This window comes from Hyaena hyaena, unplaced genomic scaffold, assembly GCF_003009895.1.
Source record: "Hyaena hyaena isolate Hyena2069 unplaced genomic scaffold, ASM300989v1 scaffold_151, whole genome shotgun sequence".
Taxonomy (NCBI): Eukaryota; Metazoa; Chordata; class Mammalia; order Carnivora; family Hyaenidae; genus Hyaena; species Hyaena hyaena.
In genome coordinates, this window is record NW_024080783.1 from 722,465 (window position 1) to 783,412 (window position 60,948).

The 60,948-nt window shown below is 50.3% G+C and overlaps 1 protein-coding gene, 1 long non-coding RNA gene and 1 other non-coding gene across 9 annotated transcripts in view; 1 reads left to right on the plus strand and 2 right to left on the minus strand.

Annotated features, from left to right (window-relative positions):
* Nucleotides 1-25,753, plus strand: part of MAPKAP1 (MAPK associated protein 1) — a 239,596-nt gene extending 213,843 nt beyond the window's left edge. For all 7 annotated transcript variants that reach the window (XM_039239021.1, XM_039239019.1, XM_039239023.1 and 4 more), the window contains 2 exons: nucleotides 20,117-20,214; nucleotides 25,226-25,753. In XM_039239021.1, coding sequence (XP_039094952.1) covers nucleotides 20,117-20,214; nucleotides 25,226-25,351 — 224 coding nt within the window. In that variant the 3' untranslated portion in view covers nucleotides 25,352-25,753. The remainder of the gene's footprint in view (nucleotides 1-20,116; nucleotides 20,215-25,225) is intronic.
* A 10,903-nt stretch (nucleotides 25,754-36,656) lies between these two features.
* Nucleotides 36,657-36,769, minus strand: LOC120236325. The gene has a single exon (XR_005529634.1). It is a non-coding gene; the product is annotated as a U5 spliceosomal RNA (small nuclear RNA).
* Nucleotides 36,770-48,105: 11,336 nt separating this feature from the next.
* On the minus strand, nucleotides 48,106-50,534 carry LOC120236318. Its single transcript, XR_005529629.1, has 3 exons — nucleotides 50,448-50,534; nucleotides 49,015-49,096; nucleotides 48,106-48,388 (listed from the first exon to the last, which is right to left on the minus strand). It is a non-coding gene; the product is annotated as an uncharacterized LOC120236318 (long non-coding RNA).
* Between the last annotated feature and the right edge of the window lie 10,414 nt (nucleotides 50,535-60,948).

The window sequence follows — 60,948 nt, forward strand, 5'->3', positions numbered from 1 at the left end:
ATTCTCCGTGTCTCTGAAAAATGAAAGGCAATCACGTGTTGCATAGAGGGGTAAGCTGGAGTAGAAGGGTTAGGGAAAGAACTAGAAACAGGATTCAGATTCTCCTTACACTCATACTAAGACATTCCCTTGCTGAGGAGTGTGCTTCGGGCACTGAAAGGTGAAGGGTGTAGCACAGCCAGTGTGAGAGGGAAGAAGAAAGGATGTATAGCCAACACCTCCCAGATGCCTCTTGCCATCAGTCAGTCAGGAAGGGATTAGCACACATCTCTGAGAAGGGACCACAAGTTCCAAGCCTAAGAAATGGCGAGCAGACGTGGGGCCCACTGTTTCAGTATTGACAACCCAGCAAGAGAGTCTTTTGTCTTACTTACAGACCTACTATGTGATTCTCTGTAAAAACCGCACATGTGGGTCATAAAGAGGTTTTCCTTCTCTCTCAGTCTGGCTCCAGAGGTCTAGAAATTGTGACACTTTCCTGAACAAAGGAAAGTATTGCCCCAGTCAAACACTTCCTATGTCCCTGTGCCCTGTCACAGTGCTTTCCAGACCATGTTCCTCGGGGGTCTGGGGGCAGGGCAAAGGGCAGGCTTGGGCATAAGGACTCCCCTTCAACCAGTAGAGCTCAACTATTTTCTCTTTGGGGATTTTGCATTTAACAAGTCAGCCGGGGATACCTGGGTGTCTCAGTCAGTTAAGCCTCTGACTCTGGATCTCAGCTCAGGTCTTGATCTCAGGGTTGTGAGTTCAAGCTCCACGTTAGGCTCTGTGCTAGGCATGAAGTCTACTTAAAAAAAATAAATCAAGTTAACCAATAAAAACGATTTTGCTGCTTAAAAAAAAAAAAAAAAAAGATTTGAAAGTTACATGCTCACAGAATAAAATCCAGATTCCTCAGCCTAACCCTTACAAGGCTCTTCGCTTCAGGTTCGTAGCCCATAATTTCCCAGCCTGAACTTGAGCTGCAGTCAAGTGTGAACTGCTTGCACACAAACACACCTCAAACTCTGTGCTTCTGCTGTTCCCATTGCCCGGAGTGCACCTCCACCCTGCCCCTCCGTCTGACTGACAGGCACGTCTGCTTCCTCAGGCTTGGCTCACTCATCTTCCAAACCCAGGAAGTGGTTTCTGTGTCCTCTGCACAGTGCCTGCAGAGTGGTCCTCAAGGAATGTTTGCTGTCTTCAGATTGAACCTAATGTGAACAGAATTTAGAAACCAAAAGTTACTCAGCATAATTCATGTTGTAAAGTGCCCAAACAAAGACATATTAACTGAATCGGCTTGATGCTGTTATTTTTTTTCTATGATTTCCAGTATCTTCATCAAATTAATTCAGTGACTTAATCTAAAAAGTTCATCTTCAAGACCATCATCAGACCACAGAATTAATCTATGGGGCTGTTTCTTCTTTTTTTTTTTTTTTTAAAGGATTAATGGTAACCCTTTTTATCTTTTGTGTCTGCTGAACCTTAGAAAAAAAGTTATTTTAACAGCACTCAAGAAATGAAAGTCACTATATTTCCTAAGTTTAGCCAGTGATTTTTATCAGCATAGTGATGTATGTTTGTAGCCGAGTTTACATCAAAAATTATTCTGGGGGCCTTCTTGAATGAATTATGGCAAAGAGGGAGAGTCTAGAAGTAGATAAGGTTTTTGATTTCTGCAATATATTTCCTTTTTCATGTTTTTATCTCTCGTAACACAAGTGTCTTGCTGAAGACTGGAAAGTGTGACCGACTGGAATAATGTAGTTGTGAAAACAGTGGACGTGTTATTAAACAGCCTTCTTTACAAAAAAGGCAGTCAGTGTTGGGAGGGTAATGAAGTTGTCCCAGTCCGCCTTGAGACATGTTTGTCAGAATTTTGAGCAGAAAAGAAATGGTTTTTAAAACCTTCGAATACGGCCAGTTTGCCGTGTTTATTGAGAAAGCCTCTGTCAGACCATTAATTTGGTCGTCATAAGGAACACAGCTCAAGTTTAACTGACGCCATATCCAAAAAGTATGTGAATAGAGGACTTGGCAAAGGGACTGAGCAATAGAGCGCCCGCAGTGAGACACGTAATTACACATACCGCGGGTCAGAAAGACCCAGACTCTGCAGCCCTGCTCCATAAATAGCAGTTCTGTGGCTCTCTTTCCTTCCCCTAACTTCTCCCTCTTAGGCTGCGTTCTCAGAGGGAAGATTTATTGCTCTGTCCCTGTGAGTGTTTAAGGATCTGGAACTTAATGACTAAATAGATACATGCCTTAGAAGAAATTTGTACATATAAATATGGACTCTCACCAGTTAGTTGAGAAAATCTGTGTATCCAGAGCCCAGAGAAATTAAGAATCAATTCTGCCTTTCCATATTGGGGGATGGGGTGGGTGGGGGGAGGCTACGTGCTGCCATTATTATTGAAATCAGTGACTTCTTAGTCTGGTTTTGCCACTCCTTAGGCTATATCTATTGCTGTTTTGAAGGATGTCACAAATCTCTAAAAGATGAATTAATTGTAATTCATTGTAACTGAACAGATACGTGAATGGCACATGGGGAGGGGAGAATGTCTCCGAATCAGAAACTACCATGGCTAAATTATCTCAGAGAAATACTTCTCCGTCCTTATACAGGGCTCAACCTAGACTTTAGATGCGGTGGGCTCTCTTTTTAAGTGCCAGCCTCAAATTCCAACACTGAAACAAAAGCAAGGCACTTTTTTTTTTTTTTTTTTTAAACTAGCGCCCTTCAGAGACTCTCAGGCTGGACTTAAATAAAGTACCAGACTCAACCATGCCAGATCTGCGTTCATCATAAGAAGGCTATACAGGTTTCCAGTCTTTAAAGGAAGCAGCCTATCATTAAGAAATCAGATTTAAGCCTTAATAAAGTAGCTGTCGTCTTTATAGCTGAAAAGAGCTCTGTATCTCAATTAAGTATAGATAATAGAAAATCTTAAGGAAGCAACATAATAGAGGTAACCTGATTACGTTCTCTTGCAATAGTATAATTTAAAGGAAATCTGATTCTGTTGGTGCTGGCAGGGGGATTGCTTGTTTGGGTTTTATTGCTTGCTGTTGTTTTTTGTTTCTGTTTTGTTTTGTTTGCACAAAACAGTGTTTGGATACAGGATAAGATCTCTTTGGGATTAGGAGTTAGCCACAACTGCAAGAGACTGTCAAGCCGTGGTGAATAGAACCTGCTGGATGTTCGAGATGAGATTCAGTTAAGGTTATGAGTTAAATTAGCTGGGCTTATTGGTGACCTCCCGCTTAAATGAATCTTTCTTTTCATAGGTACTTGACAAGATCTGTAAAATAGTGTATTTAATTTACTAATTAAATTAAAGCTACTGAATAATGATTTGTCCACATTGATTTAGCTTAAATAGAAAAGATCAGCATTGTTGTGATCTTCAGCAACCTTAATGGCCAAGCCAGTTAGACACAAAGGCCTCTTGTGTTTTATAGGTCAGAAGTACATAGGTAAGCCCAGGCTGTAATTGAATTGCCTCCACTGCACCCTGCAGTTACAGATTCCCTTTGCCTTCTCGTTCCATTGTTACACTGGGGCTTAAGAGAATGTTAACGCGGTAATAGGCACAGGGCCTTCCCCATTATACGTCTTGCTATCGAGCGGTTCTGCATGACTAGTTAAAGAAGATGGCAAGAAGATTAATGAAAGCAAGGCTAATACAGAAGGGGGTACTTTTGCAAGACTTCTACCGAGGAGATATTAGAGCTGAACCAGAGCTTGGCTTTTTTCTTTATCCCGTGACCTTTGAACCTGCCTTACTGTTGAGAGCTGCCAGGGAAGTCGACATTTTGATTGATGTTGGTACACGAGTCAGTCTTTCCCATTGAATTCCACATCTGCACGAAAATAGCTTTTCCAGCAGAATTCATACTGGCCAGAAGTGGTAGCCAAATTGATGGCTGAAATGCTTTTATGTAGTTTTCATTTAAACCTAAAGGTAGTTGATGGTTTAATTCAGTATCCAGTTTTCATAGATTATAAGCGTTCACTTACATGTCCTTAATGGGTTCATCAACTCATGGTGAAAGACCAGTATTAAGAGTGTTCAGAGGTTTGCAAACAGAGCTCCAATCAGTCTTTATGGAGGAGTAAAAGCAGTCATCAGACAAACCTACACCATCCTTAAAAAAGAAAAATCAGTCTGAGGGCCCAGGGTTTTGTACATAAAGCAAAGCGTCTCACTGTTTCTGGAAAGCTACACATGGGGACTGTCTGAAACCTCTCGATACCCCACCTCAGCCCCGGCTCAGAGGCTCTCCTGATCCACCTAGATGCTGAGTTCCCTGACCTTGCCCTTCGGACGCTAGCATTCCATCGGAAAGGTCTTGTTCTGGTCTGCTTGTAAGACAGCCCCACACAGGAGCCTCTTCATGCCTTCATGTGTCCCCACTAATTCTGTGACCTTGCTTGTGGAGCTGCAGGCCTTTAAAGTGTGTGTGTGTGTGTGTGTGTGTGTGTGTGTGTGTGTGTATCTTTGAATGTGTTTGTGTGTGCGTCCCCCACCCCCTTTCCCAACAAATGAGAGAGAACAGGGAGAGTGACAAGGGGATTTGGGTTTTGTTACTAAAATCCACTTGGGTACACCCCAGTCTGTATGTTGAATCCTCTGATCCACTGATTTCTTCCTATTTGACAGGGAACAAGCATGCAAGTGCACACGCATACACACACACACACACACACACACACACACACACACTGATGTGACACGCATTCCGGTTCCTAAAGCAGGAAATACCCAAGAATTTTGTCATTCTTTAGTTGAGCATGAAAGAGAAGTGAGGAGGATGATAGCCACCCCTGGATGAAAGAGCTGCAGCCCCTGGGTGAGTGGGTGAATGGCCGTGACCGCACCTCATGCTGTGGGCCCCAGTAAGTAAGGCACTGGCCTTTATACTCACATGGACCTGTAGCCCAGGAAGCCCACAGCCTGTCCTGAGGCTCTGTTGATTCCTAGGAGGTCGGGGTACTCCAAACATCAGGTGGATAGGCCATGTGTTTTTACTCTCTTGACGAGGACTTATTTCATAAGTTCCAGATCAAATACGGTAAGTACTGCTAGATTACAGAACACAGTGGACTCTAACATATTAAATGCCCCAGTTATTGAATTGCCTTTTCATAAGAGTACTCTGGAGCACAATCAGGAGCAGGCAGTGCCTCATCCTTTTAACAGATATGTTTCCTAGCCCTATTAAAAGGGGTCTTCATCTATCCTGTCAAAGGGAGTCTGCTGGGGTTTTTTAGTTTAATTACACTATCCAATTAAAACTCCTTGCTGCATTTGGATGCGCCTCTCCTTGGGCCTGAGTGGATATGACATTTACAAGGCTCGCCTTTCAAGCAGACAATAGTGTGATTGATGAGGTGCACGTTCAGTGGAGGAGGCGAGTGCCTGTGGAAGTGCTGCTTAGTGCATTTTGATTTATTTATCATCTCCTTCCAAAACAAGGAAGCTGCTCAGGAGATGGGTTTAGGCAACCAGGGGGACCACCTCCATTTTTCCAGTTGTGTGGGAGGAAAGGATCCAAAGCAGGCCACTGAATAAAAGTGGGGAGATACTCTTAAGTGTGGGGCCAGCGTGCATCATCTACTGCCAGGCTGTATTCGTAGGTTCTCTGACCCAGTTTGGTTTCCTGTAACCTCAAGCTGTGATCTGCTGTTAACTAGGCCATCACTGTATTTCAGGGAACGGTTCTCTGGGGCTGGATAACATTGGCCAGGCCCCTGGGAACTCAGCCCCTGGGAAGCAACCCAGCATGTGTGCCATTGACCTGGTCATTATTAACTGACACCTGATGTTTGCACTAGGCATGCCTATTCATTCTCCCAGCTGCATCTTTTAGAAATCCAGCAGCTGCTGTCCAGGGGCTAAAGTCAGTGCTCAATGACTCTCTAACTCCATCTGGCACCTTAAGCATTTAAAAGTTGCTTCTAGAATTTGGAATCAGCTAAGAGCAAGTGTGGCTGTTCAACAAAGAGATATGGAGGGATAATGGAGAACTTCTCAAGGTTGTAGTGAAAAGGCAAACCCAACATCTTGTTCTTAACCTACTACAGCAGTTTGCCCTCAGCATATGATAGATGGGACCAGTGTGCTTGTCTCTGTAGTTCCTGGGCAAGAGGTGCTTTGGTTCGGTCTATGGTCTCTGGAAGATCAACACCCTATGAATTTAGGAGGCAGGAGATTCTGCTCTGAGCCCCAGACAGGTGATAAGAACAGCACATCTCCCATATTCACGATCACGTAGTACCAGTTGCTCATAGGAGCTGTTGGGGGCATGTTTGCTAACTACATAACATGTAAGATTGTCTGTGTTTCTGAGGAACATTGGCTGGTGCTGAGCTACCCAGTGGGTTTTCATTATCTTTCCTGTAAACTCTCTTCACTTTTGCCCTAGGGCTTATTGATGAACAAAGAATAGTTTGTGTCCACTGGAATATTGATATCTGTTAGGGTAGAAAATATTTTGAGGTATCAACTTTTTTCCCTCCTGGGAAAAGCCACCTTTTTGCTATTAAGTTTTTGCTTAATTGTTGACTTGGGTGTTATGGACCCATAAGAACAAAACAGGTATAACGGGAAATTTGCATACATTTACATTTTCCACTTTCCTATATTTTGATTACCACTTCTTCAGATTTTTTTCTTTCTTGATTTTAACATCAGGAGAGTTCCTAACTGAGAAGAGGGTAAGGGTAGAGACTGTTCCCTACTGGAAAACTATGTGAAAGATTTCTCAGCTGGATAAATGATTGGAAAAATCTGTTTCCCTTGTCTCCTGCCAAGTTCCAAATTGTGTTTCATAATAAATAAATGGGGTGCTTAGATTTTTAAGTTATTCTCACAGACATGAAAAAAGGAAGCCATTGTTTCATTAAAATCAAAGTGTGTATTGCTTACGAGATTCCCATAGGCAACTTCCAGGACAGGGTGACTGCTACCGGATTAGCCCTTCCATCATAAATGACTGGAAAACTGTACAAAACATAAGAAACTATTTTCAGACACTGGGAAACAGGCGGTACAGGACTACGAGCTCGGGGAGAAGGGAAGCAAGTGAGGTGAGACTTACTATCCCTTGGGCTTTCTTCAGGGTTTCCCAAGGAGAGTAGAGCAGACTTACCAAGCTTGGAGACAGAAACTGGAGTTGGAGGAGGCTGAAATTTACAATAAATTAAATGTGGAGAGGAGGGAGCCACACTAAGAAAAAGCTCCAGAAGACACCCTTGAATCTTTTGTTGTACACTAAGCTGTGCATGCCTGCGGTGGGGCCTCACACACCTGGTCAAGCACAACTACTGGGCGCTATAATCTGGAGTCCTGGCCAAGGAGAGGGGAGCTCCCAGGGCATGAAGCGGTGACTCCAGAAAGACCGTATCCTAGAAGTAAGGCTAAACCAGCCCTAGATTAAAGATTGCTCTAATCCTTGCCTAATAACCCTTTTTTTTTTTTTTTAGTTTTCTTTTTCTTTTAGTAAGTTAACAGTGTTATATTAGTTTCAAGTGTGCAGTATAGTGATTGCCCAGTAAAGCTTCAAAAGGAGTCCTAAAAAGAATCAAAAGGATCCACAAGTCAGTTAACTAGCTGCTAGAATAAAGTCCAGTATTCTCTAAAGGATGATGACAGAAGGCAAAAAAAAACAAAAAAAACCCACAATGTATTGTTTATAGTGTCCAGCATTCAATGAAAAATTACGAGATTTGCAAAGGAACAGGAAGGTGTGTCCTTATAACCAGCAGGAAGATCAATCAATGGAAACAGCGGGAAGTGGCAGGGATCACAGAATTAGCAGATGAGTACTTTAAAATAGCTCTTAGAAACACATTTAAAGATTTAAAGGAAAACAAGAACTCAAAAAGAAAAGAAACGCAAACTACTTAAACAGAACCAAATGAAAATTCTAGAGCTGAGAAATCCAATACCTGAATCAGCACTCATGCGACCAGATTAGGAAATTTGCTTAAGAGGGCCGTGTCCGTGTGCTTGTTGTCTATTGCCATATAACAAATTGCCCCAAAACTTGGTGGATTAAAACAACAATAACATGTATTACCTCATAGTGTCGTGGTCAGGAATCTGGCACAGCTTAGCTGGATCCTTTTGCTGAGGGTTTCTCACAAGGTTGGAGTCAAGGTGTCAGCCAGGGCCGCAGTCCTCTCAAGATTCGGTTGGGGCAGGGTCTGCTTCCAAGATCACCGAGTGGTTGCTGGCAGAGTTCATTTCTTTGTGAACACCTTCAGTTCCTTGCCACACAGTCCTCTCCATAGGTGAGCTCACAAGATGGCAGCTGGCTTCATCAAATTAACCAAGGACATGAGAGTACTAGCAAGGAAGAAGTCACAATCATTTATAACCTAATCTTAGAAGTGGCTTAGAAATACACTTTTGCTCTGTCTTACTTATCAGAAGTAAGTCACTTGGTCTAGCCCACACATAAGACAAGGAGATGACATAATACAAAAAGCAGGAGACAGGATCATTGGGGGCCATTTCAGAATCTGCCTACCACAATCAGTAAACGTTAATAAGACTGGACAAAAAACTAGTCAGGCTGAAACACAGAGACAAAAAATTGATGAGAAGAACAAACTATGGAATAATATCAAGTGTTCTAACATACAGGTAATTGAAGTCTCAGGGATAGAAGAGAAAACTATTCCAGCTTTGATTTAAAATACCAATCCACCAATCTTGGAAGACCAGTGAAGCCCACACAGGATAAATACAGAGAAAAAACACATCAAGGCACATCATAATCCAATTGCTGAAAACCAATGAGAAAGAGAAAAATTTTAAGAGCAGCCAAAGAAACCAAGAATGATTGCTGACTCCTCATCAGAAATAATGCAATCCAGAAGACAATGGAGTGACATCTTTTAAAGTACTAAAAGAAAATCTGTCAGTCTAGAATTCTATCTATATTCAGTGAAAAGATCCTTCAGAAATAAAGGTGAAATAAAGACATTTTCAGAAACTCAAAAGAAGGAGTGTGTTGCCGTTAAGCCTTACTACAAGAAAAGTTAAAGGCTGAGTGGGGGAAAATGCCAGATAGAAACTCAGATCTACGCAAGTTGCCCTCAAACTGTCATTATTAGCAACTGCGTGGAATGAACCAAGAAAAAAGGAAATAAGCAAGAGAGAGGGGCACCTGGGTGGCTCGGTCGGTTAACTGTCGCACTTCAGCTCAAATCATGATCTCACGGTTCGTGGGTTCGAGCTCCGCATCGGGCTCTGTGCTGACAGCTAGCTCAGAGCCTGGAGCCTGTTTCAGATTCTGTGTCTCCCTCTCCCTCTGACCCTCCCCTCCTCACGCTGCCCCTCTCTCTCAGAAATAAATAAAAAACATTAAAAAAAATTTTTTTGAGGAAATAAGCAAGAGAGACCTGTTTGAGCAGGGATTGGCAAACTGTGGCCCCAAAGGTAAGTCCAGCCTACCATCTGTGAGCTAAGAATGGTTTTTACAGGTGAACATTTGCAATTGATTTGATGATAGGGAATACTAACTTTAAATTTCCATTGAAGCAAAGTAATTCACCACCCTCAAAAAAATTCTATCCTTCTCTTTGGTAGAGCTGTATTATATCCCCCCAAAATGCATCTGATTATTATATTTCACATTTTGGCAATAAAAAATGTAGAAAATTTTTTCCTCTCATTAAGTATCTACAGAATATCCTTAATTTTGCCTCTTGGCCTGCAAAACTTAAAATATTTACTATTTCCTTTTCAGGAAAAGTTTGCTGATCTTAGAGAGTGGAAGTATAAAAAGACAGAGGGAACCTACCATGTACTAGGCAGTGTCCCCATGTACTTTATATGCACTGTTTAATTTTTATAACAGCTATGAGGTTTTACATACATTTATTATAGAATTCTAGATTGGTTAACTTTATCCTAGCAACAACACTGTGAGGCTGATATTATTCCCATTTTATAATACTGAGGAAACTAGGGCTCAAAAAAGTTATTTAACTTGTCCAAAGTTATATATATACAGTTGACCCTTGAACAACCTGGGACATTAGGGGCACTGACTATGTATACCTTTTGACTCCCCCAAAACTTAGCTACTAATAGCCTACAGTTGACTGGAAGCCTTATGATAACAAACAGTCCATCAACACATTTTCTATTTTGTGTGTATTATATACTGTATTCTCACAATAAAGTAAGCTAGAGAAACAAAAATGTTAAAATCATAAGGATTGCTTGTGAAAATAACATTTATAATACTTTACTGTCTTTGTTGGTACCATAAGTGTATAGACTCGTTGAAAAAAACTCTAGCCACAGTGAACCCACACAGTTCAAACCCATGCTGTTCAACGGCCAACTGTAGAAACGGTAACAGAGGTTTCTATTCTTCCCTCTGCCACTGACACGAAGCCAAGGGACCTAAACTTCTGTGCTGCTTTCATGGAAGGGTGTCCGTAGCCCCAAGTCAGACTCCGTAAAGTCTTATCTTTTAATACATTTCGACCATGCTTGATTATCTGGGTTTTATTCCTAAAGAATACTAAATGCAGAAAATTGGAAGAAGGGGAGAAAGAATGACAACTTAATAAAGACGGTGAGAAGTGAAAACTTAGAAGAGTTGACTAAAAACAAAACAAAAGAAAAACTGTTAAGAAGCAATCCCAGAACTCAGTAAGCAGAGTAGTATGGCAGCACGGAACTGTTTTGTGGCAAGACTTAGAGCCTTTTGAACCCTGCTGAAGAAATCATTATATTCCATACCTAAAGATGAACATAACACAGGAATTTATTTTCCCTATACTCTGATACAGGAGGAAATTTTGTAATGTGGAATTTTAATGCTTAAAATTGGAAAAGGTTTCTTTGCACCCTAGCTGTCTGCTTTAAGGATCCTTGGATAGAGGGGATTTCGTGTGTTGTGATTTAGCCTCCCAAGAATACTTGGAAACTCAGACTTGTCACAAACTGAGGAAGAGTGTCTAGATACAAAACTTGTTTCTTTCCTATCTACCTCTCTGAAAGCTAAAGGGTAAAACTCAGCCAGTACTGGATTACTGAAATTGTCGTATATTATTTTGTTAGAACAACTTGCACATGAAGGATCAAAAGACTCCATAAACCATTGTTCTTAATTCATTTCCTAAAGTACATGTAAGCATTTCTGCTGCGTGTGGGAGTAGAAGACTTGTCTCAAGGAAAAGCACTTATCGGTTGTGTGAGTTGCAAGTTGACCTAGCCGCTGATCTCATGGACACCACCTGTCGTTGAAAGAAAGACTAACAAACCATGGTTATTCAAATGTGAGTATTTGGCAGACATTTTCCTGAAAATGAAGGAAGGAGGCCTTTCACCTGAAGGAAAACAAGTGATAATATTTGGTTGCGATGATGAAATTCAAGATTTCATCAGGTAACAGTTAGAATTTTGGAAAACTTGTATCTATCGCTGGGCTTTGTTTCTCATAGCTTAAAGACTTTTCTGATGGGATCAGTGGTGAATGTGAAAGAATGGGATTTTCTTGTGATCCTTTTTGTATAATGAAACGTGTCAGCATTTGAAAGACCTGCATAACTCCATGACCCAGTATTTTCCAGACTACTACATGATGTTACAAAATCATTCAAGAGTAAAAGGGTCATTTAAAGTGCCGGACCAAAAAACAAAACATAAAGTGTCAGACCAGTGGATTTTAATGTAATAGAATACAGGCTTATTAATGTGGTTTTAGATTCCACAATGCAGCCACTCTAAGAAACTACCATTTATCAAGTTTGGTATAGTATCAAAGAAGAATATTTGCAAAGAAGAATATTAAAATATCCTTCCCTTTTCCAAAAACATATCTGTGTGAGGCTGGCTTTTTTTCATATGCTTCAGCCAAAACAATATATCACAGCAGACAAAATGCAGGAGCAGATAGCATAATCCAGCTGTTTTCTGTTAATATTAAAGAGATTTCAAAAATATAAACTAATGCCACTCATTAGAATGTTTTTTGGGGAAACACCAGGGTTTTTGCATTTAAAACATACATTGTTTATATTCATGTAATGGGATTATTGTTATGTTCAATGAACTAATAGTTTTTAAATTTCTCAGTTTGAATTTCAAATGCAATAAATATTGATGTAATTCACACATAGAAAAAGCTTTTTGGGCTCTTCAATAATGTTTATGATGTAAAAGGATTCTGAGACCAAAGTTTGAGCACTGCCAATCTAGGGTCTTGAAAATCATCTTTCTTTAAAATTTTTAATGTTTTATTTATTTTTGAGAGAGAGATAGAGACAGCATGAGCAAGGGAGGGCCAGAGAGAGGGAGACACAGAATCCGAGGACAGGCTCCAGGCTCTGAGCTAGCTGTCATCACAGAGCCCAACGCAGGGCTCAAACCCACAAACCGTGAGATCATGACCTGAGCTGAAGTCAGAGGCTTAACTGACTGAGCCACCCAGGAGCCCCAGGTCTTGAAAATCATCTTAAGAAGTTTGTTTTTCACTGTGAGAACAACAGGAAATGGAGCCGGGCAGCATTTTAGGGGAGCGACGTGGCCAGGAGTGTATAAAAAAAGGACTCCTGTGGCTGATGTTTGGATCTGAAGAAGACATGGTCAAAAGTATGAAAACCAGAGAGGAGGCAACTGATGGTAGGACCTGGGTGAGGGCTAATGGCCACAGGATGGAAGGGGGTCAGAGGTGACTGTGTGAGAACTATTTAGGAGACCGGATGCTTGGAGCAGTTTTGGGTTTTAAAGGAAATGTTGACCGAATCAGGACATGCACTGTCGGCCATGGGAAGATGACAGCTCTCCTCATTGACTGGCTCTGAAACTCTGGAGAAAAGTCTAGGCCATATTTCTGCTTCAAAATCAACATGAGTAGTAATTAAAACCTAAGGAGCAAACCTGAAAGAGGAAAAATGCAGAGGTAGAAAGAACAAGGATCGAGCATAGGACTGGGAAGACTACCATTTGAAGGACAGATGAGAGACAAAATCACAAAAGAAAAACGAAGCAGGTTGGCTGGAGAAGTCTATGGAACAATCTGGTGACCGTGGTTCCATGGAAGCCCAGAGAAGAGAGGAGTTCAGGGAGAAGTATCAAATACAGCTGTGAGGCCAAGCAAACTAAAAGCTGAGAAGTATCTACTGGACCTCTCAATATACAGGTCACAGTGACCTTAGCAAGAGTGTTTTCAATAAATTAGAGGAAGGAGGGGAATCACATTGCCATGGGAGTTTTTATAATTAGAGAGCTTTAATTATGGTTATACAGGAAGGAGCCAAAGAGTGAGAGAGAGAAGGTTTGAAAGATGCAGGCAGAAGTGTAAGTAGGTCAGACAAAGCCCCTGCTCTAAAGGTCAAAGAGGTCATTACAGTCCCCAGTCCTCTGCCACTGTAAGAGCCCTGGGGGACAGGCACCAGCCTTTGCCAGTTGAATTACATTGACCTGAAGCTGCCACAGGCAGCTTGGGACTGCTGCTTATGGTGAAGACTGGATCCAGAGGGGGTTTGCAGCCCAGAAACCAAAGAATCCCAGCCCATCCGTTTCCCCAGGACCTATAGAAAGGCACAGGCTTACCTAAAAGAAATGTGTTTTCCCATTTGTTTCCCCCAAGAAATCCAGTAAGAGCTTTCTACTTCCTTACATGCCAGATGAACCAGAAAAGATCAGACCTTGGAAACACTGTTTTAAAAAGTATCCATGCTGCACAGCTGCTATAATTTATAAATATTTGTTTTCCCTCCTTGAGTCCACGGTGGCAAGGAGAGTGAGTTTTGGCTAGGATGCACAGATTTGCAAGGAGGCCTTTTAGAATTATAAAGACAACAAGGGGTTGGGAGCCCACCCGTAGAGTTTTGAATACTATTTCTGCCACTTCCATATTGGATAATCTTGGGCAATACAAATTACAAATGCCTTAAAACTCAGTTTCCTCAAAAACAACCCAATTCAAAAGTGAGCTAAGAGCTCGAATAGACATTTCTACAAAGAAGATATACAAATGACCAATAAGCACATGAAAAGATGTTCAACATCATTAGTCACTACCCATTGGGATGGCTATTATTAAAGAAAAAAAGGAAACGAATTTTAGAATGTGGAGAATTTAGAACCTTTGTGCAGTCCTGGTGGGAATGTAAAATGGTGCAGCCAGTGCACAAAAGTTTGGCTCAGAAAGTTGAACACAGGGTTACCAAATGATCCACCACTCCCTCTTCTACGTATATAGACTCAGAAGAATTGAAAGCAGAGGCTCAAATAGATACACATCAGTGTTCACAGTAGCCAAAAGGTAGAAACAACGCAACTGTCCATCTCCAGGTGAATGGATAAAAATGTGGTGTGTACATAAGCAGGAACATTACTCAGCCTTGAAAAGAATAAAATTCTGATACGTGGTACACCACATGGGTGAACCTTGAAAACTATGTTAAATAAGCCAAACCAAAAGGACAAATACTGTATGATCTGCCTGCTGTGTGTCACCTAGAATAGGCAAGCTCACAGATGTGGAAAGTAGAAGAGAAAATAGAGGATAAGCAGCTGGGAGAAGGGAGAAAGGATGTTACTATTTAGTGAGTACAGTGTGTCTGTTGGGGATGATGAAAAACTTCTGGAAATGGATAGTGGTGGTGGTTGCAGAACATTGTAAATGTACATAACACATCTTCATTTTGCACCTAAAAGTGGTTGAATGGTAAAATTTACCACAAGTTAAAAGAGAAACTGTGTCCTCAGTAAAATTAGAATTATCCTCTTAAAAAAAAAAAGCATCATGCCTGATGTAAAGAAATGGAGAAAGAATCCAGATCTTCAAAGTTTTGTTTAGAATACTGGCAATTTTATAAGTATCTTAAACGCCCATTTAAGAGAGAGCGCATGAACCCTGATACGTATCTGCCTGTTGCAATAAAAGGCAGCTCTTGAAACACATAGTTTGTAGAGACTGTGTAGCAGAAGGGAAGGGACTATGGTAAAATGTTAACAGGAAAAAAAGGGTCCCAAATTTTGGGATCCTATCCGATCCCAAAACTCAGACATGTGGGAATGATGATAAAAGAGACCATGGAAATCATTACGCTGGGTATTTGTGTTTTGGGGGCAGAGTGTGGAGGTTTTTCCTCTCCTAAATTTTTAGTAATTTTTAAATATATTTTATATGTTTTTAGTTGAAAACGAGAAGAAGGAATGTTTGTTTTTGGCTTTACTGGCTACTGGTGACACCTGGGGTGTTTTAACACAAAGGGGGGTGCAGGCTCTGTTTGAAAAGGCAGCTCTGCCCGGTCATTGCCAACCACGGCCCCTGCTGGCACGTTGTGTTGGAAGGGGGCTCCTTTCAAACGGTAATCTCCATCCCATTTGCAGAGCAAATCTGGGAGCGCCTCTAGCAGACTATAGAAGCTCCTGTACCTCTGTGTTTATGCTGGCCCTTGGTGTGACATCAGCTTTTTGGGACTGATTTCTGGTCATTTCTCCCCCCCCCCCCCCCCCCGAACAACCAGAGGAACCTGTTTTTCTGGCACAGGCTCTTGTTTAAGTTAAAATTCATAACACAGAAGGGAAATCAGAGCACGAAACCTCCAGCGTCTCTACTTCTGACGTTTGTGCTGCTAATTAGTTTCTGTTCGGTGTTCCATTCCATCTTCTCTGTTTTACTTGGGAAAAAATGCATAATGTAAATACATTTTTACATACCCAGATTTCCCTCTCAGTGTTCAGAAGCAAATGTATAGCTTCAGTGTCTGCCCTGAGCATGTGACCAGAGCTTAGATGCCTATTTTATGCCACATTATATTGCATTTTCTTCCTACAACACTAAAAGCAAATCTCAGAGGCGGCCCAATTAAAAACACAGCCTTCAAAATAAGGAGGATTTCCTCTTCAGATATCAGCTCCATCACATTTGTAAGAACAATCTCCACCGCCCACTGAGCCCCACTATATCCGGGCTACGTGAGATGCCTCGGGGCAGACCTGGGCACCTGGTGGGACGGTACCTTGCCCAGGTCCTGCCTCGGGAGCAGGTCAGAGCTGGAGCTTTGTCCTTAGTCTGAATCCAGAGCTCACACTTTTCCCCTCTGCGTCCCAGGCTTTTATCATGCCTTAGTTTCCAAACAGAATTTAACAATCCAAGCAAAATAATTCAGACTGATTGGAATACTAGATTTTGCATTTTCTTTTCAACCATGCTGATAGATCATTTTTTTCTCAGCTGACATTTTTACAAAAACAGTTTGCCCCTGTGGCTTACCCCCTCCCCATGAAAATAGACATTCTTTGAATTCTCAAGGATATAGATAATCTGCCCAGCTCAGATTCCCTCTCACATCCCGGGACAGATGCCCTGGTGGGCCGCAGCTCAGGAGGTCACCTTCCCCCTGCTTCTTCCCTTACCTAAGGTGAGCCTGGAGGCACCTAAGGTTGATAAAGTGTTTGATGACAGACTTTTCTTACTCTCTTTTTAACTGAACACCTATTCAGTCGGTGTTGAAATGCCAGTGATTCCTCCTTCCCTTCTTCTGCCTCTGGTGGAAATTTACCATGTAGCATGTATGACTCATGTTTATTAATCGATTTGTTTCCAGCAAGAGGTCAGCTAACTTGTTACACCTTAATATATAGGTTTTGGATTCCGTGAAATTACACACGTGTGAGTCCTGCTTATTAACTGTTATTCTGCCGCTGCTATCTTCTCTACAGTTCTCAAGTCAGTCCCTTTCTAAGCATCCTTTTTGCCCCCTGTGTAGCTCAAAACCACATACACTCCTACCTGGGTGACTGGCTGCTGATTTCCCTGCCTCCTGGCCCTGGGAACCGGGGTGAACACCCCAAAGCACAGTTTGACCATTTACTTCACTGCCCAGCTCTACGACCCACTAGGAGCTCCCTCAGCCGGCGAATCCGCATTTCCAGCACTTTGTGCCTGCCCCGTGTCATCTGCTGCCTGCCCGCTGCTTGTGACTCTGCTCAGGTCTGCCTCTTGCCCCCGTACCTTTGTCCTGACCCTGGTGCATCCTTCTCCATCCCTACCTTTACCCGGCTGAACCCCCCTTACTCCTTTAAGACTGCTCCAGTGTCACCTCCTCCAAGAAACTGTTTCTGATGACCGTTCCCTGCCCAGGCCACCCGCCTCCACCTGGGGCCTCCACAGCAGCAACCTGCACTCACCATCCCCTTGGCGCTCATTATTCTCGACTCTGTTCATTTCTCTGGCCCTTGCAGAAGTCTGTGCTGCTGGCAGGGCCTGAGCTGCGTAAATCTGGCCACCAAGCAAAACAGATCCCTGGAGTGAATGTAAAGTCCTCACAGCAAAAACTCTTAGACTGAGCCGACCCCATGTCCCATGGCTCCAGCATAGGTGAAACTTTGCCTGCTGGTTTTAACCTGAGCTTATATGCTAGAGCTGTCCCTCAAAATTTCTCCCACAGAGTAAGAAGGGGCTGTGTGCTGTCGCTGCCTCCCCACACCCCATCCCAGTTATTAACATCTCTGGCTCCATCATAATCACAAGAGGGCTGATTTGTTGAAATTCAAATACAGGTACTCTAGAAAGCATTCTCCGTGTTCTCTCTGTCATGCTTTCCCTGGAAAGGACAGATAAATCAGAAACTGCAGAGAGGCAGTGAGTGGCGAACTCTTCATCATTCCTGTCCACTTCACTTTTCCTTGGGGCTCTGAAAGGAGTCCCGGGGACAAGCAAGGAACACACGCCGCCTCCCCACACAGCAAGATACAGGTGCTGGTGTGCTTGCGTTCACCTGGCCGCAGTACACAGCCTTTCAGGAGACTTGGGGTGTTTTCTGTTTTCCATGTGACTGTTATGCAGATAAACTGCAGACCTCCCCTCTGTCAGCCCGTGGTCGATACGCTCCACAGGCAGTGCGATCCCAAGAAACAGTGTCTGGGGTCCAGAGGCTCCCTCAGGCCAGTGCAAACTGCATATCCCATCTGCCATGTACAGGTTTGGCTTTTCCTAAACAGTGCAGAAAAGGGTTTTATGGCGCTTCAGTTGTTTGGGCAAAACATGGTCTAGCATCTTGAGGGTTGGTTTTGTTTTGCCAGTGATGAGTGGGAGCAGGTGGTGTGGACCGTCCATGAGATCCCTTATCAAAGTGGTCAGTGAACCCTGAAGCTTCAGGTCTACAGGCCTCCCTAAGACCTTCTGGTCTTTTTTAGCCGCAGGCCCCGGTGTCTGTGTCTGTCATGGCCAGGTGTCAGTGGTAAGGCCTCCTGGAGGGCGTGACTCTGTTTGTCCTTCACAGCCCTGTGACCTTCATGGATGCCTCTGCTTGGTCACAGCCTGGCCAGCAGGGAACTGCATTGTTCTTCCACACAGTGATATCACCAACAAGACTACTCTTCCAGAATGGGTCCTGTAAAGAGAAAGGAACACACACCCGTACATACAGATATATCTTCACTATCTTCACGTGAGATTCACTTTCTTATCAGAAAAAAGTAATTTACATATTAACAGAATGATTAGCTTCTGCCTAAGAATTCTAACATTTCAGTACCACGATTTAGAATCAGGCTAAATTTGTCAAGTGACCAAACGTGAGGTTTTTCAGAAATTATTAGCTAATTTTTTCAATATAGAATTTATAGTCACAATTAGTATATCATAATGATGTTTCCAGGATAAAATACCAGCTGCTCAACTTTTCTGGCCACAAATGTACAACATCTATCAGTTTATTTTTGGAGATCTGAAGAATTAGCTACTGTAAATAAAGTCCCCAAGAAGATTTCTCCGGGAAAGAAATGAACTTACAGTAATATGGGTGATATATTATTAATTAATAACTATGACCAGTGCTGTTTCAATTAAAAGGAAAACGGATGAGAAGGCCTATTAGAAAGGATATACTTAATCTCCCCAGCACTGAGGTCTGCAGGGCAGAGCAGAGAAGGTGGTTTCTGAGGCTGCTGCAGGCGGAGGTCCCTGCAGCTCCTGAGTCTGGGAACTTTGCTGAGCGCTGACTACGTATCTCTCAGAAGCAGTGCTCATTTGGTTGCCAGTAATGGAGACCGACTTCAGAATACCTTAAGGAGCTAGAGGACTTTTCCAGAGCACTACAGGGTCTCCCACAGCGCATGGACAGCATGTGCTGATGGACGAGGGAGGGCTTCACTTGGGACTGAAACAGGCAGGCTTCTGTGTCTATCTAGAGGAGGGACTCTGGCATGTCTGGCGCAAAGGACAGGCACGTGGCACCTGTCTGCAGGTGTCACGATACATGCCACGTGTGTTACGGGAGGCCTCATGAGAAGGGTCCCTAGGAGCATAACTCTGAAGACTCCCCCCAGGAGGGAGCAGGTGAGCCGTGTGACCCAGGGTTGGCAGGTCTTTTCCGGACCGGTGGGTGAGAGACGCCACCCCAGGCCTCGGCTGGTGGGCGTGCGCAGTGCCATGGGGAGGGCAGCTTGAGGGGCGGCTGGGCAGGAAGCAGTCCCAGGAATGACAAGGTTATTCTGAAGGTGGTAGGAAAGGAGCATGCAGGAACTTGGTTCTGGGAGAGAGTTGTGTGTTCAGAGGGTCGGGCCCCCCGAGGTCGGACAGCTGTGTGAAGTGCCCTCCTTCTAGGGGAGAAATGACCAGAGGCCCAGCAGCAGCTTCCACTCAGGGTCACAAAGCCAGGACTCCCCTGCTGCAGCCAGAGCCACAGAGAAGCCTCGAGATGGCATTACCAGGAGCCTTTGTCCTTCCTGTTGCTCGTTTGGCTTTAAACACAGTTACTTTATTTTTAGGGTAATCATTTGGACTTAACTGGCCATCTGCCTTAAAATTGCCACCTGTTCATGTCGTTGGATAGAAGTAGTTCTGCAGAGCCTTGCTAATGCGGCATGCCCCGAACACACTCCAGAGTGGAAAGAGACCTAACTAGCCATTTGATTCCTTTTTCTTTCTTTGCTTTACTTTTTTTTTTTACTGTCCATTTTCTCCCCGGCCTGTGATGAGAGAAATGAACTGCTCCTGGGAGCATTCGACCTCACCGCGTCCACTTGCTCTTGCTTAAACTGGAATGACACAGGGAGAATATGTGGGGGCCTCCCCAAAAGGAAGTCACCAGAACCCCTTCAACCCTGCCTTCTCTCTCTCTCTCTCTCTCCAGGTCACGCAATATTTAAACTCACGTATCTAAGCAATCATGACTATAAACACCTCTACTTTGAATCTGACGCTGCTACTGTCAATGAAATTGTACTCAAGGTGAGTGTTTCTCCTTCGTCCCTGTGCAGGGCGGGCTTCTGCACGGCCAGTTCTCAGGCCGGAGCAGTCCCCTCCTCCCCGCACTGGGCCAGGCTCCCGAGCCCGGTTTGCAGAGGGGGACCTGCCTTCTGGTCACGCGGGTGGTGAGTGCCCACACCCAGGCCACACCGCTGGTCAGCGGCTCCACGCCCACTTCAGCCAAAGCAGGAGCCCCTCGGGCCCCTCCTGCAGTACTTCTGCTGCTGCATATCCTTTTTATGCACCACGGACCTCCTCCCATCCATCGTCAGGAGCTCCTTGAGGCTCCTGGAATGGACTCCAAGGAAATTGTTGTTATTGTGTGAAGACGTTTAATGTATCCGAGGTAATTTTAGCAACCTATTGTAAACATGTTCAACTAGATGCTACAAGTTCAACTTGATTGAGTCCTGCTTACGAGACCTCAGCCGTGCCCGCGGAGCACCTTCGGTGTGCCAGGCTAGCACTTGGGACACTGTGGTAACAGACCCAGGCCCTGCCCCCAGAAAGCTCTTCCTCTATAAGAGCAGACACACATTAAACGTTACAGGGCACAGATAGTTAACCAGTCACAAAGGTACTGCATGGATGTGGAAAAGGTAAACTGACAGGGGTAGAGGGGACGGGTGGAGAGCTGAACCCTGAAGGGTAGTTGAAAGGCACAGATTTTACCAGGGGAGAGAGAAAACGCATCTCAGGGAGCAGCCTGCGAAGGGCAGAGAAGTGGACTGAGCACGTGAGGCCGGGAGGTGGCCCCCAGGCCCGTGTGGCTGGAGCAGAGCGGGGCGGGAAGGCCAGGTCACACAGAACCTTGTACGGTGGGGACAGGCTGAGAAGAGCTCCCCTGGGGTCTTGGGAGGGCCGGGGAGGGCCCGAGACTGCATCTCTAAGAATTCCCCGGTGCTGCCCAGGTTCTTGGTCTGTGCACCACACTCTGAGCCGCCCTGGACTAGTGGTTTTCAGACACTTCGAAACCGAGAGTGCTGTCTCCAAGCCGGATCTTACGCAGACGGAACAGATAGCAACAGTGGAGCTGCTTAGTTTGGGCAGAGCAGGGCTCACAGCCAGAGGGTGACTCTGGTGACTCTGTATGACCCTGGCTAGTCACATCACCTCTCAGGGCCTCAGTTTCTCTGCCTGTAAAATGGACATCATGGTAGGTACCCTGCCCCACCCCAGCAAAGGGCTCCTGGAGGACCCAGCAAAGGGTCAAATGAGGTCGTGCAAACCTACCTAGATGAGTATTCATTCTCCTCTTGAGAGTGAAAGCCAGCGAGTAATAATAATGAAAGTAGCCAAGCTGTGCTTGACGGATTGCAGAATACAGGACCTGAGCTAAACTCTCTCACCCTCTTTCACGGAATCTTCATGGTTCTGCAAGACGGTACTGTAACAGTCTTTCCCATTCCATCCCATTTCCTAGATGAAAACTGAGGCACAGAAACAGATCTTAGCCAGGACCATGAATGGCAGAACCGGACCCGACCCCGGGTTTGGCAGCTTCCAGACCTTGTGTTCCTAACCCCCTGAATGCGTGGCGCCTTGAGGAGTTGAAGGACAGGTTTCCATAAATGGCCTTCTTTCACAGACATTTCGAGGGCTCATCCTCATGGCTGCAAAACATTTCCAAAAGTAGTAGATGGAAATGGAAGGCTAAAGCTGCTGGGGGGTCAGTCAGGACCAGAGCCCGCCTCGGACCAGGCGGCGGGAGCCCGGGGCATGCTGCAGTGCTCGAGACCAGCAGGCTAAGAGTTAACTTGCCAGCTTGTCACCAGACAGCACGGGGAACTTGTGCAGCATTCGGGGACCAGGTAAAGAAATATTCCATTACCCCATCAGGGGCTGGCCTTTTTTTATAGCCAGCATTAAAATATTCAAGACTCGAGAAGGATTCTAGTAAAATTATAATCCTGTGTTTGACATCAAAATAATTTTCACAACAGCAGATTGATGACAGAACCACAGGTTTATGACTTCAGTATGAGGCTCTGCACGAGCAAGTGCAGAGAAATCATGTTAGGGACCAAATGCTCCCTCGAAGCAGATGCTTTTCTGCAAAGTCCCTGAGGCCTATCGCCTCTCCTGAAATGTCTGTTTTCATATGAAAATGTTTGCAGAAATATTGCATCTTGCCCGAGACTCGTGGAGAGTCACAGCGAGCCCAGACCTGATTTACTTAGAGAGCTAATGGTCATGATCCTGATGGAAGATTAAATCTCACGTTTCCTGTCTCTGATTTTTACAGCAATTTAAATACTTAGCCTTCTCTGCCATCCCCACAGTGACTATGGGCTTTGCACCAATACCAAGTGACTGAGGCCCCGGCCCCGTGACCCAGAATTTGCCAGAAATGTTTCCATCAGAGGCTCTAACAGGAGTCAGGCTTCGTCTCAAGTACTGGTTCTAGAATTCAGAAGTTTTACATAAAATGAGAGCTTTAGATGGAAACTGAAGGGAGGAGATAAGGGCCAGAGACCAATGTCAAAGAAACTGTTGCGAGCAGGCCGTCTCCGTCAAGTGACTTTATCCCGTCATGTGTTCCCCTCGTGTAGAAACATCAATGTCTCCCATTTATTGAACACCAGCGGCACACAAGATGTTGTATGTGATTATTTAATCTTCACGATTGCCCTGCAGAGTGTAGACATTATTGGCCCCATTTTGTAGATGAGGAAATCGAGGCCCAAGGCCACAGAATGTGTTAAGGGTAGAGCTCTGCTTGAACCCCAGGCCGGAGGAGTCCCAGGCCTGGCCCTTCAGGCCCGAGATGTAACTGAGCTAAGCCATATGTGGTCTCTAATTCTGCAGGCTTTGAGATGAATCTCAGAGGAATCATTGGTCTCTTCAAATTGGGTTCTTGTGATCGAGTGATGGAGGCTGTGGCTTTATTGACCATGAAAACTCCCTATATTTTTATGCCGTAAGCTGTAAAATGCATTGAAAGTGAAACACTCTATAGTGCATAAAATTGTGCCAGTTTTAAGCCACAGCATATTAACCAACTAATGGCAGACCAAAGGGCGTTTTTATCTTTTGATTATTACATTAATCTTCCATTAAAATTATCTATGTGATTATAACAAAGCACTGAAGATAATAAATTTAGGAGATAGTTGGCTAGTTAAGGATCATTTTTAAATGCTTTTGTCAAGTTATATGTGCCAAAAATACGTTGAAAACACTAGGTTGGCTGAGTGTGCAAACAGTGTAATCCAAAGATTGCTCTTATTAAGAATGATAAAACCTCTTATTTCCATGCATTGTGGTGTCCCACGTCGTCAGCCCGGCCCCGCGGTCCTCATGATTTATTGCTCTCAGCTGGTAGCTCAGCGAGGCAGCGGGCCAAGCACGCCAGGCCTTCTGTACGCACACACCAGCCCTTAACGCCTGCTGCTGCGGGCGACTGTCAGAGCAGGAAGTTCGGAGGGGACACCGTGTACGTGAGGCATCCATCCCGCGTTGCCTCCCCGCGACACCCCCCTGCTCCCATCTCACGGTCAGGCCCCCTCAGGGCGTGGGACGCGGGCCCCTCAGAGGAGAATCAACAGAGGTGGTGGCTGGTTGCTGTAGTCAAAAGTATTTGGGTTTCCCATCATAACTTTCAGATACTTGAAAGTGAAGAGAAAAGGTGTTTGTTCAAGAAAAGCTCCAGCCAGAGGGCGGCAGGGGGCGGTGGGAGGAATGGTATCCAGGCGGGGAGGGGGTAGGCGCGCCTCTGTGGAGGCCAGGGGCCTGGGAAACTAGAAGCATATTAATCAAGGACGATCCCTGCACCGCGACTGCTTACTGTGGCCTTGAGTAAACACATCGCCATTCTGCGCCTTGATTTTCTCATCTGCACGATGGGATGATAATGGCGTTGACGTCGTAAGGCTGTCGTGAAGGTTCCATGAGTCGATCCTCGCAAAGCACTCCAGCAGCCCACCGCCATGCTGCCCAGCCAGGGGTTCATGGTCTACACCGCGGCACAGGCCTGATCCCGGCACCGCTGCCCTCCCTGGCTCCTCCCGGCCCACCCGGACTGGCCGCTAAGCTGTTCGGTTCCACAGACGCCTTACTGTCTTCCAGAGCTGCGCCATGATGTGTGCCGGTTCCCCCCACCCCTGCACACCCCAGACCCCTGTGTCTCTCTCAGAACCCAGCTCGCTCATTCCCTCTGCAAGACTTCCCTGGCCCACATCTCTCTGACCATGACCCCATTCTTACATGCTCCTTCTGTCTCTGGTGCCGCACTTGTGCCATTGGATACTCACCAGGCTGTGAGCGCCTCGGAGCAGGGACCATGTCTTACGTTTCCCTCGGTCCCCTGACCTGAGCATGGGGCCAGGCTCAGACGTGGAGGCGCCTAGTGCCAGAGGTGCTGCAGACAGTGACTGGGTGCCGCCGCCACCCAGGGGCATGCCGGCTCCTCTCCCAGCTTTGACCCTCACCTCTGGGTGATCCTGGCCAGCGAGGCACCCTTCCCTGAGCCTCACTCCCTTTTATCAAATGAGCCCTGGTGGGCAGTCGAGGAAATCCCATAATTAGAACCTGTGTACCTCTGGGGGTACGGGGTGGGGGGCTGCATTTAGAGCCTCGGTTCAGCCGGTTTCTCATCCCTGCAGCGTTCTTGTCTTTCATACAAGGAAAGCAGGGCTCAGGGAAGTCACGTGCAGGCCCAGGGCTGCACAGCGGGCGAGCAGAACCGGGCAGCCTGGTGCACAGCCTTCTGGAAGGCAGCATGTGCTGAGGAGGGAGCACAGGCTCTGGAATCAGGAAAGGTCCACCACTGGTGACTGAAAGGCCCGCAGTGGCCATTTATCGCCTCCAGGCCTCCGTTTTCCTGTCCTAACGCGGGCTCGGGCTTCGTCCCAGCCTGCCAGGTTGCTGTGGTGACAGCCCCAGGCACAAGCGAGCCCCTGGGCTCCCGGCCTGGCTCAGGGCCCTGCCCTTCTTTGCCCTGGGCGGCCAGAGAGGCTGCCGAGTGACTAGACTATGTCGTCTTGCTTTCTAGGTTAACTACATCCTGGAATCGCGAGCAAGCACTGCCCGGGCTGACTATTTTGCTCAAAAACAAAGAAAACTGAACAGACGTACAAGCTTCAGCTTCCAGAAGGAGAAGAAATCAGGGCAGCAATGACACCGGCCTCCAACCCCAATCTGTCGCCGTAGCTCAGAGCCTATCTGCCAGGGCCAAGTGGGCCTAAGGCCCGCCCCGTGTCCTGCAGTGCTCGGGAACAGGCCAGCCCCTGGCTTGCGGGCACAAGGCTGGGGGGCTCTTGGGGAGCAGAGCTGGGGACGTCTCCGCGGGACCGAAGCCTGATCAGCAGTGGCTTTGCTGAGCAGTGCCGGGGGCCAGAAGACACAGACGCCACGCCCAGCCACCCTCACTGCCCGACGGCCCTGCCGAGGATGCACATGGCCGTGGATGCACATGGCGGTGCCCAGACATTGCCCTGCAACTTGATCAAATGTCTTCAAACAAAGAACAAAAATGTACATTTCTTTTTTTTTTTTTCCTTTTAATAAACAGGTGTACTCTACCACGGTTGGTATGACGGGCCATTCTTTGGGGCAGAGGATTGATCATGTCATTCTCTTTAAAATCTGTTCCCATATCGAACAGGCAGATTGGAAAAACTATGGCTCGATTTCTCAGAAGAAATGTTTAGGGCTTAGTCAATAGTTCTAACTATGCCATTTGTTTAAATGAGTGCATTGCTTTGAGGATAGTAGCTTACTAAAGTTGGGGGGGTGGTGCCAGGGACATGTGCCCCAGGTTGTGCCCCTTCAGGAGCCACCTCTCGTCCTCTCCTCCCAGAACCTCTTGGCTTCGGAGATGCGGGACTGCGTGCGGGTGAAGACCCGGGGCGCCGAGAGAACGGGGTGACGGCCGGTCTTCAGGTCACGCTGAGCTCCCGGCACAAGTGGGCTTTTCCACTTCTTAAATAGCAAGTGTCCGTTTCGGCTCGCAGTTAGACCTGCGCATGGCTTCTCCCTGGAACTGGGAGAGTCTCTGCTCTGCTGCCTCGGAAGGGCCCCCCGCTCCCCTTCTTCCTCTCCGCAGTGTCCGCACGGTGCCTGCCTCCTTGTGTGAGCAGGCGCGGAGCTGCTGTGTCTCCCTCTGTCGGGGCGAACGGTGGGAGGAGACAGCGGGGCAGAGGGAAGCCGGCTGCCCACGGGCCGATGGTGACACCACACCTCTGGCCACACCAGATGCCTCTGCGGTCCTCACCAGCCTCTCCAGGGACCCTCCCAGGGTGACGTCCTTCGGCGCCGTCCCCGGCCAGGGTCGAGGACCAGATGTTTCACCGAGGACCCAACATTTCAAACAGTTTTTTTAAACTGTTGTACAGGAAGAGATGTGACGAAAACAGCATCTCAAAGTCAAGTGTGTTTCTCTGCACTGGGGGCATTTTAATGAATTCCTCTTTCATTCGGATCTTTGTTCAGCCAACAGAAGCATCCTTTTCTAACGTCTTCCATTCCTACCCACCCCAGAAACAAAAGAAATATTATTTGTAGCTTGCTATCTATCTGTATTTGAATTTTTAGCAATTTTATATTTAGATATCTTTGAAAAATGTAAATGACTAATTTGGTCATTAAATCTTGTGACATATTCAATATTAAAACGATATTAAAATAAAAGTCATATAAATACCATCTTTTGCATATTGCTTTGGCTTCTCGAAGTCTCGAGCACATTATCCTGACTTTCCAGGCAGCGGGTGTGGTACCGAAGGTCTCTGACAGGCACCGCAGGGCTCCTCGCGTACTGAGCGAGACAGGATGACCCTCTTCACTCGGGCGACACCGAGATCTTGACCTCCCTCCAGGACACGATCAACACCATTCTCACATCGGGAAGAATGGCACACGTGCAGCTTACGTAAGGCACATCTGTCTGGCTGATGGGACACTTGAAGGGGGAACACTGTAAAACCACCCAGGTCGACCAGATATCCAGACCACTTAAATTCAGTGTTTACTCGGCCCGTCTCCCCACCCCACGCCTGGATTTTAGGAGACAGCCAGGAAGGAGCTCCTCAGGGATAGACCTGACAAAGCAGGAGCTCAGCGGAGCCGAGGTCAACTGGTCCCTCGCGCTCTGCATCAGCACCTCCTGACTGGGCTCAGGGGCAGCCCCAGCCCCGCCCCGACACCACAGTGTGGCGGCCATCCCGGAGCCCTGGCCTCAGCCGGCCGCTGGGAACCCCCATGGCCTGGGGGCCTACATGCCAGGCGGGCTGCCTGCGGGCCCCTTACAAATACGCCTGGGCCTGTGTAGCTCCCACAGCCAACTGGTGGCAGGTCCTGGCATCACCTCCGATCCAGAAGTGAGGGCTTGGGCCTTGGAAGGGTCTCCCCTTTCATCGGGACACACCGTGACTCTGACACCCGCAGCCACGGCTGGCGGCTTTGTGGCCCTGAGGTGGGCACTGCCTCCTCGGGGCCTCAGTTTCCTTATCTGCAAATAAAGGTGCTGGAGTAAGTGACCTCTGCAGACCTTTCTAGAGAATGTCTTACATGTCTCACAATCATAGTGAGCCCAGCCTTCCTTCCAGCGGTTTCTGTTTGCCAAAGCTCACCTTTCTGCTTCTGAACAAGAATTCCAAGAAATGCTTGAGGCCATTTCGTCCATCCTCCTCTCTTGGCAAGGTCTTATCCCCCACCCACCGAGTCGGAGCCTCTGTTTGCACGCTTGCACCCCTCCGCCAGTGGGGCTCGCACCGCTGTTCCGTCAGTGCTTTTCCTTGCTGGCCCATTTGGTCGCCCTCGGCTGACCTTCACTAACAGCCTGCCAGTCCGCCTCAGCCTCTGCACGTGCGGTCCCTCTCTTCCACCCTCTACCAGGGCCCCAGGATCAGTGTCCACACTGACCCCCCTTTGAGGCTTCTCTTCGCGGGTAAAGAAGCTTATCCCCACCCCCACCGTGTCCCTGAATACCTGCCGGCTGCTCCCATTACCCAGGTCAGGTTGCCAAACATCGGGGGGGGGGGGGGGGGGGGGGAGAGCGGAGTCTGGCGTAGCGGTCAAGACGCTCATGGTCCGGTGAGGCCAGGAGACAAGTGATCGCCGGGCTGCACAGAGTGGCTGCCATGGAAACTCGGGGGCGGGGGGCTGGAGGCCTGAGGTGTGCGGTGCGGCGGCCAGGTGCAGGTGTCCCGGGTGACCTGGGGCTCCCCGAGGGGAAGGTACACAGTGTGCAGGAGTGAGTTGGGAAGCTGGAACCGTCCCTCACCAGCAGGGCCGGTAAGGACCCTGGGGTGACGGCCCCCCGGCCACCTAAGCCTCCTTCTACAGCTGCCGTAACAGGCAGAGAAGGGCCCCTCACCTGGGAGGTGTCGGGGTCGGCCCTCCCGCCTCCTGGCTGGCCTCCATCTTGGCCCCCGAAGGCCGATGAGGCCGAAACGCCCCACATCCTGCAGGTGCCACCAAGGCCCTACGGGGGGGGGGGGGGTGGTGGCGCTGTTCGCAGAGCAGCCCTGGAGGGGGAAAGAGTTAAGCCTGTCATGTTCTGTTCCCACCAAACACCTCTGCTTAAATGCAAAGTCCCAACAGGGTGGTGTTTGCTATAAAAGCCCTAAGAGTGATTTGTGAAGTCTCGAAGCCCTGTAATCTCGTCAGCGTAATGGGATTATATTTCAAATCACCACAGCCTGTTCATTACCCATTTAAACTCCTCTGACAGAGGAAAACTTACATGAAACGTGCACGGCAGCCCTTGCCGACTTGCCCACTCTCCTTCCTGATTAGACAAACAGATGCTGAGGTCTGGAATGAAAAAATAATGTGCCCATTTATTCATTTTTCTGACAAGTCACAATAGATTTTTAACTGCCAATGAGTGACCTCCCGGAGGTGCGGCGGCTGGGAGGCGCCCGCCAGGCAGCGAGTGGTCTTTTCCGCCCGTGCCGGGCCCCTGTCCTGGCTGGATTCCTCCTGGGACCAGAGCTGGCTGCCAGTCTGAGCCACTCTCCCCGCCCCGTCCTGGCCGACTGCAAGTGCCCTCAGCCAGGGTGGCGAGGGCCGTCTGCCGGGCCTTTCCGCCGTCCCCACCGCCAGGAGTCCAGGGACCCTCCTCCAGGGCACAGCCACGGCCTGAAGTCAAAGCCCCAGGTAGGAAGACCAGGCCTGCCCTTGTCCAGCCAGGTGATTGAGGAGCCTCAGTTTCCCCATCTATAAAATGGAGAAAGTAGAGCTCATCTCAGGGGTGCCTGGATGGCTCAAGTCAGATAAGTGTTTTTCTCTTGATTTTGGCTCAGGTCATGATCTCACGGTTCGGGAGATCGAGCCCCACGTCAGGGTGTATGCTGACAGCACAGAGCCTGCTTGGGATTCTCTCTCTCTCTCTCTCTCTCTCTCAAAATAAACTTTTAAAAATTTTTAAATAAAATAAACTGCTTAGAGAGAGAGAGAGAGCTCATCTCAGTGGTGAGGGGTCAGTGGCCCAGCTTGGGCTGGTATGCACTCAGCTCCCACTTTGGACTGCCTAGGACAACTGTCCCCAGGCTGTGACAAGGAGAGAATGGGCCACCAAGTGCTGGGCCCTCCCTTGACCATGACCTCTGGTGTACTAGGCCTTTGTGGACACTTGCTGGGTCACAGGGTCACCCTGGCTCTCTGCGCTCTGACCATACCTGGATCAAGGGTGGGCTGGGGGAGAGGCCCCTGTGTCAGGGATCCCAGCTGCGCCCATGCCTGGGGCTCCCCCCTCCTAATTCAGAAGCAGGACACTGCTCCTGAGCTGGGCCACCAGCTGGAGGGAGCCCTGTGGCAGTTGCATGAGGCATAAATAAGATAATGTCACAGGCCTGGTGCACAGTGGGGGATGGGTAGCCATGAGACAAGGGTCCCCAGTCTCATACTCGCTGGAACACCCTGGCCAAGGTCTTCCCTGCCAGCGGGACTTCAGGGCTCAGGGCGCGACCCCGCACCCCTAGGGAAGAGCTCTTCGGCCCCCCCACCCCTGCCATCACCCTCCCACCCCTACCTAACCCTCCACTTCCCACCTTCACCCCCAGCCTGCCTCTGCAGAGAAGCTCCAGACAGGGCTCCCGTCTGTGTGCATTCCCTCCATGAATACGTAAGAAATACTGTGAGGCTAATTCTTTTTAAAATGATAAAATTCGTCTGTATTATAGCATTCCAGCCCCCAGCTTCCTGAAAGCTAAAAATATTTTAATGTCATATTCCCATGCAAATTTTAGTTTAGAATTTAATACCCTTTTAACATACATTAAATTTTTAGCATTCTTCAAGCCCTTGACTCTTGTAAGGGTTTAGCTGATGTGCATTGGAGAAAAGGGACGGCAAAGGCTGTAAATTAGGAGAGAAAGTTCTAGAAGCAAGGTGGCCCCCCAAACCTCTTGTGCCCACCTCATCTTAGGAGCTACTCCTCTGGGCTAGGGAGCATCTGAGCCAAACCCTGGGATCCTGGGGAGGTATCAGAAGCCTCATTTCCTTACTAGAAAGTCACAGCTGCTTTTTGGCCATGGGGTGAATTCACTACAGCAGCCCAGGCCTGGGGAGCCAGCATGGCGTGGGGCCGAGGACCTGGACGCTGCCATCGGGATGGAGTCAAGCACTAGTTCTGCCACTTGCCAGCAGGTGACCGTGGTGTGCTTTCTGTGCCTGTTTCGTGGGCCCCCAACGGGGCCAAGGTCCGCTTGTGCACAGGTGATGTTTGAGCGAATACACATGAAAGGGGCGGTTATCGGCTCCACAGAGAAGGTGACCCCCAGGGTGAACTGGCTGGCCTTGCTGAGGGGTCCAGGATGATGACACGTGTGCAAACTCGAATAGATCGCTCTGGTTGATCTATACCCAGCTCCAGCCCCTTGAGTGAGTCCTCAGTCACCCAACGATGCAGGGTCCCCAAGTCCCTGCAAGTGTGAAGCCTCGTGACTGGCCCAGCGGCTGCAGCCTCATTGGACTCCTCCAGGGCAGGCCGTGAAGAGCCAGGGGAAGGCTCTGAAAAAGGGCTTCACAGTTGCCTATAGGGGAAAGTAGGGTGGGGCCTCATGTCCCCCAGGGCATCCAAGGTCAAGGTTTGGGGCCTGCATTACACTCTCCCCACAGCCTCGCACTCTTGGGTCTGGGGCTGCACTGACCGGGGCGCACACCTCCTGCGGGGAGTCACCATGCCAGGGTCTCAGAGTGCATCCTTCCGTCTGTCTGCAGGCCCCTCTGTGAGATGCGGACAGAAGTAATAAACCCTCCCTCGTGGGCTGCTGGGAGCATCCGCTGAGATCACGCCCAGGTATCAGGCGCAGTAGCAGCCGGCAGGAACGAGGCAATGTGTGGGGAAGGCCTGTGTCCAAGCAATCACTGACCAGAGTTACAAATGTGCAGTGTGGAGCCCTGAGCCCCGCTGAGATGGCAGCTCTGCTTTCTAACCACTTTCAGGGGGAGATAGAATGCCTTGATCGACAGAGACAAGCCACAGTTTAGGCTCCAACCAGTGTCTGCGACTAAAGCAGCTGCCTTGTTAACTTAGATTTACACAGAGTGTCTCCACCCTGCCAAGGGGAAGGCATGGGGAGAGGGAGCAGCTGCCCCTGTGGGAGGCTGGGGGTCCTGGGAGCCAGGCAGGGACCCTCGTCTAACCCACCCTGGAAGAAGCCCAAGGAATCCCTTCAGGGCAGCTACTATAAAGTGAGAGCAGTTTCCTGATGAGGAATGAGTTCCCCAACCCTGGAGGAATGTAAGCATTCGGCATTCATTCACCAAGAGTCCACCAATGCCTACCTTGGATTATGCCCGAACAGGCCCCACACGTGCAGAAATGGTCTCATGTAGAGCCTGTCCCTGGGAACTCCTGGTCCGTGAGGCCATGACCCAGTCTTTAATACTCAGGTGGCCCGATGTCTGTAACAGGAGCTGCTGGGCCTGGGAAGTAGAGGCAGACACAGCCTTCTTCCATTTGCAGCCCGGGGCTGAGAACACTCCTGGCAAAGGCTCCGGGCGGCTCAGAATGATCTCGTTGGAGAATGACAAGAGATGGATGGCTGGGGAGGGCGGATCCTGAGGCAGAGAACCACACAGGAGCTCTCCAAGCAGGAGACACGCGCGTGCCTTTCAAGTCCAGCCCGTCCGTCCGTCCGTGGGGAGAGGTGTGAGCCAGAGATGGCTCCTCGGCCTCCCTCTGAGCTCAGGCAGCCTCGCTGGGGGATCCATGGCCGCGGTGCCGCAGGGGCCTAGAGCCCAAAGATGGTTGTCTTCATCCTTAGCCAAGAAATCCTCCACTTCCTATGGGAAGAGGGCCTCCTGGCGGCTGCTCCCGGGTGGCTGGTGTGTCCCGTGTTGGAAAAAGAGACCTTTGGGTGCAGGGGAGGGATTTACCTCCCTGGGGAGCAGGGACCAGGTGTCCTTCCCAGGCTGCCACAGGGCCCCTCCCAGCTGACACGTACACTTCCCAACACAGGAGACCGACCTTTCGCTAATGTGTCACCAGGGCCCTGGGTCACCTTGATGACCCAGAGCTCTACTGTCCCATTTCTGGCCCTCATTTTCTCTTCCTGAGAAGGGCATCTTTGGGGCACCTGGCTGCCTCAGTTGGTGGAACATGCAACCCTTGATCTCAGGATTATGAGTTCAAGCCTCACTCTGGGTGTAGACATCGCTTAAATAAATGAATAAACAGAAGGAGGAGAAGAAGACGAAGAAGAAGAAGATGAAGAAGAAGAAGGAAGAGGGGGAGGGGGAGGAGGAGAAGGGCATCCTCCACGTGGCAAGAGTGACCTAGACAAGATGTCCAGGCCTCAGAAGGATCTCTCTCCCAAATGCCATATACACATCCCAGGCCAGGTCTCTGATGGGCCCCGTAGGGATCACATGTCCACCCCTGGGGCGGGGGGATGAGCTACTGGGATGGGCTGCAGGTCCATGACTTTGGGGCTCAGGGGAAGGGGCCCCATGTACCAGAGCAGGTAGGGGACAGGTAAAAACAGTGCACCTCTTCAGCAGTTATTATGTGCCAACCACTTGTGCTAAATACCTTCCTTTTTTTTTCCATTTTCTCAAATTCACCAAGAAGTGGGGGCCCATTGTGTCTTCCCGCAATAACAAGGCCTAAAGTGTGAAGGAGTTTGCCAAGCAAGGAAGGGGCGTTCATGGGGCCTGGACCTGCTTCTGACTCCGATCCCAAATGTCTTCACCGGTGGGGCTCCCTCCTCCATACGGACACAGTGGAGGTGGAGTCCTTGCTTCAGCCAGAGCGTCGCTGGGGAATAGTGGGGTGTGTGTGTGTGTGTGTGTGTGTGTGTGTGTGTGTGTGTACTCCACCAGCGGCCGCTAATCCTCCTTCCCCTCCCAGGCAGGGGCGCCCACCCTCACACACCTGTGCTCTGGGCACAGCCGAGGCTGACGGCCGTCTGCTCTCTGAGGAGGCCACACACGTCTCTAAGCAGCCCCTTCCCCACAGCCGAACAGCTGGCCACCATCTTGGCACACATTTCCCTGTCACATCTGATTTGCAAAGTCATGTCTGTAACAGACCCACAGGAGCGTCCAGTTGGGGCTTTTTCAGGTCAAGGAGTATTTTCCAGAGAGTGTCTAGTTCTTCAGAGGAGAAAAAGAATGTGAAGAAGAGAAGGAAAAGAATCCCGCCTCTGTTGCAGGGCCAACACTCCCACCTTGAGGCTCTGTCATTATCCCATTTGACAGATGAGGAAGTCGAGGCTCACAGGAGTCCTGTCATTTTGCCAAGGTCACACGGCTGCTGAGGGCAGAGCTGGGATTTGAACAGGGCCCTTCCAGCCGCGCAAGCCCTGGCGCGTCACCGTCATATCCACAGCCTTCCAGCAGATGCGCCACCTGGGCTGTCCTGCTGGCCTGACTCCAAGACCTCCTCCTCCTCCTCCTCCTCCAGGAAGCCTGCCCCAGCTGGCAAGGCCTGCCTCCGCTGCTCTGCCCTTACCGCTGCTGACTGGAGTTTCTGGTTTCCGGAGCATTCGGGGGGGCCCCGTGAGAGCTGGGTGGCTTCGAACCCCCCGAAGCCATCCTCTGAATCATCCACTTGACTGCAAGGAATGGAAGCCCGTGAGCGCGCAGGCCGCGGGAGGGAGTCTCGCAAAAACCCACAGCCCTCCGCACCGCCAGGCACTGTGCGAACCAAGCCGGGTCCCCGAGGACCAGGTCACACACCCCTTCTCCGGGGACTCGGGTGTGGGTCACCTGTCTCTTTCTCCGGCTCCTTTTGGGCATCCTGGTGGCGAAGAGACCCATGACCACGGGCCCCCCAGGCCACGTGCTCCCCATCTGCACAGCCACCACCCTGTCACTCCTTCACCTCTGAGCACCAGCTCCCAGGGGGACCAGCAGTGATGGCCCTGACTGGCCCAGGGAGGGGGTCATGCAGTCAGGTGTCTGGAAGTCAGGAGCGTGCAGGTGGGTGACAGTCTTCTACACCCTCCTCCTGCCCAGGTGCTCTGTCTTAGGGTGAAGCCTCAGGGAAGTGACTTACACTGACTGTCTGCAACCTGGGGGCAGGGACTATACCCTCCTTGCCCCGTCAGTGCCTGGCATGTGGCACCTGCCGAACAAATGCTTGTGAGTGAACGGGACGAAGCTGGAAGGTGTCCTGGCCCCGGAGAGGGCTCCGTGGACACAGATAGGAAACGTTGTGTTGTACCTGCTGGGCAGGCTCCTCTCCTGCAGGACCTCTCAGGGCCTTTAATTAACTACCGTTCACTGTGCTCTGGGAAGGGGCTGACATACGCAGCATTTCCCAAGCACCCTTTTGCCAAAGCATGTGTACACATTTCTAGAACGGGGGTGAATCGGAACTCAGGGTGGAAATGCTCTTTCAGGCAATTCCAGGGAAGCCGCGTCAGGGACCGGCTGAGAGCGTGGCCTCCAGAGTCAGGCAGACCAGCTCCGTTGCCTAGTAGCTGTGTGACCTTGGGCAAATCACTCTGCCTCTCTGAGCCTTGGTTACTCCATACGCTTCCATGAGGGTCATCAGGGTCACTCCGTCTTTGTCCAGACTGCCAACTTTACCATTCACACCGCAGTGGCCTCCTCCCTGGCTTTTGCCTCCCATCTGCTTCTCAGCAGATGAATGAATGAATGAATGAATGAATGAATGAATGAATGAATGAATGAATCGATGAATGATATTCCTATGTGAACACTCTTGAGTTTAGCTTGGGGCAGGCATGGCCACCCCCCTCTGATTCTCCTCCTACCCTTCTCTTGCACCTCAGTCTGGCTTGAACATAAAGGAAGTCCATGGCCCACTCAGCAAACATGTACTCAGTTGGAATAATTATCTCCTTTTGGGAGCTGGCTGACCAGAAAGATGCCTGGGAGAAATCCCACATACACGTATAAACAACGCCTCCACCTCTAGAGGGCAGTAGAGGCCCTAGGCCCGGGCTCGACACTCTGGGTGCATAAGCCTTTTGAGTTCACACCACACACCTGTGGCACAACTATAGCACTGTGCCCAGTAGACAGATGAAGAGAGTGAAGCTCAGAGTGCACAGTGACTCACCCAAGATCAATCACACAGCTCAGGGGAAGCAGGGCAGCGATTTTGACCCAGGTTTCATCTGACTCCAGACCAGTAGCCTTAACCCTCCATCATTCTTGACTGAAAGGCATGGACACAGGGAGGAACACAGTTCTAGAGTCTGCATTGGAATCTCACCTCTGCTTTATCCCTATTTAAGTGGCACTAAGCCAGTCATTCCACCTCTCGAAGCCTCAGTTTCCTTATCTGTAGACTAGGGCTAATAATCCTTCTTCTACAGGGTCATGAGGATTAACTGAGCTAGTAGATGGGAGAGAGATTTCTGAGGCCAATTTTGTGGCCAGAGGACAGAGAAAACTAGGAAATACCTGCCTCCCAAATGAAGCCCTCAGCTGAGCCCGAAGCAGCAGGGCCCACAGGGTGACTGGCATATAACAACTCTCAATAAACTTCCGCTGGTGCTGCAAATTGTCCCAGAACACAGAGACACAGAGGCCAAAGTTTGAACCGGGGTCCCCTGGGACAGACAATGGGAAAACGGAGGATGCAGTGGAGCAATGACTTTGAGGCCAGGCACAGCCTAGACCCATACTCCAGCTTCAGGAGCCTGAATGTGGTCCCCATGAGCCTTGGTATGTGTTGGCCAAGAGGACCACCACATAGGCCAAGGCACTGCCTCGTCAGGCAGAATAGCCACCATGTTGGTCAAGATGGCTGCCTCACAGCTGCCACACAGCCCCCAAAAAGCAGGGTTCACTGGGTTCTAAGAGCCCCACTGAGACTGGTCTCGAAACGGAGCACACTAATTGTTAAACTGTGACCAGACTCCAAATGGAGTGAGTCAAAACCCAGGGCAGCCTACACACTCCAAGAAATAAGAAGAAACCCATCAGCCCTTCCCTATGCCCCTGAGAATTCTGGGTAATTACTTTTTCCCCTTTGTCTTTCTGTTTTCTTTTAGCAGAACCACCACGAAGCGGCCGCAAAAATCAGTTAAAGCTTCCAAAGTGCTTCTTCCTCCAGAAATCTTTTATAAAAGGTGAAAGATTTACAAGACCCGAAGAGCAAACCAAGCAGGATAATTGTTTTTGGAATGACCCCAATATTTTCACCCCGGCGACCCCGGCTGGGCATCTTGCCCCATATTTATGATTCCTGGTCCTCTGCACGCTGCCAGGCGACCTTTCTGAGCCCCTCTGTGAGCCCCCAGTCCCTTATCGGGCCTGTAACTCACCCTGACGTTATCTCTCCGGAGGGTTTTATGCACTTTAATTTAACTCCCCCCATCATTATTTCCCGGACTTCAAGGTTTTCTCTTTCGAGCTGCCCTTCCCGGGACAAGCATAATCTGTTTGCCATCAAGCCCAATAAATATGTTTGTGCGGGAGACGGAACCATTTGGGGAGGGTGGCCCAGGCCTGGGAAGCAGCGTCCGGCTCTCACCCGGATCTGGGCAGCGGGGCTGCTCTGTGTGTCCTTGAGCCGACGTCCTGTTGGGTCTCAGGTCTCAGGCCGGTGGCCAGATCCAGATCGAGCAAACGAAAATGCAGGCCAGCCAGCTGCATTTGAATTTCAGATGAACGATGACTTCTTTTTACTTTCAGTATGTGTCCCACTCAATACGTGCAAGAAAAAAAAAAGTATTTGTTGTTTATCTGCGATTCCAGTTGAACTGAATATTTTGTGTTTTATCTGGTATCAGCTCCTGGGAGCTGCCCCCCCTCCCTCCCCTGAGTGTAGGTTAATACACTGGAGAGTGGATTCGTTTACAAGGGTTCCCATAACACTGTACCACAGGCTTAAACAAAAGAAATTTACTTTCTTGCAGGTTTTTTTTTAATGTTTATTTTTGAGAGACGGAGCATGAGCAGGGGAGAGGCGGAGAGAGGGAGACACAGAATCTGAAGCAGACTCCAGGCTCTGAGCTGTCAGCACCGAGCCCGACACCGGGCTCAAAGTCACAGACCATGAGATCATGACCTGAGCCCAAGTCGGACACTTAACTGCCTGAGCCCCCCAGGCGCCCTGCTTTCTTGCAGTTCTGGAAGCTGCAAGTGTAAAATCACGGCGTCGGCAGGGTTGGTTTCTCTGGAATTCTCTCTCTTTGGCCTGTAGATGGCCGGCTTCTCCCTGGATCCCTCTGCGTCCTAATTTCCTCTTCTCATAAGGACTCCAGTCATACTGGCTCAGAGCTCACCCTCATGACTTCAACTCCATTAATTCCCCAAAGACCCTGTCTCCAAATGCTGTTGCAGCCTGGGGTACAGGAGTTAGGGCTTCAACATACGAATGTGGGAGGGGACAGGTCGCAGCCCCCACAAGAGGTCCCGGAGAGAGAAGGGGGCAGGGCGGTTCTGTGCCGAATGAATGGTCCCGCCTGTGTCCTCCTGACCCACCCCAGCCTCGCTCTCAAAGTGGGGTCTTCCCTTCAGTAGCGTGAATACCATGCTGAGAACCTTCTGCTCTTGTGGCCTGAAGCGGGCCTCTCCCCCGAGGCTGCTGCCGGCGTGGGGGGTGGGGACGGCCCTCCTCGGGCACCTGGCTATCCCCGCAAGCCCTGGGGGTGCACGGAGCGGGTCCCCAGCAAGCTGGGCCTTTACGGCAGCACCATGATGGCCCGGCCCTGGCAGACACTCTCGGCCAGCTCCACGGCAGCCTAGCGGAGCTCTCGGCGGCAACCTCCAGAACTGCAAGGAAGCAGGGCGCCTGGGGGGCTCAGGCGGTTAAGCGTCCGACTTGGGCTCAGGTCATGATCTCATGGTCTGTGACTTTGAGCCCCGTGTCAGGCTCGGTGCTGACAGCTCAGAGCCTGGAGCCTGCTTCGCATTCTGTGTCTCCCTCTCTCCACCTCTCCCCTGCTCACGCTCTGTCTCTCAAAAATAAACATTAAAAAAAAAAAAAAACTGCAAGAAAGTAAATTTCTTTCGTTTAAGTAGGCATAGCCCTCGGGGTGTCTGGGGAAGTTGTCACACAGCATGGTGACCCCGTGGACGTCCCCACGGGAAACGCAGAAGGCCTCTTGCTCCTGGGCCCTGCCCCCGTAGTCCACGTTGTCCACATAGACTGATCTTCGGTCCTACTCCACCTTCTCCATGGGGGTCCCAGGGATGAGCCCTGGTCCTCATGCTCCCTGTGCCTCACTCCTCCTCCGCCTGGCCCTGCGCCCTGGGCGGCTCCGGCCCCTGAGCCCGCTGTATGGCCCACAGCTTCAGTTGGATGGCCTCCAGCTCCTGGTCAGGGACCGGGAAGCCGGCCAGGCCCTCCCCTTCCACGAGGTGCATCTAACCACCCCCCACGGCAAGTCACCCCTGCCGCCTGGTGAAGACAAGAACCCTGCGTGTCTGGCCACCACTGGCCCCGAGCGGGGCCGCGGGGAACGTGATCCGGGCCCTGGCAGACATCATGCACGCTATCACCTGACCTCACCATCGTGCGTGGAGATGCTGAGCGGCCCCCGAGGGCCCCGCGAGGCAGGTGCGATCGGTCAAGGCGTGCAGGAGTTCCTGGGCAGGAACAAGGCCCAGAGAGGCACAGGAGCAAATAAAGGCAATTTGCAACTATTCAACCTTATCCAGTCCTGAACACGCGCACCTGTGGCCCTGCCCGTTCATTTCCACACTAGAGGCTCTTCGGGCTCGGCCCAAAACACAGCCCATACACATTTGCGGAACGAACAGAATCAACACAGATTTCCCTAACCGTGGTTAATGCCAGCGATGAGAACCACACGCTAGCCCTGACAAAAGGTGTCCACGAGAACCTCCCAGAACCTTCCTTCATCCTCTAAAAGAACCAGGCTCTGGAGAGCTGTGCCTTGAAGTTCAAGAACAGGCAAGACTACTCCACGCCGCCAGTTCTCACAGTGGCCATCTGAAGCGCGGTCACATGTGTACACGCTTGTGCTCTGTGCACTGTGTGCTATGAAAGTTATACCTCAGTTCAAAAGTTAGGGGAAATAAAAATAGTGTTAAGTGCATCTGAGTCATACAAATTGCATGGAAACACAGAAACGAAATCATGTAAAATCTGGTGAAACTGGTGTTAGGCTGTGTTTTTTTTGTTTCTTAATAATCTTTTTTAATGTTTGTTTATTTTTGAGAGAGCACGAGAGCGCAGAGAGGGGGAGACACTGAATCCGAAGTGGGCTCTGCACTGAAAGCAGCGAGCCCGATGTGGGGCTCGAACTCACAAACTGTGAGATCATGATCTGAGCAGAATTTGGATGCTTAACTGACTGAGCCACCTGGGTGCCCCTAGGCTGTGTTTCCTTTGCATAACTGTACCAATGATTTTCTTGGTTTTGATATCATCTCACAGCTATGCAAGATATTACTTTCGTGGGGAGCTGGGGGGAAGGGTCTCCTGAACTCTCATTACTATTTTTGCAACTTTCGGTAAGTCTATATAATTAACTGTAATAGAAAAAGTTAAAAAAAATTTTAATGTTTATTTTTGAGAGAGAGAAAGAGACAGAGTGCGAGCGGGGGGTGGGGGGCAGAAAGAGGAGACACAAAATCTGAAGCAGCCTCCAGGCTCTGAGCTGTCAGCACAGACCCCAATGCGGGGCTCAAACCCACAGGCTATGAGATCATGACTTGAGCCGAAGTCGGATGCTTAACTGGCTAAGGCACCCAGGCACCCCTAAAAAGTTTTTTAGAAAATTTAAACACAGGGGCACCTGGGTGGCTCAGTTGGTTAAGTGTCCGACTTTGGCTCAAGTCATGATCTCACAGTTCATGGGTTCGAGCCCTGCGTGGGGCTCTGTGCTGACAGCCAGATCAGAGCCTGGAGCCTCTTTCAGATTCTGTATCTTCCTCCCTCTCTGACCCTCCCCCGCTCACGCTGTTTCTCTCTCTGTCTCAGAAATAAATAAAAACATTTTTTTAAAGAAAATTTAAATACAGGGGTGCCTGAATTGCTCAGTTGTTAAGCATCTGCAGGTCATGATCTCACAGTTCATGAGTTCAAGTCCCACATTGGGCAAACTCAAACCCCACTTTGGGTGAGCATGAGCCCTGCATCGGGTAAACACAAGCCCCACTTCATTTGAACCCTACTTCTCACTCTCTCTCTCTCTCTCTCTCTTTCTCCCTCTGTCTTCCCTTTCTCTCTGCCTCTCATGGGATTCTCTCTCTCTCTCTGCCCCTCACTCACTTGTGCCTTCTCTCTCAGGAAAAAAAAAAAAAGAAAAAATAGAAAATTTTAAAATGAGAAATGTGTTGAAATCAGAACCAAATTTTTATTTACATAACATTTATGAAGCCCTCAAGAGAATCAAAAACAGTCCAGTGAGCCCAGGTTGAGCAATGAAAGATATGATAGCTATGATTTCTAAGCACAAAGAACTTAGCCTGTGTGGGAAAGTTACTCATACAGAACAAAGCTTGGCTGATACTAGTGTAAAGAGGCATACTGAAAATAATAATAATAATAAATCATAAATTGGACGAGGTAGAACTCTAGTATCTTTTTTTTTTTTTTAAGTGTGGCAATAGGTAGAGCTGGTCTCCCAGTGTTCCTTTTTTTTCTTTTTTTAATGTTTTATTTATTTCTGAGAGAGAGAAAGAGAGACAGCATGAGCAGGGGAGGTCAGAGAGAGAGGGAGATACAGTATCTGAAACAGGCTCCAGGCTCTTAGCTGGGTGTCAGCACAGAGTCCGACACGGGACTCGAACCTACAAACCATGAGATCATGACCTAACCCAATTCAGATGCTTAACTGACTGAGCCACCCAGGCGCCCCAGAACTCTAGTATCTTAATGCTGCCTGATTTTCTCTCCTGACCCCAGGGTTATTGGATTTTTTGTGATCATTATCCAATCATGTGCCTCTTTGATGTGAAGATTTGCTTTTACTCATTTTTGGACGACTCTACCAACTCCTAATACTTCTAAATATTATTAATATCTTGGCTTCTGTACTTAATAGCCCATATGAAAAAACAAAGAGGAAAAAAGAATATGCCTGAGTCAGAGAAAATGGCACACGAGGAGGAAAGTGTAATCAGATAATACAGTAAAACAAAGGCTTTACTCCAGGAAAGGCCGTAACTACAGGAAACTGCCTCATCACCTCTTATTCCCGGAGTCTGGCACAGAGAAGGCACACAATAAATATTTGCTGAATCAGTGAGTGAGTGAGTGACGCCTCGGTCGGACTTTGCCCCCAGCCTCACTAGCCGATGAGCCTCCTTGGGTTGGGTTCCTGAGGCCTGGTACCCAGAACACAAAATGCTGCCATTTTGAGGCACTGAGGCCCGTAGAAGCCTGGGCCTGTGAACTGGAGCCAGAGGCGGCGCCCACCCATCCCTTCCCTGGGGCCCTGGGGCCCAAGAACCCCCACTTCAGGGCCCTTGGCACTGCCACGTGCAGCAAGGGGAAGACGCTCGGGAGATGGAGGGAAGCATGTGCTCCACTCGGGGGGCCTGGCCCGGCGGTCCGGGGAGGCTGCCGGTCTGCAGAGACATGGTGCTTCTGTGAGGGTCTCCTGATACAATAAAAGATTATCAGCTAAATAAAACAAGAAGTGACTGGGGCCACTATGCCCTGTTGGATTGAAATCGTGTGAGCAAAGTGGTTTTCTCGGAGAGATTTATTTCCTGTGCTGGCTTCAGGCAGCCAGCCCAGCCGGAAAGAACGGGGCTGGTCTCCCTCCATTTGGGGGGGGGGGGGGGGGGGGGCGCGGGTTTTTATTTAATCTTCCAATGAGCTGGAACAGTGAAGACGGCGCGAATGGACATTAATTCTGAAACAAATTATTAAAGCGCGATCTGGGATTCCGGGAAAGCCATCTACCCCCTGCCTGTCTGCCACTTCCCCTCACCAAGGCCATAAAATCCCTCCTCTTCACTCAAAACCCAACATCTCAACATCAAGCCAACTGGGTCTCCCATTCAGGCTGAGGAGAGAGGCCTGGAATTGACCTCAGCCTGGGGCCAATGGAGCAGCAGCACTATCCACGGCCCCAGACCCAGGCCATCTGCCTGCCTGGGCCTGGCCCCTGACAAGGGTCCCCACGCTACTTGTTGCCTCTTACCTGTATTTGCGTTCAAGGACACCGAAAGCAAGATGGCTGCCACCTCTGTCATGTGGGCTCAGCTTCCATCTCCTCCATCATAGGTACGTGAGCTCTTCTTGGGCCTTCCGGCCCCCTCCCTCACACCTACCCCAGCCCAGGCCAGTGTGGATCCTGGATCCTGCCCTCTTAAGCTGTCTGGCATCCCACACCTCACTGCTGGGCCCTGCCCAAGCCCTGCTCGTCTGAGGGTAAAGAGATCCAGAATTCAAGTTAAGGAGCCGGAGAGCATAGTGTTGGGGTTTCTGGGCCTCTGGCTGGGCCCTGGAGACACAGAGAAAAGTCAGACCAGGCACCCCTGGTGGCCAGTCTAGGAGAGGAGAGACAGCCACTGATGAGCCAATGCTGTGAAGAGGGTACACCAGGCATGGTGGTACACAGACAGATGAATCAAGTTGTCTGGGTGCTGGGGTGAGTCTGGAGGGGCCTCCAAGATAAGACCCTTGGCTTGGGCACTGAGAAAACCAACTGGACCAGAACATTCTGATTGGAGGAAACAGCATTCGCAAAGGTCTGAAAGTAGAACATTTACTGTGTGTCCAAAATCTATAATGGTAATAATAATAGTAACAACAACAATAGTTAAAATTTATTGATCATTTACTATGTGCTGAGCTATTTCATACATGCTTTCTAATTTTAGCCTTTCCAACAACCCTTTAAAGAGGCTGGAATTACCATTATTCCCATTCACAGATGGGAAGAATGAGGCTCAGAGAGGCCCAGTTGCCCAACATCAAGCCAGTATGTGGGAGAGCCAGAATTTGAACCCAGGTCTGTCTGACTCCAGAGACAGTGCTCGTTGCCACCACCATACACGGCCTCCTCTGACCGGATCCAGGCTTCCCCCGCTGGCCCAGCTGTGGAGGACCCGCAGGCTTTGAACCCAGGTCCATTCCCTAAGACACCAGGGAGCCCAGGGCCCCGGCAAACCCTGGCCTGGCCCTCCTTCATTCCCTAGTCCCTTCCTGTCCCTCTAACAACGGGGCCTGTGTCTGTGGGTGACAGTGGCTGGGCAGGACTGAGAGATCCCAGGCAGGCCAGCCCTGCTGGTGGGGCTGAGCGGCCCACCATGGCCATGTCCGTGGGTCCACTTGCCTAGGACTCACATTCTTCAGTGATCAGGAAACACCTTGGGGCGCCTGGGTGGCTTAGTCGGTTGAGCGTCCGACTTTCGCTTAGGTCATGATCTCGCGGTTCGTGGGTTCGAGCCCCGCCTGCATCAAGCTCTGTGTTGACAGCTCAGAGCCTGGAGCCTGCTTCGGATTCTGTGTCTCCCTCTCTCTCTCTGCCCCTCCCCCACTTGTGCTCTGTCTCTCTCAAAAATAAACATTAAAAAATAAAATAAAAAAATAAAACCCTCCAGTGGCTGCTCCTCACAGGCTGAGGACAGTGCCCAGAGTCTTTGCCACATCTGGGGTCTTATGTGCCTGTCTTCCACAGGCCTCACCTGCCTGGGCCCTCACTACTCACCCCCTCTCAGAGCTCCAGCTCCATGGCTTGCCTTCCTGTCCTCAAAAAATGCCATCCTTGGGGCGCCTGGGTGGCTTAGTCGGTTAAGCGTCCGACTTTCGCTTAGGTCATGATCTCGCGGTTCGTGGGTTCGAGCCCCGCGTCGGGCTCTGTGCTGACTGCCAGCTCAGAGCCTGGAGCCTGTTTCAGTCTGTGACTCCCTCTCTCTCTGACCCTCCCCTGCTCGCGCTGTCTCTCTCTCTCTCTCTCTCTCTCCCTCCTAGAAATAAATAAAACATTAAAAAAAAATTTTTTTTAATTTAAAAAAAAAAAAAGGAAACACCTGGAGGCCATATGGCTTGACATCCAATGTAGACGGGCCACTCAGGGCTCTGAGCCCTCAGTCCCAGAGCCTGGCATGGATCAAAGGGCTGGGGGCCCCTGACCTGCTTCTACTCCTGGCCATGGCACTTCCATCCACTAGGCTGTACGGGCCAGCAACCTGGGAGGCCCTCCTGTCTCCTGCCTATCACTCCTCATCCCATCTCTCAGCAACTGCCGGTACCCCATCACAAAGCACACCCCCACCTGCCGCCCCCTCCCTTGGCCCGGCACCCCCATCTCTCACCCTCCATGACTCCCAACCACCCTCCCCTCCACAGAATAAAGGAGATCCTTTAGAAACCCAGATCCGGTCGGGCCCTTCCATCTCTCCACCTCATTTTGCTTTAAAACCCTCAAGAGGCATCTGGGTGGCTCAGTCGGTTAAGCGTCCGAATTCAATTCAGGTCATGACTTCACAGTTTGTGGGCTCCAGCCCCGCATCGGTCTCTGTGCTGACACCTCGGAGCCTGGAGCCTGCTTCGGATTCTGTGTCTCCCTCTCTCTCTCTGCCCCTCCCCCACTTGTGCTCTGTCTCTCTCAAAAATAAACATTAAAAAATAAAATAAAAAAATAAAACCCTCCAGTGGCTGCTCCTCACAGGCTGAGGACAGTGCCCAGAGTCTTTGCCACATCTGGGGTCTTATGTGCCTGTCTTCCACAGGCCTCACCTGCCTGGGCCCTCACTACTCACCCCCTCTCAGAGCTCCAGCTCCATGGCTTGCCTTCCTGTCCTCAAAAAATGCCATCCTTGGGGCGCCTGGGTGGCTTAGTCGGTTAAGCGTCCGACTTTCGCTTGGGTCATGATCTCGTGGTTCGTGGGTTCGAGCCCCGCGTCGGGCTCTTTGCTGACTGCCAGCTCAGAGCCTGGAGCCTGTTTCAGAATCTGTGACTCCCTCTCTCTCTGACCCTCCCCTGCTCACGCTGTCTCTCTCTCTCTCCTAGAAATAAATAAAACATTAAAAAAAAATAATAAAATGTAAACTGCTTATATAAAAATCACCAAGAAAAATACTGAGCTACTTTCATACAGAACCTCAGGTCATATGGAGCTAGGCCCATACTTCTAATCAAAATTATAAATTGAAACCAGAGTGGAACACCGTGCTCCACCTCTCATTGGCAAAGGTTTTTGTCATTTTTTGAATTATATTTTTTGAATTTTTATATTTTAAGGAAGCCCTATGCCCAATGTGGAGCTTCAACTCCCAGCCCCAAGATCAAGAGTCACATGCTTGGGGCGCCTGGGTGGCTCAGTCGATTGAGCATCCGACTTCAGCTCTGGTCATGATCTCACAGTTCATGGGTTTGAGTCCTGCATCGGGCTCTGCGCTGACAGCCAGCTCAGAGCCCGGAGCCTGTTTCAGAATCTGTGACTCCCTCTCTCTCTGACCCTCCCCTGCTCACGCTCTCTCTCTCTCTCTCTCTCTCTCCTAGAAATAAATAAAACATTAAAAAAAAAAAATGCCGTCCTTCCTACTTCAGGCCCTGCACCTGGCTGGCTGGTCCCTCTATCCAAACTTGCCCTTTGGGCCGCTCATTCTCTCACCTTTGAGGTCCCAGCTCCCACTACTCCCAGTGGAGGCCAGGCCCTGCTATGAGCTCTTGTCCTCCTTGAAATCAAATGATGTGTCCAACCCTTGATAGACCTGGAACCCAGGGAGACAGGGCTCTCCATGCTCAGCGTGGGCTCTGGCAAACAGTAGGTGCTCAATAAATGACTACTATTGCATAAAGAAAAGCACCAACCCCCAGCTCTTCAGCATCCCTCAGACCCTCCCCTGCTGGAGGAAGAGGGATGGGGGAAGAGCCAGATGGCCTTGGGGAAGGGCGCGGGGCTCATGCCCTTCCCTCCACATGCCTCTACGACTTCCCAGAAGCAGGAACACCTGACAGTTGTTCACGACGGGATCACAGACAGAGGGACGCAAAACCAATGCGTGGTAAGTGGGAGTCATCATCGTCTAAGTTCTCTGATGATGGAAAAGAGTACATTTTTCATTAGCCTAGACGCCAAAAACAATGAAAAGCCAAGCATTTGGAAAGAACTGAGTTGGCCGTGGCCCTTTAAGCATGTCACCTCTCCAGCTAGGGATGTGCTCAGCACCCTGCCCAAGCTGGTGTGCTCAGCTCAAGCTTTTCCTCAGTCAGGACACAATGTGGAGTCTTTCTAGTTTGCTGGAGTGATTTGCCGGGTCTCTTTATTCTCCAGGTCCCTCCAGGGGCTCTCCACTGGCCATGGGGCCAGGTGTCCCCACCGTCCCCAGACCTGGGTCTGAGTCCCTGGGAAGGGTAGCCAGGGACACAGCAGAGGGTGACATGGCCCCATCCCCAAAGACTCATCCTGCCACCTGATGGGGACAAAGCCTTGAGGGATGAGAGGAGCAGGCGATGGTCAGGGCGGGTGGCCAGCAAGGGCTCTTAGTGGGCTGGGCTGAGAGCCCGGACGGCGCTTCCTCTGACCGGCATTGCCGATGACAACCAATCACAGCTCCCCGGGTCTCACCCAAGGCGGAACACCGGCTGCCCTAGACACCTGGCGCAGGGTGCGCTCACGCGGTCACCTATAGGTGCACAGATGGTGGGGTTCGCCGGTGTCACGCAGATAGGACAGAGGACAGAGCCCCTCACCTCTCTGCTCTAGGCCCGCGTGCAGGGTGGGGAGGCCCTTGGGAACACACTTCCCGCAGCACATGCGGATGTGGTCCAGCAAGACGGAGGCTGAAGGCCAGGCAAGGCCCCAAGGGTGATTCAGGGACTCAGGATGTGGTCCGGCGAGACTCAGAGTTGCATTTGGATTTAAGGCCACTGGGCTGTCTGGTGGCAAGTAGGGAAGAGAGGCTGGAGGGCAAGAAGGGGCAGGGGTGGCCAGAGAGAGAGGAGGGGTGAGGAGGGACAGTGGCCCAGAGACCTCGGGGATCGGAGCACCACTGCTGCAGACAGCTCCGCTAGGTGAGCAGAGCTGGTGGGGCTCCGAGTGTCCGGGCTCAGAGGCTCGCACACCTGTCACAGCATCTCTACCACCTGTCATGGCGTCTCCACCGTCCGGCTCTAGCCCGCAGCTAGTCGGCCTCCTCTCTTCCCGGTTCCTTGTCCCCAGCTGGAGGAGGGGGGCTCCGAGCCCAGCAGCAAAACTGCAGCCTCCTACCTTTGATCTGGGCAAGGCAGGAATGGGGGTCCCGCCGCCCCTGCCACTGCGCTCTGTCGCTCCTGCAGTCCTCACTGTGGCCACACAGCCCCGCCCCCTTCAGTCAGGGAGCCGCCCTTGCTGCAAGCCTGCCATGGCCATGACCAAGTCCTTGTAGCCGCCCAGCGAGAGGAACTAGGTGATCCATATTACACACAAGGAAACCAAGGCACAGAGAGGGGCAGTGACCTGTCCAGGGTCACTCAGGGAGAAACTGCAGACACGGGATCCCTGAGATCTGTGTCTCAACCCCAGCTCTTTCCCCCGCCCCAGGCGCTCCCATAAAGAACAGCGCTCCACACTCAGCGGCACTCAACCTGCCGCACAGGAAGTACTTTATTACTTCTGATCTGCTCAGGGCTCTTCCCAACTGCAGAGCAGTGAAAAGGCAAACCAGCTAAGGTCAATAAGGGATTTATGGCTCAAAAGCCCAAGAAAGAACGTGGCAGTGAGGGTTCCAATGCCCCTCCAGGAGAAAAGCTTCTGGCCACGGGGGTCCCATGCCCATCTCTGAACCAACCACAGCCTCAGGATGGGGCACTCTGATTGGCCAGGCCTGGATCACCTCCTTCGCTGTCCTCAGCAGTGGGCACGGGGCTTGCTACAGAAGGGAAGGGGGGAAAATACAGCTCAGAGAGGTTAAGCAACCCTCCCAGATCACACAGCATGCCCTGAATCTGTGTGTGTGTGTGTGTGTGTGTGTGTGTGTGTGTGTGTGTGTCTATGTGAAGTGGGGATGGTGACACAGTAGTTTAGGGAAGAGATTCTCCTGGCTTCTGTGGGAGAAAGTTCAAATGTCCTTTTTTCTGGCATTGAGGTCCTCCAAGCTCTGGCTTCTGTTAGGCCGTCTCTCTCCCCACCTCCCCCTCCAATCACCCCTCCCAACATGTGCAACCCCCAAAGATATGTCCTACCTGCTCTGTCGGACTAGGCATGTCTGACAGGGGTGGGGCCTTACCCCTCTCTAAGCCCCTCCTCCCAGCCCTCCTCCTCCCCTCCCCCCCCCCCCCCCCCCCCCCCCCCCCCCACTCCTGGGGCAGAGCTCAGGGCAGCTACTTATGACATGTGTGGATTCTGGAATGAGCTAGAGAGGATATAACAGTCCTCAGGTCAAAAACCTCCAGACACAGTCAGCCCACCACCTCCAAAGCCAGATCTGCTGCTGCTGCTGCTGATTTGGGGCAAGTCAATCCCACCCCCACCCCTCAAGCTGGCCGCAGAGCTCACCTGCCTTGGGGGCTTCTCCTCCAGGTCTTCTCTGGGAGATCAAAAGTTTTCTCCAGGCCCAGGGTACACTCAAGAAGATGCCCTAAAAGACACACACTTGTGGACACACACACACACACACACACACACACACACACACACAGCACCCCAGCTGTTTCCTTCAAAAAGGAAGAAAACAGTCTTCCCTTCCCATTCAAGTCTTCCCTTTGGGGAAGCAGCCCAGGACCCCGGAGATGGGGGTTTCCGGGGGAGAAAGAGACACCCCCGTATCTCTGCCCCTACGGGGACCTCCCTAGAACAAAGAAAGAATTTCCCAGGCTGAACGCAGGTGCCCAGCACCCAACCCTGGCGCCCAGCCCCGTGCACACCACACGCAGGCCTCCCCATGGACTCTCGAGTCCGAACACGTCCCTGTTCCCACTCATGAATACTCTCACGACACGGGTGGACCCCACTCGCTGTCGCAGCCCCCAGGGCCCTCCTTCCCCCACCCGCCACAGCACAGCCGCTGCAGAGCCAGGACACAGCGAGCCCCTCCATCCAACCCGCGGGCGCGGGAAAGCCCGAGGGTGCAGGGCCCGCGTCTCTGGAGCCTCGGTCGCCCAGGCATGCGTGGCAGCTGCGGGGACCACGTATGAGCTGGGGGATCCTGCCGCTCGAGGGTCCGCCTCTCCCCTGCCCGCGCGTCCGTCTGGGCCTTGGCCTTGGCCTCCGCCGGCGGATGTGCGACCCTTAGCGCCCCAAACCCAAGCGGGGGTCTCCGCGGACCGACGGGCCGGCGGCGGCGGGGACGGCCACGCGGGACCGAGAACGGCCGAGACGCGCGGCCGCGGGAGCCGCCGGGGAGGCCCAACTGCAGCCTCGTGGCGCCACCTAGGGTCCGCGCTGCGGCGGCTCCCCGGCCCCGGGCGCCCGGGCTCCTCCTGCAGACCGTCTCTGACCCTGGGGTGGCCCCGCCGCCCCTCCCGGAGTCAGCCCCAGGGTTGGCGCGCGCGCAGCCACCGCGTCACAACCAGAGAGGCCCCGGAGCCCACAGCTGCGACCTCACCTGCCCCCCTGCTCTGCTGCACCGCCCCGCTCCGCTTCCGCGTTACAGAAGGGGACCCGGAGGCTCGGCCACAACCTTGGAAGCGGAGAAACCAGGCCGGGACCCTGACTGTGGGGCGTGTGGAATCCGGGCAGCTGAAGCTGGCCTGCCGCCCCCCTGGCCACTGACCATGCTCACCGGTACCCACCCGCCTCATCCAGGAACAGCCCCCTGCCTCCCCCGCTCCTCTGAGCCTCCGGCCTCCCCCTGAGGCCCCACCCACTGCCTGCTCCTCTGGCCTCAAGAACTGCCCCCCCCCCCCCCCCCGCCCCCAACACTGTCCTGGAGTCTTAGAAAAAATCACACCAGGAAAAAAGAAGCTTGGAGACGCAGCCTCACTACTCACCTTGGGCCCAGAAAACAAAGACCTGTGCAGGCTCCTTTGCCCTGGCCTGGTCTGTGTCAGACTGTGTCTTGTCCGTCTGGACTGGAATCCTCAGGCCCCTCCCTCTGCAGGGACAGGGTGATGCCAGTGGTAAGAACTTTGGCGCATAGGCTCTGGGCCAGGCCCTGTAATCCTCACTCCCAATCAACCCTGCGGGGGAGTATTATTACTGTTCTGTTCTAAACTGAGAGTCAGCGAGGTCAGGGGGCTCCCCGGAGCTCCCACGTAGCAGGGGAGGGGCAGAGTTGAGATCGGCCGGTGACGTGACCCGCTCACTCGTATATACAACACACGAGTCACAGTCATACTGGTCACGCGTGTCAGGTTCCAGCCCAAGCCTGGCCCTCAACGTCCCCAGCATGGCAGATGCCTCCAGGCTGACCCCCCAGCTTTACATATGGGCAGACTGGGTCCACAGAGACACGGGGACTGGCTCGGGATCACACAGAGCTGCTGTGGTCTAGGCTGCTCAAAACCCAGGCAAGGCAAGAGTCTCGGACCCAGCCAGGCCTCCAGGGCTGCCACCCCCACTGTGTAGGGTAAATGGCTCAGCTGCGGCTCTCCACCTGGGAAGGGAGGGATGCAAGGGAGGCGACTGACATTGACATAAACAATAACAAACCCAGAGGTCAGAGCTGAGGCGAAGTCTTGGCTGGGGCTTGGAGAAGCCCAGGGGTGAGACTAGATGTGGGAGGGGCTGGTCAGGGAAGGAGTCCCAAGGAAGTGACATCCAATGGGTTTTAAAGGATGAGTAGGGGGGCGCCTGGGTGGCTTAGTCGGTTAAGCGTCAGACTTTCGCTTAGGTCATGAACTCGAGGTTCGTGGGTTCGAGCCCCGCGTCGGGCTCTGTGCTGACTGCCAGCTCAGAGCCTGGAGCCAGTTTCAGTCTGTGACTCCCTCTCTCTCTGACCCTCCCCTGCTCACGCTGTCTCTCTCTCTCTCTCTCTCTCTCCTAGAAATAAATAAAAAATATTAAAAAAAAAAAAGTTAAAGGATGAGTAGGAGTTTGCCAGTGGGAAAAAATGAGGGCTGGGAAATTTCAGGGAACCCAGGGGGTTTAGAGGCCTGAGGGAGCATGGCCAGTTCCATCCGTACCTTGGTAGTTAAGAGTATGGGCTGGAGAGGCCTGGATTAGGGTCCCAGTCCTGCTCTGTGACCTGTGGCAGGTGACTTAATCTTTTGAGCTTGCATTTCCTCGTCTGTAAAATGAAAGCAGTGATAATCTCTTCAGTCACGGGGCAATTGCAGAGTTAGCGCAGGGCAGGACGCACAGAGGAGAACACGCAGGTGCCCAGTAGAAAAGACTAGAGGCTATTGGTGGGGAGCAGACAGGAACAATGAATGATGTGGCTGAGGAGGCCATCAGAGACCAGATAGATAGCAAGGGACCTTGAAAGCCAAGCTAAGGAATTTGGCTTCCTGCTGAGGGCAGTGGGAAGGAGGGGAAGGGCTTTGAGTCAAGGAGTTAAAGTAGATTTGTGTTTCAGAGGGAGCCCACGGAGCAAAGGCTAGGGTGTCCCTGAAGAAGGATGGAGAGGAGGGCCTGTGCTCTAACCCCAGCCGTGTCCTTGCCCCTCCGCCCCCCCCCCCCCAGCCCCGATGCGTCTCATCCTCAGCTCTGTGAGGTGAAGACACTATCCTACCTGATTCTGAGGCTGAGCGGGGCTGGGGCAGGGCCGGCCTGCAGCTGTGGCCCCAGACACCTCAGGCCCAAGCACCTGCACCCCCAGAGAAAGAGCCGGGGCTCCCTGTGACCAGGCCTCTCTCCCTCAGAGCCGCCCTTCCCCCCACCACACACAGAGACACACTCCGAAGTCCCCATTACAGAGAAAGGACAGGCGGTGCCACCATAATTTCTATTTCCTGCTAAATAGATGCTCCCAGACCTGCTCCCACAAAACCAATTAAAGCACCTGCCTGGGATGGGGCTTTGTCAGCAAATTATTTCCAGGCTCTGAGGCCTGGGAATAAATCTCAGAAGGATGAAGTGGATCAGATGAGGAGGGGCGCTGGAGATGGGGGGCTCGGGCAGGCAGGCGGGACAGAGGGTCACTTTGCGGCCAGGCAGCAGCAGGCGAGGTCTTCGCTCAGCGCTCAGACCCCCAGCCCAGACCTCTACGGTTGTGCCAGAGAATCTGTCAGCAAGGAGTCCAGACATCCTGGCTCCGTGTCGGGAACTCTCCCTGGGAAGCTGCTTGGAAATGACTTCCCGGGCCGTGGTAGGGAGCGGTGGCCTGAGCACCCCCACGTCATCCTCAACACCACCCGTCCCGCACCCCTGGGCGGCTTCTCCACCACAGAGCGGGGAGTGGATACAGACAGCCTCGGTGGGAGTCAAGAGGCTTTGGTTCCCAATTCACTGTGGGAACCTTGTCCAAGTCCTTCCCTGCTTTGGGCCTCAGTGTTTCTATCTGTAAAATGGGGATGGATGGGAGTTTGGCCAGCCCTCCCAGCTCCAAAATTAGTGGTACCTGTGAAACTCTAGCAGCCTTCTGGTTCAGGCCCAGGCTGGCCTTCTAGAATGCCATGGACTCTCTCCTTGGGCAGGCAAAGGCCAGGGGGTGGGTGGAGTCCCATCCAGTGCAACCACTACTGAACCCAGGAACTCAGAGCCTGGCAGCAGGAAGGAAGAGGCCGAGGGAGCCCTGGATGGGGAAATGGGCAGTGATTCCTACACAGAGGGCAGAGGCTTCCCGGGGAGGGATCATTGGAGCTAGGCTTTGAAAGTTGAATGGGAATTCACTGAGTTGAGATGTCATGCTCCCAAAATAGAAATGATTCCGGTTCACTTGCCATCTCTGAGAATTCGGAAAAGACGCTCTTTCTTCTTCTTTACTCCCATCTTTCAGGAAATTGTCCTAACTTTAGGACATCTGCCATGTCTTCTCCACGAACAGTGAATGCCCCTGGGATTGTGCAGTGTACAACTTCCACAACTGCACTGTAGCTCTAGGAGAATCAAGTCAGAAGGGGCAAGGAGCTGCGCATCCCAGCAACCTTAGGAGGCACCGAGGCAGCACAGAGTCCTCCTGCCAGCAGAGGCGTGCAAAAAGAATGCCCTCAGGGGTGACATCGGATGTGCCCCATCCCCAAACACTACAGATTCAGAAGAATCTGTCTGTAGATAGAGAAGAATCAGTAGAGTGACTGATACCACCACGAATGTTCACCTAACCCCGCAGCAGGATACAGTGGAAGAAACTGAGGCAGCTGGAGACCACGTCACAGAGGGACTCTGCGTCCGGGCTTGGAGATTCCCATGGTTTCCCAAGAATGTCTTTTTATGTTACACATTTAATTCTTCATGTGTCAGGAAAATCTATATATACTCAGCCCTTCAAATCCAACATTTCATGGATATTAGAAATGAACATATTTTTTGAAGCAAGAAAAATCACAAGTAAATGAGAACAGGTGGAATGGGCCACGGACCTTGGAGGGGCTGAGACGCAGACACCGCTTCCTCTTCTCCATCGGCACCCAGCGGCTGCGGCCCCCGGGCGAAGGGACAGCAGAGGAAAACCTGAGCGGGCCACTGGGTGTGAGTCCACCCTGACCAGCGTGCAGTCACTCAACACCGATGGCTCCCAAGGGCCCCTTCATGCCAGGCCTGCAGGGAGCCAGGGACACCCAGGAGCTCACCTTCCAGGCATGACTTCATGACTTTGGTCGTGATGGGGAGAGAACGAGGCTCAGGGGTGAGCGCACGTGCCCGAAGGTTCTCGGCTGGCACGCTGAACAGGAGGATTCCAGGATCGGCTCCTCCACTGTGTGTGTGGGCAGAGAGAAGCTGGGCTTGTCTGAGGAAGTTTCCCGGGCCCGCGGGGCCAGCCCAGAGCCTTCTGATCGGTCCCGCTTCTGCACCGCTGGGCAGGGCTGGAAGGGCCTGGGAGTCAGGATTTGTTCTGGTTTTTGTTTTTAATAAAGGTGATTCTAAAAAGCAGTCCAGTCCAATACAGTGACACGAGCTCACACAGCTTGTGACAAACTGTGTGGCTTTGGGGCCATTACTCAGCCGCTCTGGGCATTAGCTTCCTCATCTGCAGAGTAGGGATCCCGATATCTCCCACAGAAGGGCATTTTGAGGACAAAATGAAATAATGTATGTGTATCAGTTCATGTCCAACCAGGAAAACAGTATTTAAACGGGGAATGTGATCCAAGGAATTGACCACACAGGAGACGGAAGAGCTGAGAAGGCAAACTGGATGGGGCAGTGACCCAGAGACTACTGTAGCCGGAAGCCACTTTCCTCTGGGCACAAAGGGAGGACATGAGGCTTCCAGGGGCCACCTGGTGAAAGCCAGGACCAGGGAGGGCTCATCCAAGGGAGAGGCCGCACAGCACGAAGTGCCCAGCGCAGTCAGTGAGTGGCTGTACTTCCTGTTCTTTTCCTTTCTATTATTTTGTTGATTTTTTAAAAAAATATTTATTTAATCTTGAGAGAGAAAGCAGGGGTGGGGGAGGGGCAGAGAGAGAGACAGACACAGAATCCGAAGCAGGCTCCAGGCTCTGAGCTGTCAGCAGAGAGCCCGATGGGGGGCTTGAACCCACAAACTGTGAGATCATGACCTGAGCCAACGTCGGCCGTTTAACCCACTGAGCCACCCAGGCGCACCTTTTCCTTTCTATTATTAAAATAATGCAGCCTCAATATATTAACGCTGTTTTGGTTGTAACAGAAACCTACCCAAGCAAGGTTAAACATGGGAAAAAAAGGGAATTTAATAAAACGCTACAGGGGCGCCTGGGTGGCTCAGTTGGTTAAGCATCCGCCTTCGGCTCAGGTCATGATCTCACGGGCTCGTGGGTTCGAGCCCCACGTCGGGCTCTGTGCTGACAGCTCAGAGCCTGGAGCCTGCTTCGGATTTTGTGTCTCCCTCTCACTCTGCCCCTCCCCTGCTCATGCTGTCTCTGTCTCTCAGAAATAAATAAACATCAAAAAAAATTTTTTAATAAAATAAAATTAAATAAATAAGTAAATAAAACGCTACAGGAGAGTCTCTAATATCCAAAGACAGGTCCGTGGCCTTGACCCAGGACCAGGAAAGGTCTGGTCTGCCCAGTGCTCTCCCCCTGCCTCTCTCCGTGTGTCTGCTTCCTGCTTGCGGTGACACTCAGGGACCTCAGCCCCCATGGTAGCAGGATGGCCACGGATAGCTCCCAGATTCCTACTTAGTCTGGGATACCTTCGTCACCTCTCCAAATTCCTGGAGAAGGCATTCTGATTGGCCTGGCTTGGGTACCGTGCAGCCCTCGTCCAATCAGCTATGGCCAGGGGGGTGGAGTCACAAGGCTGACAGTCACCCTGCCCACGTTGGCGGCGAGTATAGCCCAGGGATTGGTGAGCAGGCACTGCAAAATCTGTTGAGACAAACGGAAGGTATTAAAATGCACTTTATTGTTGGAATTATAAAGAAATTTTTGATGTTTCTTTTCATATTTTTCTATTTTGATTGTCTCTACTGTTATATTTTGAATTTTTTAATGTTTTTTTTTTTAATTTATTACAGAGACAGAGAGAAACAGAGAGTGAGAGAGGGAGGGTCAGAGAGAGAGGAAGACACAGAATCCAAAACAGGCTCCAGGCCCTGAGCTGTCAGCCCAGAGCCCAAGGCGAGTCTCAAACTCACAAACCAGGAAATTGTGACCTGAGCCGAAGGTGGATGCTTAACCCACTGAGCCACCCCGGGGGCCCTCTACTGTTATTTGTAACATAAGTGATCTTGCAACAAACAGCCCTCCACCCACCTCTCCTGGGGTTGAATTCCCAGAAGTGACAGCCACCTACACTGTACCAGCCCACCAGCTTGGCTGAAAGGGTCCCTTTACTGGCCCCCACTCCTGCCCACTCCTCCTCCCCACTCCTCTCCTCCCCCCCCCCGTCCCCCCCACCCCCCTCCCCATACCATCAATGGGTAATAGCTGCTGGTATTTTCTTAAATGATTGTTCCTTAAAGGGGAGCCCAATTGAGGGTTTCAGAAGCAAAACAAGGCAAGTTAGTTAGGCCTGATGGCTGACTACCCTTCCTGTGGCGCTTTCTTTTGTTTTTTGCCTTTGTACATATTTATTTGATTAATTATTATTTGATTACCTGATTAGTTATTATTCCAGGCCTCAGTAATCCATTAAACAAAAGTATACAAACTCTGGGCTTAATTAACTGGAACTTTGACCTCAGTTGAGGGAAAAGGAGTTTATTTAACAAGAAAAGAAGGCAAAATAGCTTGTGGCAGCCAGAGGGATGATATTTTTATCCCCATTTTTTATTATAATGTGCTATAATTATTATAATTCATATATTTATAATATAATTATTATAAAATTTCCAAAACACAGGAAAGTTGAAAGAATTGGACAATGAACACTTGTATACCCTCTATCTGGATTCAACAATGATTCACACTTTTTCCAATTACCTCTCTATATATACTTTTTCTTTTTTTTTTTATACATTTTTTTTCTTTCCTGAACCATTTGGAAGTAAGTGGCAGACGTCATGACCCTTCATCCCCAAACTTCTTTTCATCTCCTGAGATAAAAACATTCTTCTGCGTGACAACAATACCATTATTGTGCCCAAGAAAATTAAAAATTATTCTATCGTTCCATTAAGCATTTCAGAGGGACCAGTTCAAAATTCAGGGAGACTAATTGCCTTGGATAAGCAGGGGTTTTTTTTAAGTAGTCTCCGCTCCCAGGGTAGAGCCCAACACAGGGCTTGAACTAATGACCCTGAGATCAAGACCTGAGCTGAGATCAAGAGTCGATGCTTAGCCAACTGAACCACCCCGGCACCCCGATAAGCAATTTCAAGGAATACACAATATGTGTAAAAGTACCCAGCCTAGTGCCTGGCGCATGGTAGGAACTTAGTAAACTTAGTAAACGAACTTCCATCACCACCACTTTTGAAAACCCGGTAATTCTGACCGGCTTGCCTCTCAATGTGAGGCCACGTCAGAGCAGCATGCACAGGTCACCAGTGCTCCAGATGGGACTCCCCCAGCTCTCCCCTGCAGCCACAAGGGCAGACACTGAAGGCAAGAGGAAAATTGCTGGAAACAAAAGCCAGAGTCACAGGGCACTGAACTTGGCCTCAGCAGCCTCCCAGTAATGGCGCCAGAGAGCGGATCTGTGCCAGCCAATCCTGGATGTGGCCGACAGAGCTGGGCTCCTGGCCGGGGTCCCTCCACTTACCAGGGCAAGAGCGGGTTTTTTTTTTTTAATTGTTTTCAAAACAGATTTCATGTGGTCCCAAAATGAGACCATGATTGTAAATTAAAGTGTAATTAGCCTTTACGCTTTTATATTCATTAACTCTTCTCTGTTAATGATGCTAGGCTGGAGCAGAAACCCTGCATTATGAAACCACATCCAGGAAATAAAATAGTGATTTAGATAATGGCCACAATGTATTGCTACTTACACATAATTAAACAAATGCTCCATTTAAACTTGGAAACATGACTGAATGTTGATTAACCCTCGCCCGCCGATTCTGTTCGGAACTGGGGAAGGGGAGGCGCCGTGAGCTGGTCGGGAACAAAGTGTCTGGGCCAGCCACGTCTGCCTGCCACGACTGCCATCCCTGTCCACCAGCCACACCTGTGCAGGGCGGGTGCAGGTCTCATGCCACGGAGTGTGGCCCCCAGTGGCCGTGACCATGAGAGTGATCCTGGGACCTCTTCAGAAACCACTACCCTATGTGAACTAAGCCAGAAGCAAAAGGGCGGATAGGGTGTGATTCCTTTTAGATGAGGTCCCCAGGCAGTCAAGTTCATAGCAACAGAGCATAGACCAGTGGCTGCAGGGGGCTGGAGGAGGAGGGCATGGGGAGTGAGTGTTTAAGGGGTACAGAGTCTCAGCTTGGGGAGGTGAAGAAGTTTTGTGGATGGACGGTGGTGAGGGTGGTACAACAGTGTGAATGTGCTTCATGCCATTTGTTATGTGTATGAAGCACAACTTTCTTAGCTTATTTAAAGAATAAAGAAGGGGGTGCCTGGGTGGCTCAGTCAGTTGAACAACTAACTCTCAATTTCAGCTGAGGTCATGATCCCGACACCATGGGATCGATCCCCACATCGGGCTCCATGCTGAGTGTAGAGTCTGCTCAGGATTCTGTCTCCCTTTCTCTCTGTCTCTCTCCCCCACTTGTGCTCTCTCTCTTTCTCTAAAATAATAAATAAACAAACAAATAAATAACATATTTTTTAAAATAATAAAGTGTAAAGGGGAAGGGGGAAGGGGAAGGATTTGTCCATCCCACTTGGCTGCTGGGCGGGTGCTTAATGTCAGAAGCTTGTCCTCCTCAAGTCAACCCACTCTGTCCATTGCATCTTATGAGACCTGCCTCTAATATTATGGACAATTTTTGTATTTCTTAAAAATGTTTTTTAATGTTTAATTATTTTTGAGAGAGAGAGAGAGACAGAGCACAAGTAGGGGAGGGGCAGAGAGGGAGACACAGAATCCGAAGCAGGCTCCAGGCTCTGAGCTGTCAGCACAGAGCTGGATGTGGGGCTCGAACTCACAATTTTTGTATTTTTAAACATTATAATGAAGAACTGTTTAAAATGTAAATTATTTAAAATAAAAATAATAAAACAAAAAATGTAACTTATTCAGACATATTGAATAAAAAGTAAAGTTTCTGGTTCTCAAACCCATCCAGAAAGGGTACTCAATAATTTTCCATTTGCCACTTCCCTGCATCTATCTTTTCCAAATAATGTGTGCCCTTGCTGGGGTTCCCCAGAACAGACCCTGAAACCAGAACCGGAAGGCAGGTGGATGGTCTGGGAGGTGACCCAGAAAAAAATGAGAAGGGAAGTGGGGAAATCAGGTGAGAAAAGGGAAGCTACCAGCAAGCACAGGACTTTTCTGGCCACTTATTGTTGTGCAACAAACTGCTCCAAAATCCAGTAGCTTAAAACAGCGATGATTATTTGCTACTTCTCAACATTTCTGTGGGTCAGGAAAGCAGACTGCAGGGATGAATTCTCTCTCCTCCGTAGTGTCTTGAGCCTCTACTCTGCTGGAAAACTCAAAGGCTGGCGGCTCACTCACAGGTGGGGCAGCCAGTGCTGGCTGTCCGCTGGGGGCTTAGCTGGGGCTGTCACCTGAAACCCCCACCGGTACCCTCTCCAGGCGGCCTGGGTTCCTGAAACACGTGGCTAGGTTCCAAAAGCAATCACGCACACGCACACACACACACACACAGAAAATGCCAGGTGGAAACCATGTCTCCCGTTACCACCAGCCTCAGATGTTGTGCAGCGTCATTGCTGTCACCAGTCAGGAAGGTCTGCCCTGGTTGGGATTTGGTGGAATGTCAGTAACCCCACTGTACGTGGGGAGGTACAACCAGCCACAGTTACTAGGCAAGTTACCCTAGAGCACGATTGGAACTCAATTTCACGGGGGGCCTCCGGGAGATAGCTTGCCACACAAAAATTTATTGAGCGTTCACAACAGGCTAGGGCTGAGCTAAGGACACAGACGTTATGCCATTTCCTGTGCAGTGGCTGCTACTATTGTCCTCATTCTAAAGGCTTAGAACTTACTGGCGCAGAGACATCCCGTCCACCCACCAAAACCCATCTTTCCCTCTTCCCAGCCTCCTTGCAGTTCTGTGTGGCCACACGACTGAGTTCTCTGCAGCAGAATGTGAGCCAAGTCAGAGGTGACCCTTCTGGGCCTGGGTCACGTGCGGCTCTATGTTCCTTCCCTTCTGGCCAACAAGGAAACAACAAAAAATGTCAGAGTCTTCCTCAGCCCAGGTCCTAGAAGCACCTAAGGGAAGACAGTCCCCTCTCCTTCACCCATCACCCCTCTGCAGCCAGGGTCTGTTATGTTACTGTAGCAACAAACACATCCGGTCTGTTTGTTACCGTAGCTCAGTCGGCTCTAATACAAGGACGCCATGTTGGATTACATCATCTGCAATTACCATGTTACCACTTTGTAAATCAAAACCGGTCAAATGTTAGCAAGTTCAGATGACTCAGCCTAATACATGGGACTCATTCTTTTCCCCTGTGGGTAGTCTCCCACTTGCTGAAGTACCTTAATTTATTTAACCACTCCCCTTTTGATAAACATCTGTATTGTTTCCATTTTTTTTTGTCCTCACAAATAACACTGCCGTAGACATTCTTCAGGATTTATCATTATGAATTTTATGAATGTGTCTGTCAGATAGAGTCCACACAGTGGTGCTGCTGAATCGATACTGCTCATTCAAAAATTTGATATGTAGGGGTGCCTGGGTGACTCATTTGGTTAGATGTCTGACTCTCGATCTCAGTTCAACTGGTCTTGATCTCAGGGTTGTGAGTTCAAGCCCCGTGTTGGGCTCCACGCTGGGTGTGAAGCCTACTTTTTAAAAAAATTTTTAAACAGTTATTATTGAGAGACAAAGACAGAGCATGAGCTGGAGAGGGGCAGAGAGAGGGGGAG